This window comes from Pristiophorus japonicus, unplaced genomic scaffold, assembly GCF_044704955.1.
Source record: "Pristiophorus japonicus isolate sPriJap1 unplaced genomic scaffold, sPriJap1.hap1 HAP1_SCAFFOLD_30, whole genome shotgun sequence".
Classification (NCBI taxonomy): domain Eukaryota; kingdom Metazoa; phylum Chordata; class Chondrichthyes; family Pristiophoridae; genus Pristiophorus; species Pristiophorus japonicus.
This window is the reverse complement of record NW_027252779.1, coordinates 6,278,280-6,350,368: the sequence shown is the minus strand read 5'-3', so window position 1 is coordinate 6,350,368 and position 72,089 is coordinate 6,278,280.

Sequence of the window (72,089 nt, the reverse complement as noted above, 5' to 3'; positions counted from 1 at the left end):
ACTCTCCAGTTCAGTATTTATTGTATTGTCCTGGTCAGTATTTCTTGTCCTCTCCAGGTCAGTATTAATTGTACTCTCCAGGTCAATATTTATGTTACACTCCAGGTCGGTATTTATTGTACTCTCCAGGTCAATATGTATTGTACTCTCCAGGTCAGTATTTATTGTATTGTCCTGGTCAGTATTTCTTGTCCACTCCAGGTCAGTATGTATTGCCCTCTCCAGGTCAGTATTTATTGTACTCTCCAGGTCAGTATTTATTGTAACCTCCAGGTCAGTATTTAGTGTACATTCCAGGTCAGTATTTATAATACTCTCCAGGTCAGTATTTATTATATTCTCTAGGTCATTATTTATTGCACTCTCCAGGTCAGACATTATTGCACTCTCCAGAGCAGTATTTATTGTACTCACCAGGTCAGCATTTATTGCACTCTCCAGGTCAGTATTTATTGCCCTCTCCAGGTCAGTATTTATTGTACTCTCCAGGTTAGTATTTATTGTAAACTCCAGGTGAGTAGTTATTGTATTCTCCAGGTGGGTTTTTATGTAAGCTCCAGATCAGTATTTATTGTACTCTCCAGGTCAGTATTTATTTCCCTCTCCATGTCAGTATTTATTTCCCTCTCCAGGTCAGTATTTATTGTACTCTTCAAGAAAGTATTTAATGTACTCTCCACGTCAGTATTTATTGCCCTCTCCAGGTCAGTATTTATTGTACTCTCCAGGTCAGTATTTATTGTAAACTCCAGGTCAATAGTTATTGTATTCTCCAGGTCAGTTTTTATGTAATCTCCAGGTCACTATTTATTGTCCTCTCCTGGTCAGTATTTATTGTACTCTCCAGGTCAGTATATATTGTACACTCGAGGTCAGTAATTATTGTCCTCTCCTGATCCGTATTTATTGTACTCTCCATGTCAATATTTATTGTACTCTCCAGATCAGCATTTATTGTACTCTCAAGGTCACTATTTATTGTACTCTCCAGGTCATTGTTTATTGTAATCGCCAGGTCAGTCTTTATTATACTCTCCAGGTCAGTATTTATTCTACTCTCCAGGTCAGTCATTATTGTACTCTTCAGGGCAGTATTAATTGTACTCTGCAGGTCAGTATTTATTTTACACTCCAGGTCGGTATTTATTGTACTCAACAGGTCAATATTTATAGTACTCTCCAGGTCAGTGTTTATTGTATTGTCCAGGTCAGTATTTCTTGTCCTCTCCAGGTCAGTATGTATTGCCCTCTCCAGGTCAGTATTTATTGTACTCTCCCGGTCAGTATTTATTGTAACCTCCAGGTCAGTATTTATTGTACATTTTAGGTCAGTATTTATAGTACTCTCCAGGTCAGCTTTTATTATATTCTCCAGGTCATTATTTATCGCACTCTCCACGTCAGAAATTATTGCACTCTCCAGAGCAGTATTTATTGTACTCACCAGGTCAGCATTTATTGTACTCTCCAGGTCAGTATTTATTGCCCTCTCCAGGTCATTATTTATTGCCCTCTCCAGGTCAGTATTTAATGTAATCTCCAGGTCAGTAGTTATTGTATTCTCCAGGTCAGTTTTTATTGTAATCTCCAGGTCACTATTTATTGTCCTCTCCTGGTCAGTATTTATTGTACTCTCCAGGTCAGTATATATTGTACTCTGCAGGTCAGTATTTATTGTATTTTCCAGGTCAGTATTTATTGTACACTCGAGGTCAGTAATTGTTGTACTCTCCAGATCAGTATTTATTGTACTCTCCAGGTCACGGTTTATTGTACTCTCCAGGGCAGCATTTATTGTACTCTCCAGGTCACTATTAATTGTACTCTCCAGGTCAGTATTTATTGTAATCGCCAGGTCAGTCTTTATTATCCTCTCCAGGTCAGTATTTATTCTACTCTCCAGGTCAGTATTTATTGTACTCTCCAGGTCAGTATTTATTGTACTCGCCAGGTCAGTATTTATTGTACACTCGAGGTCAGTAATTATTGTACTCTCCAGGTCAGTATTTATTGTACTCTCCAAATCAGTATTTATTGTTCTCTCCAGGTTAGTATTTATTGTACTGTCCAGGTAAGTATTTATTGTACTTTCCAGGTCAGTATTTATAGTACTCTCCAGGTCAGTATTTATTATATTCTCCAGGTCACTATTTATTGTACTCTCCTGGTCAGTATTTATTGTACTCTCCAGGTCGGTATTTATTTTACTCTCCAGGTCAGTATTTATTACCCTCTCCAGGTCCGTGTTCATTCTCCTCACCAGGTCAGTAATTATTGTACTCTCCAGGTCAATATTTATTGTGCTCTCCAAATCAGTATTTATTGTTCTCTCCAGGTCGCTATTTATTGTACCCTCCAGGTCAGTATTTATTGTACTATCCAGGTCAGTATTTATAGTACTCTACAGGTCAGTATTTATTATATTCTCCAGGTCACTATTTATTGTACTCTCCTGGTCAGTATTTATTGTACTCTCCAGGTCAATATTTATTTTACTCTCCAGGTCAGTATTTATTACCCTCTCCTGGTCCGTATTCATTCTCCTCACCAGGTCCGTATTTATTGTACTCTCCAGGTCAGTATTTACTGTACTCTCCAGGTCAGTATTTATTGTACTGTCCAGGTCAGTATTTGTTGTCCTCTCCAGGTGAGTGTTTATTGTACTCTCCAGGTCAGTATTTATTGTACCCTCCAGGTCAGTATTTATTTTATTAACCAGGCCAGTATTTATTATACTAACCAGGTCAGTATTGTTTGTACTCTCCAGGTCAGTATATATTGTACTCTCCAGGTCACTATTTATTGTACTCTCCAGGTTATTACTTATTGCAAATCCAGGTCAGTATTTATTTTACACTCCAGGTCAGTATTTATCGTACTCTCCAGGTCAGTATTTATTGTACTCTCCAGGTCAGTATATATTGTACTCTCCAGATCAGTGTATATTGTCCTCTCCAGGTCAGTATTTATTGTACTCTCCTGGTTAGTATTAATTGTACTCACCAGGTCAGCATTTATTGTCCTCTCCAAGTCAGTATTTATTGTAATCTCCAGGTCACTATTTATTGTCCTCTCCTGGTCAGTATTTATTGTACTCTCCAGGTCAGCATTTACTGTACTCTCCAGGTCAGTATTTATTATCCTCTCCAGGTCCGTATTCATTTTGCTCTCCAGGTCAGTATTTATTTGACTCTCCAGGTCAGTGTATATTATCCTCTCCAGGTCAGTATTTATAGTACTCTCGAGATCAGTATTTATTATATTCTCCAGGTCACTATTTATTGTACTCTCCTGGTCAGTATTTATTGTACTCTCCAGGTCAGTATTTATTTTACTCTCCAGGTCAGTATTTATTGTACTTTCCAGTCAGTATTCATAGTACTCTACAGGTCAGTATTTATTATATTCTCCAGGTCACTATTTATTGTACTCTCCTGGTCAGTATTTATTGTACTCTCCAGGTCAGTATTTATGTTACTCTCCAGGTCAGTATTTATTACCCTCTCCAGGTCCGTATTCATTCTCCTCACCAGGTCCGTATTTATTGTACTCTCCAGGTCAGTATTTATTGTTCTCTCCAGGTCAGTATTTATTGCCCTCTCCAGGTCAGTATTTATTATACTCTCCAGGTCATTATTTATCGTACTCTCCAGGACAATATTTACTGTACTCTCCAGGTCAGTATTTATTGTACTTTCCAGTTCACATTTGTTGTCCTCTCCAGTTCAGTGTTTATTGTACTCTCCAGGTCAGTATTTATTGTACCCTCCAGGTCAGTATTTATTGTACTAACCAGGCCAGTATTTATTATACTAACCAGGTCAGTATTTCTTGTACTCTCCAAGTCAGTATATATTGTACTCTCCAGGTCGCTATTTATTGTACTCTCCAGGTTATTATTTATTGCAAATCCAGGTCAGTATTTATTTTACACTCCAGGTCAGTATTTATCGTACTCTCCAGGTCATTATTTATTGTACTCTCCAGGTCAGTATTTATTGTACTCTACAGATCAGTGTATATTGTCCTCTCCAGGTCAGTATTTATTGTACTCTCCTGGTTAGTATTTATTGTATTCTCCAGGTCAGAAATTATTGCACTCTCCAGATCAGTATTTATTGTACTCAGCAGGTCAGCATTTATTGTACTCTACAGGTCAGTATTTATTGCCCTCTCCAGGTCAGTATTTATTGTAATCTCCAGGTCACTATTTATTGTAATCGCCAGGTCAGTCTTTATTATCCTCTCCAGGTCAGTATTTATTCTACTCTCCAGGTCAGTCATTATTATACTCTCCAGGCCAGTATTAATTGTACTCTCCAGGTCAGTATTTATCTTACACTCCAGGTCGGTATTTATTGTACTCTCCAGGTCAATATTTATTGTACTCTCCAGGTCAGTGTTTACTGTATTGTCCTGGTCAGTATTTCTTGTCCTCTCCAGGTCAGTATGTATTGCCCTCTCCAGGTCAGTATTTATTGTACTCTCCAGGTCAGTATTTATTGTAACCTCCAGGTCAGTATTTATTGTACATTTTAGGTCAGTATTTATAGTACTCTCCACGTCAGTATTTATTATATTCTCCAGGTCATTATTTATTGCACTCTCCAGGTCAGAAATTATTGCACTCTCCAGAGCAGTATTTATTGTACTCACCAGGTCAGCATTTATTGTACTCTCCAGGTCAGTATTTATTGCCCTCTCCAGGTCAGTATTTATTGCCCTCTCCAGGTCAGTATTTAATGTAATCGCCATGTCAGTCTTTATTATCCTCTCCAGGTCAGTATTTATTCTAATCTCCAGGTCAATATTTATTGTACTCTCCAGGGCAGTATATATTGCACTCTCCAGGTCAGTATTTATTGAACACTCGAGGTCAGTAATTATTGTACTCTCCAGGTCAGTATTTATTGTACTCTGAAAATCAGTATTTATTGTTCTCTCCAGGTCAGTGTTTATTGTACTGTCCAGGTCAGTATTTATTGTACTTTCCAAGTCAGTATTTATAGTACTCTCCAGGTCAGTATTTATTATATTCTCCAGGTCACTATTTATTGTACTCTCCTGGTCAGTATTTATTATACTCTCCAGGTCAATATTTATTTTACTCTCCAGGTCAGTATTTATTACCCTCTCCAGGTCCGTATTCATTCTCCTCACCAGGTCAGTAATTATTGTACTCTCCAGGTCAGTATTTATTGTACTCTCCAAATCAGTATTTATTGTTCTCTCCAGGTCAGTATTTATTGTACCATCCAGGTCAGTATTTATTGTACTTTCCAGGTCAGTATTTATAGTACTCTCCAGGTCAGTATTTGTTATATTCTCCAGGTCACTATTTATTGTACTCTCCTGGTCAGTATTTATTGTACTCTCCATGTCAGTATTTATTACCCTCTCCAGTTCCGTATTCATTCTCCTCACCAGGTCCGTATTTATTGTACTCTCCAGGTCAGTATTTATTGTTCCCTCCAGGTCAGTATTTATTGCCCTCTCCAGGTCAGTATTTATTATACTCTCCAGGTCATTATTTATTGTACTCTCCAGGTCAGTATTTACTGTACTCTCCAGGTCAGTATTTATTGTACTGTCCAGGTCAGCATTTGTTGTCCTCTCCAGGTCAGTGTTTATTGTACTCTCCAGGTCAGTATTTATTGTACCCTCCAGGTCAGTATATATTGTACTAACCAGGCCAGTATTTATTATACTATCCAGGTCATTATGTCTTGTACTCTCCAGGTCAATATTTACTGTACTCTCCAGGTCAGTATTTATTGTACTGTCCAGTTCACATTTGTTGTCCTCTCCAGTTCAGTGTTTATTGTACTCCCCAGGTCAGTATTTATTGTACCCTCCAGGTAAGTATTTATTATACTAACCAGGCCAGTATTTATTATACTAACCAGGTCAGTATTTCTTGTACTCTCCAGGTCAATATTTACTGTACTCTCCAGGTTATTATTTATTGCAAATCCAGGTCAGTATTTATTTTACACTCCAGGTCAGTATTTATCGTACTCTCCAGGTCAGTATTTATTGTACTCTCCAGGTCAGTATTTATTGTAGTCTCCAGATCAGTGTATATTGTCCTCTCCAGGTCAGTATTTATTGTACTCTCCTGGTTAGTATTTATTGTATTCTCCAGGTCAGAAATTATTGCACTCTCCAGGGCAGTATTTATTGTACTCACCAGGTCAGCATTTATTGTACTCTCCAGGTCAGTATTTATTGCCCTCTCCAGGTCAGTATTTATTGTAATCTCCAGGTCACTATTTATTGTCCTCTCCTGGTCAGTATTTATTGTTTTCTCCAGGTCAGTATTTATTGTACTCTCCAGGTCAGTATATATTATCCTCTCCAGTTCCGTATTCATTTTGCTCTCCAGGTCAGTATTTATTGTAATCGCCAGGTCAGTCTTTATTATCCTCTCCAGGTCAGTATTTATTCTACTCTCCAGGTCAGTCATTATTATACTCTCCATGTCAGTATTAATTGTACTCTCCAGGTCAGAATTTATCTTACACTCCAGGTCGGTATTTATTGTACTCTCCAGGTCAATATTTATTGTACTCTCCAGGTCAGTGTTTATTGTATTGTCCTGGTCAGTATTTCTTGTCCTCTCCAGGTCAGTATGTATTGCCCTCTCCAGGTCAGTACTTATTGTACTCTCCAGGTCAGTATTTATTGTAACCTCCAGGTCAGTATTTAAGGTACATTTTAGGTCAGTATTTATAGTACTCTCCACGTCAGTATTTATTATATTCTACAGGTCATTATTTATTGCACTCTCCAGGTCAGAAATTATTGCACTCTCCAGAGCAGTATTTATTATACTCACCAGGTCAGCATTTATTGTACTCTCCAGGTCATTATTTATTGCCCTCTCCAGGTCAGTATTTATTGCCCTCTCCAGGTCAGTATTTATTGTAATCTCCAGGTCAGTAGTTCTTGTATTCTCCAGGTCAGTTTTTATTTTAATCTCCAGGTCACTATTTATTGTCCTCTCCTGGTCAGTATTTATTGTACTCTCCATGTCAGTATATATTGTACACTCGAGGTCAGTAATTATTGTACTCTCCACATCAGTATTTATTGTACTCTCTAGGTCACGATTTATTGTACTCTCCAGGTCAGCATTTATTGTACTCTCCAGGTCACTATTTATTGTACTCTCCAGGTCAGTATTTATTGTAATCGCCGGGTCAGTCTTTATTATCCTCTCCAGGTCAGTATTTATTCTAATCTCCAGGGCAGTATTTATTGTACTCTCCAGGTCAGTATATATTGTACTCTCCAGGTCAGTATTGATTGTACACTCGAGGTCAGTAATTATTGTACTCTCCAGGTCAGTATTTATTGTACCCTGCAATCAGTATTTATTGTTCTCTCCAGGTCAGTGTTTATTGTACTGTCCATGTCAGTATTTATTATACTCTCCAGGTCAATATTTATTGTACTCTCCAGGCCAGTATTTATTACCCTCTCCAGGTCCGTATTCATTCTCCTCACCAGGTCAGTAATTATTGTACTCTCCAGGTCAGTATTTATTGTACTCTCCAAATCAGTATTTATTGTTCTCTCCAGGTCAGTATTTATTGTACCATCCAGGTCAGTATTTATTGTACTTTCCAGGTCAGTATTTATAGTACTCTCCAGGTCAGTATTTGTTATATTCTCCAGGTCACTATTTATTGTACTCTCCTGGTCAGTATTTATTGTACTCTCCAGGTCAGTATTTATTTTACTCTCCAGGTCAGTATTTATTACCCTCTCCAGGTCCGTATTCATTCTCCTCACCAGTTCCGTATTTATTGTACTCTCCAGGTCAGCATTTATTGTTCCCTCCAGGTCAGTATTTATTGCCCTCTCCAGGTCAGTATTTATTGTACTCTCCAGGTCAGTATTTAATGTACTCTCCAGGTCAGTATTTATTGTACTCTCCAGGTCAGTGTGTATTGCCCTCTCCAGGTCAGTGTTTATTGTACTCTCCAGGTCAGTATTTATTGTACTCTCCAGGTCAGTATTTATTGTAATCTCCAGGTCAGTGTTTATTGTATTGTCCTGGTCAGTATTTCTTGTCCTCTCCAAGTCAGTATTAATTGTACTCTCCAGGTCAATATTTATGTTACACTCCAGGTCGGTATTTATTGTACTCTCCAGGTCAATATGTATTGTACTCTGCAGGTCAGTATTTATTGTATTGTCCTGGTCAGTATTTCTTGTCCACTCCAGTTCAGTATGTATTGCCCTCTCCAGGTCAGTATTTATTGTACTCTCCAGGTCAGTATTTATTGTAACCTCCAGGTCAGTATTTATTGTACATTCCAGGTCAGTATTTATAGTACTCTCCAGGTCAGTATTTATTATATTCTCCAGGTCATTATTTATTGCACTCTCCAGGTCAGAAATTATTGCACTCTCCAGAGCAGTATTTATTGTACTCACCAGGTCAGCATTTATTGCACTCTCCAGGTCAGTATTTATTGCCCTCTCCAGGTCAGTATTTATTGTACTCTCCAGGTCAGTATTTATTGTAAACTCCATTCAGTAGTTATTGTATTCTCCAGGTCAGTTTTTATGTAAGCTCCAGATCAGTATTTATTGTACTCTCCAGGTCAGTATTTATTGCCCTCTCCATGTCAGTATTTATTTCCCTCTCCAGGTAAGTATTTATTGTACTCTTCAAGAAAGTATGTAATGTACTCTCCAGGTCAGTATTTATTGCCCTCTCCAGGTCAGTTTTTATTGTACTCTCCAGGTCAGTATTTATTGTAAACTCCAGGTCAGTAGTTATTGTATTCTCCAAGTCAGTTTTTATGTAATCTCCAGGTCACTATTTATTGTCCTCTCCTGGTCAGTATTTATTGTACTCTCCAGGTCAGTATATATTGTACTCTCCAGGTCAGTATTTATTGTACTCTCCAGGTCAGTATTTATTGTACACTCGAGGTCAGTAATTATTGTCCTCTCCTGATCCGTATTTATTGTACTCTCCAGGTCAATATTTATTGTACTCTCCAGATCAGCATTTATTGTACTCTCAAGGTCACTATTTATTGTACTCTCCAGGTCATTGTTTATTGTAATCGCCAGGTCAATCTTTATTATACTCTCCAGGTCAGTATTTATTCTACTCTCCAGGTCAGTCATTATTGTACTCTTCAGGGCAGTATTAATTGTACTCTGCAGGTCAGTATTTATTTTACACTCCAGGTCGGTATTTATTGTACTCAACAGGTCAATATTTATAGTACTCTCCAGGTCAGTGTTTATTGTATTGTCCAGGTCAGTATTTCTTGTCCTCTCCAGGTCAGTATGTATTGCCCTCTCCAGGTCAGTATTTATTGTACTTTCCCGGTCAGTATTTATTGTAACCTCCAGGTCAGTATTTATTGTACATTTTAGGTCAGTATTTATCGTACTCTCCAGGTCAGTATTTATTATATTCTCCAGGACATTATTTATTGCACTCTCCACGTCAGAAATTATTGCACTCTCCAGAGCAGTATTTATTGTACTCACCAGGTCAGCATTTATTGTACTCTCCAGATCAGTATTTATTGCCCTCTCCAGGTCAGTATTTATTGCCCTCTCCAGGACAGTATTTATTGTAATCTCCAGGTCAGTAGTTATTGTATTCTCCAGGTCAGTTTTTATTGTAATCTCCAGGTCACTATTTATTGTCCTCTCCTGGTCAGTATTTATTGTACTCTCCAGGTCAGTATATATTGTACTCTCCAGGTCAGTATTTATTGTATTTTCCAGGTCAGTATTTATTGTACACTCGAGGTCAGTAATTGTTGTACTCTCCAGATCAGTATTTATTGTACTCTCCAGGTCACGGTTTATTGTACTCTCTAGGTCAGCATTTATTGTACTCTCCAGGTCACTATTAATTGTACTCTCCAGGTCAGTATTTATTGTAATCGCCAGGTAAGTCTTTATTATCCTCTCCAGTTCAGTATTTATTCTACTCTCCAGGTCAGTATTTATTGTACCCTGCAATCAGTATTTATTGTTCTCTCCAGGTCAGTGTTTATTGTACTGTCCATGTCAGTATTTATTATACTCTCCAGGTCAATATTTATTGTACTCTCCAGGCCAGTATTTATTACCCTCTCCAGGTCCGTATTCATTCTCCTCACCAGGTCAGTAATTATTGTACTCTCCAGGTCAGTATTTATTGTACTCTCCAAATCAGTATTTATTGTTCTCTCCAGGTCAGTATTTATTGTACCATCCAGGTCAGTATTTATTGTACTTTCCAGGTCAGTATTTATAGTACTCTCCAGGTCAGTATTTGTTATATTCTCCAGGTCACTATTTATTGTACTCTCCTGGTCAGTATTTATTGTACTCTCCAGGTCAGTATTTATTTTACTCTCCAGGTCAGTATTTATTACCCTCTCCAGGTCCGTATTCATTCTCCTCACCAGTTCCGTATTTATTGTACTCTCCAGGTCAGCATTTATTGTTCCCTCCAGGTCAGTATTTATTGCCCTCTCCAGGTCAGTATTTATTGTACTCTCCAGGTCAGTATTTAATGTACTCTCCAGGTCAGTATTTATTGTACTCTCCAGGTCAGTGTGTATTGCCCTCTCCAGGTCAGTGTTTATTGTACTCTCCAGGTCAGTATTTATTGTACTCTCCAGGTCAGTATTTATTGTAATCTCCAGGTCAGTGTTTATTGTATTGTCCTGGTCAGTATTTCTTGTCCTCTCCAAGTCAGTATTAATTGTACTCTCCAGGTCAATATTTATGTTACACTCCAGGTCGGTATTTATTGTACTCTCCAGGTCAATATGTATTGTACTCTGCAGGTCAGTATTTATTGTATTGTCCTGGTCAGTATTTCTTGTCCACTCCAGTTCAGTATGTATTGCCCTCTCCAGGTCAGTATTTATTGTACTCTCCAGGTCAGTATTTATTGTAACCTCCAGGTCAGTATTTATTGTACATTCCAGGTCAGTATTTATAGTACTCTCCAGGTCAGTATTTATTATATTCTCCAGGTCATTATTTATTGCACTCTCCTGGTCAGAAATTATTGCACTCTCCAGAGCAGTATTTATTGTACTCACCAGGTCAGCATTTATTGCACTCTCCAGGTCAGTATTTATTGCCCTCTCCAGGTCAGTATTTATTGTACTCTCCAGGTCAGTATTTATTGTAAACTCCATTCAGTAGTTATTGTATTCTCCAGGTCAGTTTTTATGTAAGCTCCAGATCAGTATTTATTGTACTCTCCAGGTCAGTATTTATTGCCCTCTCCATGTCAGTATTTATTTCCCTCTCCAGGTAAGTATTTATTGTACTCTTCAAGAAAGTATGTAATGTACTCTCCAGGTCAGTATTTATTGCCCTCTCCAGGTCAGTTTTTATTGTACTCTCCAGGTCAGTATTTATTGTAAACTCCAGGTCAGTAGTTATTGTATTCTCCAAGTCAGTTTTTATGTAATCTCCAGGTCACTATTTATTGTCCTCTCCTGGTCAGTATTTATTGTACTCTCCAGGTCAGTATATATTGTACTCTCCAGGTCAGTATTTATTGTACTCTCCAGGTCAGTATTTATTGTACACTCGAGGTCAGTAATTATTGTCCTCTCCTGATCCGTATTTATTGTACTCTCCAGGTCAATATTTATTGTACTCTCCAGATCAGCATTTATTGTACTCTCAAGGTCACTATTTATTGTACTCTCCAGGTCATTGTTTATTGTAATCGCCAGGTCAATCTTTATTATACTCTCCAGGTCAGTATTTATTCTACTCTCCAGGTCAGTCATTATTGTACTCTTCAGGGCAGTATTAATTGTACTCTGCAGGTCAGTATTTATTTTACACTCCAGGTCGGTATTTATTGTACTCAACAGGTCAATATTTATAGTACTCTCCAGGTCAGTGTTTATTGTATTGTCCAGGTCAGTATTTCTTGTCCTCTCCAGGTCAGTATGTATTGCCCTCTCCAGGTCAGTATTTATTGTACTTTCCCGGTCAGTATTTATTGTAACCTCCAGGTCAGTATTTATTGTACATTTTAGGTCAGTATTTATCGTACTCTCCAGGTCAGTATTTATTATATTCTCCAGGACATTATTTATTGCACTCTCCACGTCAGAAATTATTGCACTCTCCAGAGCAGTATTTGTTGTACTCACCAGGTCAGCATTTATTGTACTCTCCAGATCAGTATTTATTGCCCTCTCCAGGTCAGTATTTATTGCCCTCTCCAGGACAGTATTTATTGTAATCTCCAGGTCAGTAGTTATTGTATTCTCCAGGTCAGTTTTTATTGTAATCTCCAGGTCACTATTTATTGTCCTCTCCTGGTCAGTATTTATTGTACTCTCCAGGTCAGTATATATTGTACTCTCCAGGTCAGTATTTATTGTATTTTCCAGGTCAGTATTTATTGTACACTCGAGGTCAGTAATTGTTGTACTCTCCAGATCAGTATTTATTGTACTCTCCAGGTCACGGTTTATTGTACTCTCTAGGTCAGCATTTATTGTACTCTCCAGGTCACTATTAATTGTACTCTCCAGGTCAGTATTTATTGTAATCGCCAGGTAAGTCTTTATTATCCTCTCCAGTTCAGTATTTATTCTACTCTCCAGGTCAGTATTTATTGTACTCTCCAGGTCAGTATTTATTGTACTCTCCAGGTCAGTATTTATTGTACACTCGAGGTCAGTAATTATTGTACTCTCCAGGTCAGTATTTTTTGTACTCTCCATATCAGTATTTACTGTTCTCTCCAGGTTAGTGTTTATTGTACTGTCCAGGTAAGTATTTATTGTACTTTCCAGGTCAGTATTTATAGTACTCTCCAGGTCAGTATTTATTATATTCTCCAGGTCACTATTTATTGTACTCTCCTGGTCAGTATTTATTGTACTCTCCAGGTCAGTATTTATTTTACTCTCCAGGTCAGTATTTATTACCCTCTCCAGGTCCGTGTTCATTCTCCTCACCAGGTCAGTAATTATTGTACTCTCCAGGTCAATATTTATTGTGCTCTCCAAATCAGTATTTATTGTTCTCTCCAGGTCGCTATTTATTGTACCCTCCAGGTCAGTATTTATTGTACTTTCCAGGTCAGTATTTATAGTACTCTACAGGTCAGTATTTATTATATTCTCCAGGTCACTATTTATTGTACTCTCCTGGTCAGTATTTATTGTACTCTCCAGGTCAGTATTTATTGTCTTTATTGTACTCTTCAGGTCAGTATTTATTGTACTCTCCTGGTCAGTATTTATTGCCCTCTCCAGGTCAGTATTTATTTACTCCACAGGTCAGTATTTATTGTACACTCCAGGTCACTATTTATTGTACTCTCCAGGTCAGTATTTATTGTCCTCTCCAGGTCAACATTTATTGTACTCTCCAGGTCAGTGTTTAATGTACTGTCAAGTTCAGTATTTATTGTCCTCTCCAGGTCAGTATTTATTGTACTCACCAGGTCAGTATTTATAGTACTCTCCAGGTCAGTATTTATTGTCCTCTCCAGGTCAGTATTTATTACCCTATGCAGGTCAGTATTTATTGTACTCTCCTGATCAGTATTTATTGTACACTCCAGGTCAGTATTGATTGTACTCTCCAGGTCAGAATTTATTGTACTCTCCTGGTCAGTATTTATTGTCCTCACCAGGTCAACATTTATTGTACTCTGCAGGTCAGTGTTTAATGTACTGTCAAGTTCATTATTTATTGTCCTCTCCAGGTCAGTATTTATTGTACTCTCCAGGTCAGTATTTATAGTACTCTCCAGGTCAGTATTTATTGTACTCTCCAGGTCAGTATTTATTACCCTATGCAGGTCAGTATTTATTGCACTCTCCTGATCAGTATTTATTGTACACTCCAGGTCAATATTTATTGTACTCTCCAGGTCAGTATTTATTATCCTCTCCAGGTCAGTATTTATTGTACTCTCTAGGGCAGTATTTATAGTAATCTCCAGGTCAGTATTTATTGTACTCTCCAGGTCAGTATTTATTACCCTCTGCAGGTCAGTATTTATTGTACTCTCCTGATCAGTATTTATTGTACAGTCCAGGTCAGTATTTATTGTACTCCTCAGGTCAGTATTTATTGTCCCCTCCAGGTCAGTATTTATTGTACTCAACAGGTCAGTATTTATTGAACTCCCCAGGTCACTAATTATTGTACTCTCCAGGTCATTATTTATTGCACTCTCCAGGTCAGTATTTCATGCACTCTCCATGGCAGTCTTAATTGTAATCTGCAGTTCAGCATTTATTGTAGTCTCCAGGTCAGTATTTATTGCATTCTGCAGGTCACTATTTATTGTGCTTTCCAGGTCAGTATTTATTACCCTCTCCAGGTTATTTTTTATGGTACTCTCCAGGTCAGTATTTATTGTACTCTCCAGGTCAATATTTATTGTATTTATTGTGCTCTCCAGGTCAGTATTTATTGTACTCTCCAGGTCACTATTTAATGTACCCTCCAGGTCAGTATTTAGTGTACTCTCCAGGTCAGTATTTATGGCCGTCTCCAGGTCAGTATTCATTGTACTCTCCAGGTCAGTATTTATTGTAATCGCCAGGTCAGTCCTTATTATCCTCTCCAGGTCAATATTTATTGTACTCTCCAGGTCATTATTTATTGTACTCTCCAGGTCAGTATTTATTGTACACTCGACGTCAGTAATTATTGTACTCTCCAGGTCAGTATTTATTGTACTCTCCAAATCAGTATTTATTGTTCTCTCCAGGTCAGTATATATTGCAGTCTCCAGGTCAGTATTTATTGTACTCTCCAGGTCAGTTTTTATTGTCCTCTCCAAGTCACTATTTATTGTACTCTCCAGGTCACTATTTATTGTCCTGTCCAGGTCAATATTTATTGTCCTCTCCAGGTCAGTATTTATTGTACTTTCTAGGTTAGTATTTATTGTATTCTCCAGGTCAGTATTTATTGTACGCTCCATGTCAGTATTTATTGTACTATCCAGGTCAGTATTGACTGCACTCTCCAGGTCAGTACTTATTGTACTCTCCAGGTCACGATTTATTGTACCCTCGAGGTCATTATTTTTGCACTCTCCAGGTCAGTCCTTATTATCCTCTCCAGGTCAGTATTTATTGTACTCTCCAGGTCACTATATATTGTACTCTCCAGGTCAGTATTTATTGTAATCTCCAGGTCAGTATTTATTACCCTCTCCAGGTCAGTAATTATTGTACTCTCCAGGTCAGTATTTATTGTACTCTCAAGGTCAGTATTTATTGTACTCTCCAGATCAGTATTTATTGTACTCTCCAGGTCAGTATTTAATGTACTCTCCAGGTCAACATTTATTGCCCTCTCCAGGTGAGTATTTATTGTACTCTCCAAGTTAATATTTATTGTACTCTCCAGGTCAGTATTTATTGCCCTCACCAGGTCAGTGTTTATTGTACTCAACAGGTCAGTATTTGTTGTATTTTTTGGACTCTCCAGGTCAGTATTTATTGTACTATGCAGGTCAGTGTTTATTGTACTCTCCAGGTCAGTATTTATTGTATTTATTGTACTCTCGAGGTCAGTATTTATTGTACTCTCCAGGTCAGTATTTAATGTACTCTCCAGGTCAGTATTTATTGTACTCTCCAGGTCAGTATTTATTGCCCTCTCCAGGTCAGTATTTATTGTACTCTCCAGGTCAGTATTTATTGTACACTCCAGGTCAGTATTTATTGTACTGTCCAAATCAGTATTTATTGTCCTCTCCAGGTCAATATTTATTGTACGTTCCATGTCAGTATTTATTGTACTAACCAGGTCAGTATTTACTGGACTCTCCAGGTCAGTATTTATTGTACTCTCAAGGTCACGATTTATTGTACTCTCGAGGTCATTATTTATTGTACTCTCCAGGCCAGTATTTATTACCCTCTCCAGGTCAGTATTTATTGTACTCTCCAGGTCAGTATTTATTGTACAATCAAGTCAGTATTTATTGTACTCTGCAGATCAGTATTTATTGTACTCTCCAGGTCAGTATTTAATTTTCTCTCCAGGTCAGTATTTATTGCCCTCTCCAGGAAGAGTATTTATCGTACTCTCCAGGTTAATATTTATTGTACTCTCCAGGTCAGTATTTATTGCCCTCACCAGGTCAGTGTTTATTGTACTCAACAGGTCAGTACTTGTTGTATTTATTGGATTCTCCAGGTCAGTATTTATTGTAATCTCCAGGTCAGTGTTTGTTGTTCTCTCCAGGTCAGTATTTATTGTATTTATTGTACTTTCCAGGTCAGTATTTATTGTCCTCTCCAGGTCAGTATTTAATGTGCTCTCCAGGTCAGTATTTATTGTACTCTCCAGGTCAGTTTTTATTGCCCTCTCCAGGTCAGTATTTATTGTACTCTCCAGGTCAGTATTTATTGTACTATCCAGGTCAGTATTTATTACCCTATGCAGCTCAGTATTTATTGTACTCTCCTGGTCAGTATTTATTGTCCACTCCAGGTCAGTATTTATTGTACGCCTCAGGTCAGTATTTATTGTCCCCTCCAGTTCAGTATTTATTTTACGAACCAGGTCAGTATTTATTGTACTCTCCAGGTCAGTATTTATTGAACTCCCCAGGTCACTAATTATTGTACTCTCCAGGTCATTATTTATTGCACTCTCCAGGTCAGTATTTATTGCACTCTCCATGGAAGTATTTATTGCATTCTCCAGGTCACTATTTATTGTACTCTCCAGGTCATTATTTATTGCACTCTCCAGGTCAGTATTTCTTGCACTCTCCATGGCAGTCTTAATTGTACTCTGCAGTTCAGCATTTATTGTACTCTCCAGGTCAGTATTTATTGCATTTTGCAGGTCACTATTTATTGTACTCTCCAGGTCAGTATTTATTACCCTCTCCAGGTCATTTGTTATGGTACTCTCCAGGTCAGTATTTATTGTACTCTCCAGGTCAATATTTATTGTATTTATTGTGCTCTCCAGCTCAGTATTTATTGTACTCTCCAGGACAGTATTTAATGTACCCTCCAGGTCCTTATTTAGTGTACTCTCCAGGTCAGTATTTATGGCCGTCTCCAGGTCATTATTCATTGTACTCTCCAGGTCAGTATTTCTTGTAATCGCCAGGTCAGTCCTTATTATCCTCTCCAGGTCAATATTTATTATACTCTCCTGGTCAGTATTTATTGTAATCTCCAGGTCAGTATTTATTACCCTCTCCAGGTCAGTATTTATTATACTCTCCAGATCAGTTTTTATTGTACTCTCCAGGTCAGTATTTATTGCACTCTCCTGGTCAATATTTATTGCCCTCTCCATGTCAGTATTTATTGCCCTCTCCAGGTCAGTAGTTATTGTATTCTCCAGGTCACTTTTTATTGTAATCTCCAGATCACTATTTATTGTACTCTATGGTCAGTATTTATTGTACTCTCCAGGTCAGTATTTATTGCATTCTTCTCGTCAATATTTATTGCCCTCTCCAGGTGAGTATTTATTGCCCTCTCCAGGTGAGTATTTATTGTACTCTTATGGTCAATATTTATTGTACTCTCCAGGTCAGGATTTATTGTACTCTCCAGGTCAGTATTTATTGTACACTCCAGGTCAGTATTTATTGTACTCTCCAAGTCAGTATTTATTGTACTCTCCAAGTCAGTATTTATTGCACTCTCCAGGTCTTGTTTATTGTACTGTCCAGGTCAGTATTTATTGTCCTCTCCATGTCAGTATTAATTGTACTCTCCAGGTCAGTATTTATTTTACACTTCAGGTCAGTATTTATTGTACTCTCCAGATCAGTATTTATTGTACTCTCCAGGTCTGTATTTATTGTACTCTCCAGGTCAGTGTATATTGTCCTCTCCAGGTCAGTATTTATTGTATTTATTGTATTCTCCAGGTCAGTATTTATTGTACACTCCAGGTCAGTATTTATTGTACTCTCCTGGTCAGTATTTATTGCCCTCTCCAGGTCAGTATTTATTGTACTCTCCAGGTCAGTCTTTATTGTACTCCCCAGGACAGTATTTATTGTACAGTCCAGGTCAGTATTTATTGTACTCTCCAGATCAGTATTTATTGTCCTCTCGACGTCAGTATTAATTGTACTCTCCAGGTCAGTATTTATTTTACACTCCAGGTCAGTGTATATTGGACTAACCAGGTCAGTATTTATTGTACTCTCCAGGTCAGTATTTATTATACTCTCCAGGTCACTATTTATTGTACCCTGCAGGTCATTATTTATTGCACTCTCCAGGTCAGTATTTATTGTACTCTCCAGGTCAGTATTTATTGTACTCTCTAGGTCACTATTTATTGTACTCTCCATGTCAGTATTTGTTGTAATCTCCAGTTCAGTATTTATTACACTCTCCAGGTCAGTATTTATTTTACTCTCCAGATCAGTATTTATTGTACCTCCTAGTCAGTATTTAATGTACTCTCCAGGTCAGTATTTATTGCCCTCTCCAGGTCAGTGTTTATTGTACTCTCCAGGTCAGTATTTATGACCCTCCCCAGGTCATATTTTATGGTACTCTCTAGGTCAATATTTATTGTACTCTCCAGGTCAGTATTTATTGTATTTATTGTACTCTCCAGGTCAGAATTTATTGTACTCTCCAGATCAGTATTTAATGGTCTCTCCAGGTCAGTATTTATTGTACTCTCCAGGTCAGTATTTATTGCCCTGTCCAGGTCAGTATTTATTGTACTCGCCAGGTCAGTATTTATTGTACTCTACAGGTCACTATATATTACCCTCTCCAGGTCAGTATTTATTGTACTCTCCAGGTCAGTATTTATTGTACTCACCAGGTCAATATTAAATTGCACTATCCTGGTCAATATTAATTGCCCTCTCCAGGTCAATATTTATTGCCCTCTCCAGGTGAGTATTTATTGTACTCTCCTGGTCAATACTTATTGTGCTCTCCAGGTCAGTATTTATTGTACTCTCCAGGTCAGTATTTATTATACTCTCCAGGTCAGTATTTATTGCCCTGTCCAGGTCAGTATTTATTGTACTCTCCAGGTCAGTATTTACTGTACACTCCAGGTCAGTATTTATTGTACACTCCAGCTCAGTATTTATTGTATTCTCCAGGTCAGTATTTAATGTACTCTCCAGATCAGTATTTATTGTACTCTCCAGGTCAGTATTTATTGTACTCACCAGGTCAATATTTATTGCACTCTCCTGGTCAATATTTATTGCCCTCTCCAGGTCAATATTTATTGCCCTCTCCAGGTGAGTATTTATCGTACTCTCCTTGTCAATATTTATTGTACTCTCCAGGTCACTATTTATTGTACCCTCCAGGTCATTATTTATTGCACTCTCCAGGTCAGTATTTATTGCACTCTCCAGGGCAGTATTTATTGTACTCTCCAGTTCAGCATTTATTGTACTCTCCAGTTCAGTATTTATTTTACCTCCTGGTCTATATTTATTGTACTCTCCAGGTCAGTATTTATTGCCCTCACCAGGTCAGTGTTTATTGTACTCTCCAGGTCAGTATTTATTACCCTCTCCAGGTCATGTTTTATGGGACTCTCCAGGTCAGTATTATTTGTTCTCTCCAGGTCAGTATTTATTGTATTTATTGTACTCTCCAGGTCAGTATTTATTTTATTCTCCAGGTCAGTATTTATTGTACTCTCCAGGTCACTATTTATTGTACTCACCAGATCAGTATTTATTGGACAGTCGAGGTCAGTATTTATTGTACTCACCAGGTCAGTATTTGTTGCCCTCTCCAGGGCAGTATTTATTGCCCTCTCCAGGTCAGTATTTATTATAATCTCCAGGTCATTATTTATTATACTCTGCAGGTCAGTATTTATTGAACGCTCCAGGTCAGTATTTACTATACTCTCCAGGTCAGTATTCATTGTACTGTCCAGGTCAGTATTTATTGTCCTCTCCAGATCATTATTTATTGTGCCCTCTAGGTCAGTATTTATTGTACTAACCAGGTCATTATTTATTGTACACTCCAGGTCAGTATTTATTGTACTCTCCAGGTCACTATTTATTGTACTCTCCAGGTCAGTATTTATTGTACTCCCAAGGTCAGTATTGATTGTACTCTCCATATCAGTACTTATTGTACTCTCCAGGTCAGTATTTATTGCACGCCCCTGGTCAATATTTATTGCCCTCTCCAGGTGAGTATTTATTGCCCTCTCCAGGTGAGTATTTATTGTACTCTCCTGGTCAACATTTCTTGTGCTCTCCAGGTCAGTATTTATTGTACTCTCCAGGTCAGTATTTATTGTACTCTCCATGTCAGTATTTATTGCCCTCTCCAGGGCAGTGTTTATTGTACTATCCAGGTCAGTATGTATTGTATTTATTGTACTCTCCAGGTCAGAATTTATTGTACTCTCCAGGTCAGTATTTAAAGTACTCTCCTGTTCAGTCTTTATTGTACTGTCCAGGTCAGTATTGATTGCCTTCTCCAGGTCTTTATTTATTGTACTCTCCAGGTCAGTATTTATTGTACTCTCCAGGTCAGTATTTATTTTACACTCCAGGTCAGTATTTATTGTACTCTCCAGGTCAGTATTTATTGTACTCTCCAGGTTAGTATTTATTGCACTCTCCAGGTCAGTGTTTATTGTGCTGTCCAGGTCATTATTTATTGTCCTCTCCACGTCAGTATTAATTGTATTCTCTAGGTCAGTATATATTTTACACTCCAGGTCAGTATTAATTGTACTCTCCACGTCAGTATTTATTGTACTCTCCAGGTCAGTATTTATTGTACCCTCCAGGTCAGTATTTATTGTACTTTCCAGGTCAGTATTTATAGTACTCTCCAGGTAAGTATTTATTATATTCTCCAGCTCATTATCTATTTCACTCTCCTGGTCACAAATTATTGCAATCTCCAGGGCAGTATTTATTGTACTCATTTGGTCAGCATTTATTGTACTCTCCAGGTCAGTATTTATTGCCCTCTCCAGGTCAGTATTTATTGCCCTCTCCAGGTCAGTATTTATTGTACTCTCCAGGTCAGTAGTTATTGTATTCTCCAGGGCACTTTTTATTGTAATCTCCAGGTCACTATTTATTGTACTCTATGGTCAGTATTTATTGTACTCTCCAGGTCAGTATTTATTGCATTATTCTCGTCAATATTTATTGCCCTCTCCAGGTGAGTATTTATTGCCCTCTCCAGGTGAGTATTTATTGTACTCTCCTGGTCAATATTTATTGTGCTCTCCAGGTCAGTATTTTTTGTACTCTCCAGGTCAGTATTTATTGTACTCTCCAGGTCAGTATTCATTGCCCTCTCCAGGTCAGTGTTTATTGTACTCTCAAGGTCAGTATTGATTGTATTTATTGTACTCACCAGGTCAGTATTTATTGTACTCTCCAGGTCAGTATATAATGTACTATCCAGTTCAGTATTTATTGTACTCTCCAGGTCAGTATTCATTGCCCTCTCCAGGTCAGTGTTTATTGTACTGTCCAGGTCAGTATTTATTGTCCTCTCCACGTCAGTATTAATTGTACTCTCCAGGTCAGTTTTTATTTTACACTCCAGGTCAGTATATATTGTACTCTCCTGGTCAGTATTTATTGTAATCTCCAGGTCACTATTTATTGTACTCTATGGTCAGTATTTATTGTACTCTCCAGGTCAGTATTTATTGCATTATTCTCGTCAATATTTATTGCCCTCTCCAGGTGAGTATTTATTGCCCTCTCCAGGTGAGTATTTATTGTACTCTCCTGGTCAATATTTATTGTGCTCTCCAGGTCAGTATTTATTGTACTCTCCAGGTCAGTATTTATTGTACTCTCCAGGTCAGTATTCATTGCCCTCTCCAGGTCAGTGTTTATTGTACTCTCAAGGTCAGTATTGATTGTATTTATTGTACTCACCAGGTCAGTATTTATTGTACTCTCCAGGTCAGTATATAATGTACTCTCCAGTTCAGTATTTATTGTACTCTCCAGGTCAGTATTCATTGCCCTCTCCAGGTCAGTATTTATTGTACTCTCCAGGTCAGTATTTATTGCACTCTCCAGGTCAGTGTTTATTGTACTGTCCAGGTCAGTATTTATTGTCCTCTCCACGTCAGTATTAATTGTACTCTCCAGGTCAGTTTTTATTTTACACTCCAGGTCAGTATATATTGTACTCTCCTATTCAGTATTTATTGTGCTCTGCTGGTCAGTATTTATTGTACTCTCCAGGTCAGTGTATATTGTCCTCTCCAGTTCAGTGTTTATTGTATATATTGTACTCTCCAGGTCAGTATTTATTGTATTCTCCAGGTCAGTATTTAATGTACTCTCCAGTTCAGTATTTATTGTACTCTCCTGGTCAGTATTTATTGCACTCTCCAGGTCAGTGTATATTGTCCTCTCCAGTTCAGTGTTTATTGTATATATTGTACTCTCCAGGTCAGTATTTATTGTATTCTCCAGGTCAGTATTTAATGTACTCTCCAGTTCAGTATTTATTGTACTCTCCTGGTCAGTATTTATTGCACTCTCCAGGTCAGTGTGTATTGTCCTCTCCAGTTCAGTGTTTATTGTATATATTGTACTCTCCAGGTCAGTATTTATTGTATTCTCCAGGTCAGTATTTAATGTACTCTCCAGTTCAGTATTTATTGTACTCTTCTGGTCAGTATTTATTGCACTCTCCAGGTCAGTATTTATTGTACTCTCCAGGTCAGTCTTTATTGTACTCTCCAGGTCAGTATTTATTGCACTCTCCAGGTCAGTGTTTTTTGTACTGTCCAGGTCAGTATTTATTGTCCTCTCCACGTCAGTATTAATTGTACTCTCCAGGTCAGTATTTATTTTACACTCCAGGTCTGTATTTATTGTACTCTCCAGGTCAGTATTTATTGTACTCTCCAGGTCAGTATTTATTGCACTCTCCAGGTCAGTGTTTTTTGTACTGTCCAGGTCAGTATTTATTGTCCTCTCCACGTCAGTATTAATTGTACTCTCCAGGTCAGTATTTATTTTACACTCCAGGTCAGTATTTATTGTACCCTCCAGGTCAGTATTTATTGTGCTCTCCATGTCAGTATATATTGTACTCTCCAGGTCAGTCATATTGCACTCTCCAGGTCAGTATTTATTGTACTCTCCAGGTTAGTATTTATTGTATTCTCCAGGTCAGTATTTATTGTACCCTCGAGGTCAGTATTTATTGGACTAACCAGGTCAGTATCTATTGTACTCTCCAGGTCAATATTTATTATACTCTCCAGGTCACTATTTATTGTACCCTGCAGGACATTATTTATTGCACTCTCCAGGTCAGTTTTTATTGCACTCTCCAGGGCAGTATTTATTGTACTCTCCAGTTCAGCATTTATTGCCTTCTCCAGGTCAATATTTATTGTACTCTCCAGGTCACTATTTATTGTACTCTCCAGGTCAGTATTTATTGTAATCTCCAGTTCAGTATTTATTACCCTCTCCAGGTCAGTATTTATTGTACTCTCCAGGTCAGTATTTATTGTACTCTCCACATCAGTATTTATTTACCTCCAGGTCAGTATTTATTGTACTCTCCAGGTCAGTATTTATTGCCCTCTCCAGGTCAGTATTTATTGTACTCAACATGTCAGCATTTATTGTACTCTCCAGGTCAGTATTTATTGCCCTCTCCAGATTAGTATTTATTGTATTCTCCAGGTCAGTATGTATTGTACCTCCAGGTCACTATTTATTGTACTTTGCAGGTCAGTATTTTTAGTACTCTCCAGGTAAGTATTTATTTTATTCTCCAGCTCATTATTTATTGCACTCTCCAGATCACAAATTATTGCACTCTCCAGGGCAGTATTTATTGTACTCAACAGGTCAGCATTTATTGTACTCTCCAGGTCAGTATTTATTGCCCTCTCCAGGTCAGTATTTATTGCCCTCTCCAGGTCATTATTTATTGTACTCTCCAGGTCAGTAGTTATTGTATTCTCCAGGTCACTTTTTATTGTAATCTCCAGGTCACTATTTATTGTACTCTATGGTCAGTATTTATTGTACTCTCCAGGTCAGTATTTATTGCATTCTTCTCGTCAATATTTATTGCCCTCTCCAGGTGAGTATTTATTGCCCTCTCCAGGTGAGTATTTATTGTACTCTCCTGGTCAATATTTATTGTGCTCTCCAGGTCAGTATTTATTGTACTCTCCAGGTCAGTATTTATTGTACTCTCCAGGTCAGTATTCATTGCCCTCTCCAGGTCAGTGTTTATTGTACTCTCAAGGTCAGTATTGATTGTATTTATTGTACTCACCAGGTCAGTATTTATTGTACTCTCCAGGTCAGTATATAATGTACTCTCCAGTTCAGTATTTATTGTACTCTCCTGCTCAGTATTTATTGCCCTCTCCAGGTCAGTATTTATTGTACTCTCCAGGTCAGTATTTATTGTACTCTCCAGGTCAGTATTTATTGTACTCTCCACGTCAGTATTTATTGCCCTCTCCAGGTCAGTATTTATTGCCCTCTCCAAGTCAGTATTTATTGTACTCTCCAGGTCAGTAGTTATTGTATTCTCCTGGTCACTTTTTATTGTAATCTCCAGGTCACTATTTATTGTACTCTATGGTCAGTATTTATTGTACTCTCCAGGTCAGTATTTATTGCATTCTCCTGGTCAATATTTATTGCCCTCTCCAGGTGAGTATTTATTGCCCTCTCCAGGTGATAATTTATTGTACTCTCCTGGTCAATATTTATTGTGCTCTCCAGGTCAATATTTATTGTACTCTCCAGGTCAGTATTTATTGTACTCTCCAGGTCAGTATTTATTGCATTATCCTGGTCAATATTTATTGCCCTCTCCAGGTCAGTGTTTATTGTACTGTCCAGGTCAGTATTTATTGCACTCTCCAGGTCAGTGTTTTTTGTACTGTCCAGGTCAGTATTTATTGTCCTCTCCACGTCAGTATTAATTGTACTCTCCAGGTCAGTATTTATTTTACACTCCAGGTCAGTATTTATTGTACCCTCCAGGTCAGTATTTATTGTGCTCTCCATGTCAGTATATATTGTACTCTCCAGGTCAGTCATATTGCACTCTCCAAGTCAGTATTTATTGTACTCTCCAGGTTAGTATTTATTGTATTCTCCAGGTCAGTATTTATTGTACCCTCGAGGTCAGTATTTATTGGACTAACCAGGTCAGTATTTATTGTACTCTCCAGGTCAGTATTTATTGTACCCTGCAGGACATTATTTATTGCACTCTCCAGGTCAGTTTTTATTGCACTCTCCAGGGCAGTATTTATTGTACTCTCCAGTTCAGCATTTATTGCCTTCTCCAGGTCAATATTTATTGTACTCTCCAGGTCACTATTTATTGTACTCTCCAGGTCAGTATTTATTGTAATCTCCAGTTCAGTATTTATTACCCTCTCCAGGTCAGTATTTATTGTACTCTCCAGGTCAGTATTTATTGTACTCTCCATATCAGTATTCATTTACCTCCAGGTCAGTATTTATTGTACTCTCCAGGTCAGTATTTATTGCCCTCTCCAGGTCAGTATTTATTGTACTCAACATGTCAGCATTTATTGTACTCTCCAGGTCAGTATTTATTGCCCTCTCCAGGTTAGTATTTATTGTATTCTCCAGGTCAGTATGTATTGTACCTCCAGGTCAGTATTTATTGTAATTTGCAGGTCAGTATTTTTAGTACTCTCCAGGTAAGTATTTATTATATTCTCCAGGTCAGTATTTATTGCATTATCCTGGTCAATATTTATTGCCCTCTCCAGGTGAGTATTTATTGTACTCTCCTGGTCAATATTTATTGTGCTCTCCAGCTCAATATTTATTGCCCTCTCCAGGTCAGTATTTATTGCCCTCTCCAAGTCAGTATGTATTGTACTCTCCAGGTCAGTAGTTATTGTATTCTCCTGGTCACTTTTTATTGTAATCTACAGGTCACTATTTATTGTACTCTATGGTCAGTATTTATTGTACTCTCCAGGTCAGTATTTATTGCATTCTCCTGGTCAATATTTATTGCCCTCTCCAGGTGAATATTTATTGCCCTCTCCAGGTGAGTATTTATTGTACTCTCCTGGTCAATATTTATTGTGCTCTCCAGGTCAATATTTATTGTACTCTCCAGGTCAGTATTTATTGTACTCTCCAGGTCAGTATTCATTGCCCTCTCCAGGTCAGTGTTTATTGTACTCTCAAGGTCAGTATTTATTGTACTCTCCAGGTCAGTATTTATTGCATTATCCTGGTCAATATTTATTGCCCTCTCCAGGTCAGTGTTTATTGTACTGTCCAGGTCAGTATTTATTGCACTCTCCAGGTCAGTGTTTTTTGTACTGTCCAGGTCAGTATTTATTGTCCTCTCCACGTCAGTATTAATTGTACTCTCCAGGTCAGTATTTATTTTACACTCCAGGTCAGTATTTATTGTACCCTCCAGGTCAGTATTTATTGTGCTCTCCATGTCAGTATATATTGTACTCTCCAGGTCAGTAATATTGCACTCTCCAAGTCAGTATTTATTGTACTCTCCAGGTTAGTATTTATTGTATTCTCCAGGTCAGTATTTATTGTACCCTCGAGGTCAGTATTTATTGGACTAACCAGGTCAGTATTTATTGTACTCTCCAGGTCAGTATTTATTGTACCCTGCAGGACATTATTTATTGCACTCTCCAGGTCAGTTTTTATTGCACTCTCCAGGGCAGTATTTATTGTACTCTCCAGTTCAGCATTTATTGCCTTCTCCAGGTCAATATTTATTGTACTCTCCAGGTCACTATTTATTGTACTCTCCAGGTCAGTATTTATTGTAATCTCCAGTTCAGTATTTATTACCCTCTCCAGGTCAGTATTTATTGTACTCTCCAGGTCAGTATTTATTGTACTCTCCATATCAGTATTCTTTTACCTCCAGGTCAGTATTTATTGTACTCTCCAGGTCAGTATTTATTGCCCTCTCCAGGTCAGTATTTATTGTACTCAACATGTCAGCATTTATTGTAATCTCCAGGTCAGTATTTATTGCCCTCTCCAGGTTAGTATTTATTGTATTCTCCAGGTCAGTATGTATTGTACCTCCAGGTCAGTATTTATTGTAATTTGCAGGTCAGTATTTTTAGTACTCTCCAGGTAAGTATTTATTATATTCTCCAGGTCAGTATTTATTGCATTATCCTGGTCAATATTTATTGCCCTCTCCAGGTGAGTATTTATTGCCCTCTCCAGGTGAGTATTTATTGTACTCTCCTGGTCAATATTTATTGTGCTCTCCAGCTCAGTATTTATTGTACTCTCCAGGTCAGTATTTATTGTACTCACCAGGTCAGTATTCATTGCCCTCTCCAGGTCAGTGTTTATTGTACTCTCCAGGTCAGTATTGATTGTATTTATTGGACTCTCCAGGTCAGTATTTATTGTACTCTCCGGGTTAGTATTTAATGTACTCTCCAGTTCAGTATTTATTGTAATCTCCAGGTCAGTATTTATTGTACTCTCCAGGTCAGTATTTATTGCACTCTCCAGGTCAGTGTTTATTGTACTGTCCAGGTCAGTATTTATTGTCCTCTCCACGTCAGTATTAATTGTACTCTCCAGGTCAGTATTTATTTTACACTCCAGGTCAGTATATATTGTACTCTCCAGGTCAGTATTTATTGTCCTCTCCACGTCAGTATTAATTGTACTCTCCAGGTCAGTATTTATTTTACACTCCAGGTCAGTATATATTGTACTCTCCAGGTCAGTATTTATTGTACTCTGCTGGTCAGTATTTATTGTACTCTCCAGGTCAGTGTATATTGTCCTCTCCAGTTCAGTGTTTATTGTATTTATTGTACTCTCCAGGTCAGTATTTATTGTATTCTCCAGGTCAGTATTTAATGTACTCTCCAGTTCAGTATTTATTGTACTCTCCTGGTCTGTATTTATTGCACTCTCCAGGTCAGTATTTATTGTACTCTCCAGGTCAGTCTTTATTGTACTCTCCAGATCAGAGTTTATTTTACACTCCAGGTCTGTATTTATTGTACTCTCCAGGTCAGTATTTATTGTGCTCTCCAGGTCAGTATTTATTGCACTCTCCAGGTCAGTGTTTTTTGTACTGTCCAGGTCAGTATTTATTGTCCTCTCCACGTCAGTATTAATTGTACTCTCCAGGTCAGTATTTATTTTACACTCCTGGTCAGTATTTATTGTACTCTACAGGTCAGTATTTATTGTGCTCTCCATGTCAGTATTTATTGTACTCTCCAGGTCAGTGTATATTGCCCTCTCCAGGTCAGTATTTATTGTACTCTCCAGGTTAGTATTTATTGTATTCTCCAGGTCAGTATTCATTATACCCTCGAGGTCAGTATTTATTGGACTAACCAGGTCAGTATTTATTGTACTCTCCAGGTCAGTATTTATTATACTCTCCAGGTCACTATTTATTGTACCCTGCAGGACATTATTTATTGCACTCTGCAGGTCAGTTTTTATTGCACTCTCCAGGTTAGTATTTATTGTACTCTCCAGTTCAGCATTTATTGTATTCTCCAGGTCAATATTTATTGTACTCTCCAGGTCACTATTTATTGTACTCTCCAGGTCAGTATTTATTGTAATCTCCAGTTCAGTATTTATTACCCTCTCCAGGTCAGTATTTATTGTACTCTCCAGGTCAGTATTTATTGTACTCTCCACATCAGTATTTATTTACCTCCAGGTCAGTATTTATTGTACTCTCCAGGTCAGTATTTATTGCCCTCTCCAGGTCAGTGTTTATTGTACTCTGCAGTTCAGCATTTATTATATTCTCCAGGTCATTATTTATTGCACTCTCCAGGTCAGAAATCATTGCACTCTCCAGGGCAATATTTATAGTACTCACCAGGTCAGCTTTTATTGTCCTCTCCAGATCAGTATTTAATGGACTCTCCAGGTCAGTATTTATTGTACTCTCCAGGCCAGTATTTATTGCCCTGTCCAGGTCAGTATTTATTGTACTCTCCAGGTTAGTATTTATTGTATTCTCCAGGTCAGTATTTATTGCACTCTCCAGGTCAGTACTTATTGTACTCTCAAGGTCAGTATTTATTGTACTCTCCAGGTCAGTATTTATTGCATTCTCCTGGTCAATATTTATTGCCCTCTCCAGGTGAGTATTTATTGCCCTCTCCAGGTGAGTACTTATTGTACTCCCCTGGTCAATATTTATTGTGCTCTCCAGGTCAGTATTTATTGTACTCTCCAGGTCAGTATTTATTGTACTCTCCAGGTCAGTATTCATTGCCCTCTCCAGGTCAGTGTTTATTGCCCTGTCCAGGTCAGTATTTATTTTACACTCCAGGTCAGTGTATATAGGAGTAACCAGGTCAGTATTTATTGTACTCTCCTGGTCAGTATTTATTATACTCTCCAGATCACTATTTCTTGTACCCTGCAGGTCATTATTTATTGCACTCTCCAGTTCAGTATTTATTGCACTCTCCAGGGCAGTATTGATTGTACTCTCCAGTTCAGCATTTATTGTACTCTCTAGGTCAGTATTTATTGTACTCTACAGTTCACTATTTATTGTACTCTCCATGTCAGTATTTATTGTAATCTCCAGTTCAGTATTTATTACTCTCTCCAGGTCAGTATTTATTGTACTCTCCAGATCAGTATTTATTGTACCTCCAAGTCAGTATTTATTGTACTCTCCAGGTCAGTATTTATTGCCCTCTCCAGGTCAGTATTTATTGTACTCTCCAGGTCAGAATTTATTGTACTCTCCAGATCAGTACTTAATGGACTCTCCAGGTCAGTATTTATTGTACTCTCCAGGTCAGTATTTATTGCCCTGTCCAGGTCAGTATTTATTGTACTCACCAGTTCATTATTTATTGCACTATCCTGGTCAATATTTATTGCCCTCTCCAGGTCAATATTTATTGCCCTCTCTAGGTGAGTATTTATTGTACTATCCTGGTCAATATTTATTGTGCTCTCCAGCTCAGTATTTATTGTACTCTCCAGGTCAGTATTTATTATACTCTCCAGGTCAGTATTTATTGCCCTGTCCAGGTCAGTATTTATTGTACTCTCCAGGTCAGTATTTACTGTACACTCCAGGTCATTATTTATTGTACTCTCCAGCTCAGTATTTATTGTATTCTCCAGGTCAGTATTTAATGTAGTCTCCAGGTCAGTATTTATTGTACTCTCCAGGTCAGTATTTATTGTACTCACCAGGTCAATATTTATTGCACTCTCCTGGTCAATATTTATTGCCCTCTCCAGGTCAATATTTATTGCCCTCTCCAGGTGAGTATTTATCGTACTCTCCTGGTCAATATTTATTGTACTCTCCTGGTCAGTATTTATTGTACACTCCAGGTCAGTATTTATTGTACTCTCCAGGTCAGTATTTATTGTACTCTCCAAGTCAGTATTTATTGCAGTCTTCAGGTCAGTGTTTATTGTACTGTCCAGCTCTGTATTTATTGTCCTCTCCATGTCAGTTTTAATTGTACTCTCCAGGTCAGTATTTATTTTACACTCCAGGTCAGTATTTATTGTACTCTCCAGGTCAGTATATATTGTACTCTCCAGGTCAGTATTTATTGTACTCTCAAGGTCAGTGTATATTGTCCTCTCCAGGTCAGTATTTATTGTATTTATTGTACTCTCCAGGTCAGTATTTATTGTACTCTCCAGGTCAGTATTTAATCTACTCTCCAGTTCAGTATTTGTTGTACTCTCCTGGTCAGTATTTATTGCCCTCTCCAGGTCAGTCTTTATTGTACTCCCCAGGTCAGTATTTATTGTACACTCCAGGTCAGTATTTATTGCACTCTCCAGGTCAGTTTTTATTGTACTGTCCAGGTCAGTATTTATTGTCCTCTCCACGTCAGTATTAATTGTACTCTCCAGGTCAGTATTTAATTTACACTCCAGGTCAGTATTTATTGTACTCTCCAGGTCAGTATTTATGTACTCTCCAGGTCAGTATTTATTGTACTCTCCAGGTCAGTGTTTATTGTCCTCTCCAGGTCAGTATTTATTGTACTCTCCAGTTTAGTATTTATTGTATTCTCCAGGTCAGTATTTATTGTACCCTCGAGGTCAGTATTTATTGGACTAACCACGTCAGTATATATTGAACTCTCCAGGTCAGTATTTATTATACTCTCCAGGTCACTATTTATTGTACCCTGCAGGTCATTATTTATTGCACTCTCCAGTTCAGTATTTATTGTACTCTCCAGGTCTGTATTTATTGTACTCTGCAGGTCACTATTTATTGTACTCTCCATGTCAGTATTTATTGTAATCTCCAGTTCAGTATTTATTACCCTCTCCAGGTCAGTATTTATTGTACTCTCAAGATCAGTATTTATTGTACCTCCTAGTCAGTATTTATTGTTCTCTCCAGGTCAGTATTTATTGCCCTCTCCAGGTCAGTGTTTATTGTACTCTCCAGGTCAGTATTTATGACTCTCCCCAGGTCATATTTTATGGTACTCTCCAGGTCAGTATTTATTGTACTCTCCAGGTCAGTATTTATTGTATTTATTGTATTCTCCAGGTCAGTATTTTTTGTACTCTCCAGATCAGTATTTAATGGACTCTCCAGGTCAGTATTTATTGTACTTTCCAGGTCAGTATTTATTGTACTCTACAGGTCAGTATATATTACCTTCTCCAGGTCATTATTTATTGTACTCTCCAGGTCAGTATTTATTGTACTCACCAGGTCAATATTTATTGCACTATCCTGGTCAATATTTATTGCCCTCTCCAGGTCAATATTTATTGCCCTCTCAAGGTGAGTATTTATTGTACTCTCCTGGTCAATATTTATTGTGCTCTCCAGGTCAGTATTTATTGTACTCTCCAGGTCAGTATTTATTATACTCTCCAGGTTAGTATTTATTGCCCTGTCCAGGTCAGTATTTATTGTACTCTCCAGTTCAGTATTTATTGTACACTCCAGGTCAGTATTTATTGTACTCTCCAGCTCAGTATTTATTGTACTCTTCAGGTCAGTATTTAATGTACTCTCCAGGTCAGTATTTATTGTACTCTCCAGGTCAGTATTTATTGTACTCACCAGGTCAATATTTATTGCACTCTCCTGGTCAATATTTATTGCCCTCTCCAGGTCAATATTTATTGCCCTCTCCAGGTGAGTATTTATTGTACGCTCCTGGTCAATATTTATTTTACTCTCCTGCTCAATATTTATTGTGCTCTCCAGGTCAGTATTTATTGACCTCTCCAGGTCAGTATTTATTGTACTCTCCAGGTCAGTCTTTATTGTACTCTCCAGGTCAGTATTTATTGTACACTCCAGGTCAGTATTTTTTGTACTCTCCAAGTGAGTATTTATTGTACTCTCCAGGTCAGTATTTAATGTACTGTCCAGGTCAGTATTTATTGTACTCAGCAGGTTAATATTTATTGCACACTCGAGGTCAGTATTTATTGTTCGCTCCAGGTCAGTATTTATTATACTCTCCAGGTCTTTATTTATTGTACTCTGCAGGTCAGTATTTATTGTACCCTCCAGGTCAGTATTATTTGCACCAACCAGGTCAGTATTTATTGTACTCTCCATGTCAGTATTTATTGTACTCTCCAGGTCACTATTCATTGTACTCTCCAGGTCATTATTTATTGCACTCTCCAAGTCAGTTTTTATTGCTCTCTCCAGGGCAGTATTTATTGTACTCTCCATTTTAGCATTTATTGTACTCTCCAGGTCAGTATTTATTGTACTCCCCAGATCACTAATTATTGTACTCTCCAGGTCACTATTTATTGTAATCTCCAGGTCAGTATTTATTACTCTCTCCAGGTCAGTATTTATTGTACTCTCCAGGTAAGTATTTATTGTACTCTCAAGGTCAGTATTTATTGTACTCTCCAGATCAGTGTTTATTGTACTATCCAGGTCTGTATTTATTGCACTCTCCTGGTCAATATTTGTTGCCCTCTCCAGGTCAATATTTATTGCCCTCTTCAGGTGAGTATTTATTGTACTCTCCAGGTCAGTATTTATTGTACTCTCCATGTCACTATTTATTGTACTCTCCAGGTCAGTATTTATTGCCCTCTCCAGGTCAGTATTTATTATCCACTCCAGGTCCGTATTCGTTGTACTCTCCAGGTCAGTATTTATTGTACTATCAAGGTCAGTATTTATTGTACTCTCCAGATCAGTATTTATTGTACTCTCCAGGTCCGTATTTATTGCACTCTCCTGGTCAATATTTATTGCAATCTCCAGGTCAGTATTTATTGCCCTCTCCAGTTGAGTATTTATTGTACTCTCCAGTCAATATTTATTGTGTTCGCCAGGTCAGTATTTATTGTACTCTCTTGGTCAGTATTTATTGTACTCTCCAGGTCAGTATTTATTGCCCTCTCCAGGTCAGTATTTATTGTACTCTCCAGGTCAGTATTTATTGTATTTATTGTACTCTCCAGGTCAGTATTTACTGTACTCTCCAGATCAGTATCTATTGTACTTTCCAGGTCAGTAGTTATTGTATTCTCCAGCTCAATGATTATTGTAATCTCCAGGTCACTATTTATTGTACTCTCCTGGTCATTATTTAATGTACTCTCCAGGTCAGTATTTATCGTACTCTCCAGGTCAGTATTTATTACCCTCTCCAGGTCGGTATTCATTGAACTCTCCAGGTCATTATTTAATGTACTCTGCAGATCAGTATTTATTGTACTCTCCAGGTCAGCATTCACTGTACTCTCCAGGTCTGAATTTATTGTAATCTCCAGGTCGGTATTTATTGCCTCACGAGGACAGTATTTATTATACTCTCCAGTCATCATTTATTGTACTCTGTATGTCAGTATTTATTGTACTCTTCAGGTCCCTATTTATTGTACACTACACGTCATTATTTATTGCACTCTCCAGGTCAGTATTTATTGCACTCTCCAGGGCAGTATTTATTGAACTCTCAAGTTCAGCATTTATTGTACTCTCCAGGTCAGTATTATTGTACTCTCCAAGTCTCTATTTATTGTACTCTCCAGGTTAGTATTTATTGTACTCTCAATGTCAGTATTTATTGTACTCTCCAGATCAGTATTTATTGTACTCTCCAGGTCAGTATTTATTGCACTATCCTGGTAATTATTTATTGACCTCTCCAGGTCAGTATTTATTGCCCTCTTCAGGTGAGTATTTATTGTACTCTCCAGTTAAATATTTATTGTGCTCTCCAGGTCAGTATCTATTGACCTCTCCAGGTCAGTGTTTATTGTACTCTCCAGGTCAGTATTTATTAACCTCTCCAGGTAATTTATTATGGTACTCTCCAGGACTGTATTTGTGGTACTCTCCAGGTCAATATTTATTGCCCTCTTCAGCTGAGTATTTATTGTACTCTCCAGGTCAGTATTTATTGTACTATCAAGTTCAGTATTTATTGTACTTTCCAGATCAGTATTTATTGTACTCTCCAGGTCCGTATTTATTGCACTCTCCAGGTCAATATTTATTGCCCTCTCCAGGTCAGTATTTATTGCCCTCTCCAGTTGAGTATTTATTGTACTCTCCAGGTCAATATTTATTGTGCTCGCCAGGTCAGAATTTATTGTACTCTCTCGGTCAGTATTTATTGTACTCTCCAGGTCAGTATTTATTGCCCTCTCCAGGTCAATATTTATTGTACTCTCCAGGTCAGTATTTATTGTATTTATTGTACTCTCCAGGTCAGTATTTACTGTACTCTCCAGATCAGTATTTAATGTACTCTCCAGGTCAGTATTTTTTGCCCTCTCCAGGTCAGTATCTATTGTACTTTCCAGGTCAGTAGTTATTGTATTCTCCAGCTCATTGATTATTGTAATCTCCAGGTCACTATTTATTGTACTCTCCTGGTCATTATTTAATGTACTCTCCAGGTCAGTATTTATCGTACTCTCCAGGTCAGTATTTATTACCCTCTCCAGGTCCGTATTCATTGAACTCTCCAGGTCAGTATTTATTGTACTCTCCAGGTCACTATTTATTGTACTTTCCAGGTCAGTATTTATTGCCCTCTCCAGGTCAGTATTTATTATACTCTCCAGGTCATTATTTATTGTACTCTGCAAATCAGTATTTATTGTACTCTCCAGGTCAGCATTCACTGTACTCTCCAGGTCTGAATTTATTGTACTCTCCAGGTCAGTATTTATTGCCCTCACCAGGACAGTATTTATTATACTCTCCAGGTCATCATTTATTGGACTCTGCAGGTCAGTATTTATTGTACTCTTCAGGTCAATATTTATTGTACACTACACGTCATTATTTATTGCACTCTCCAGGTCAGTATTTATTGCACTCTCCAGGGCAGTATTTATTGATCTCTCAAGTTCAGCATTTATTGTACTCTCCAGGTCAGTATTTATTGTACTCTCAATGTCAGTATTTATTGTACTCTCCAGATCAGTATTTATTGTACTCTCCAGGTCAGTATTTATTGCACTATCCTGGTAATTATTTATTGGCCTCTCCATGTCAGTATTTATTGCCCTCTTCAGGTGAGTATTTATTGTACTTCCAGGTCAATATTTATTGTGCTCTCCATATCAGTATCTATTGCCCTCTCCAGGTCATTGTTTATTGTACTCTCCTGGTCAGTATTTATTAACCTCTCCAGGTCATTTATTATGGTTCTATCCAGGACAGAATTTATTGTACTCTCCAGGTCAGTATTTATTGTATTTATTGTTCTCTCCAGGTCAGTATTTATTGTAATCTCCAGGTCAGTTTTTAATTTACTCTCCAGGTCAGTATTTATTGTACTCTCCAGGTCAGTATTTATTACCCTCTCCAGGTCAGTACATATTACCCTCTCCAGGTCAGTATTTATTGTACTCTCCAGGTCAGTATTTATTGTACTGTCCAGGTCAGTATTTATTAGCCTCTCCAGGTCTGTATTTATTGTACTACCCAGGTCAGTATTTATTGTACTCACCAGGTCAATATTTATTTTACTCTCCAGGTCTGTATTTACTGCACACTCCAGGTCAGTATTTATTTTACTCAGCAGGTTAATATTTATTGGACACTCGAGGTCAGTATTTATTGTACTCTCCAGGTCAGTATTTATTGCCCTCTCCAGGGCAGTATTCATTGTCCTCTCCAGATCAGTATTTATTATACTCTCCAGGTCTTTATTTATTGTACTCTGCAGGTCAGTATTTATTGTACCCTCCAGGTCAGTATTATTTGTACCAACCAGGTCAGTATTTTTTGTACTCTCCAGGTCTGTATTTATTGTACTCTCCAGGTCACTATTTATTGTACTCTCCAGGGCATTATTTATTGCACTCTCTAAGTCAGTATTTATTGCTCTCTCCAGGGCAGTATTTATTGTACTCTCCATTTTAGCATTTATTGTACTCTCAAGGTCAGTATTTATTGTACTCTCCAGATCAGTATTTATTGTACTCTCCAGGTCAGTATTTATTGCACTCTCCTGGTCAATATTTATTGCCCTCTCCAGGTCAGTATTTATTGCCCTCTCCAGTTGAGTATTTATTGTACTCTCCAGGTCAATATTTATTGTGCTCGTCAGGTCAGTATTTATTGTACTCTTTAGGTCAGTATTTATTGTACTCTCCAGGTCAGTGTTTATTGTACTGTCCAGGTCAGTATTTATTGTCCTTCCAGGTCAGTATTAATTGTACTCTCCAGGTCAATATTTATTGTAAACTCCAGGTGAGTATTTATTGTACTCTCCAGGTCAGTTTTTATTGTACTCTCCATATCAGTGTTTATTGTACTGTCCAGGTCAGTATTTTTTGTCCTCTCCAGGTCATTATTTATTGCACTCTCCATGTCAGAAATTATTGCACTCTTCATGGCAGTATTTAATGTACTCTCCAGGTCAGTATTTACTGTACTCTCCAGATTAGTATTTAATGTATTCTCCAGGTCAGTATTTATTGCCCTCTCCAGGTCAGTATTTATTGTACTTTCCAGGTCAGTAGTTATTGTATTCTCCAGCACAGTGATTATTGTAATCTCCAGGTCAGTATTTATTGTACTCTCCAGATCAGTATTCACTTTTCTCTCCAGGTCAGTATTTATTGTACTCTCCAGGTCAGTATTTATCGTACTCTCCAGGTCAGTATTTATTACCCTCTCCTGGTCCGTATTCATTGTACTCTCCAGGTCAGTATTTATTGTACTCTCCAGGTCAGTATTTATTGTACTCTCCAGGTCAGTATTCACTGTTCTCTCCAGGTCAGTATTTATTGTACTCTCCAGGTCAGTATTTATTGCCCTCTCCAGGTCAGTATTCCTTATGCTCTCCAGGTCATGATTTATTGTACTCTGCAGGTCAGTATTTATTGTACACTCCAGGTCAGTATTTATTGTACTCTCAAGGTCAGTATTTTTGGACTCTCCAGATCAGTATTTATTGTACTCTCCAGGTTAGTATTTATTGCACTACCCTGGTCCATATTTATTGACCTCTCCAAGTCAGTATGTATTGCCCTCTCCAGGTCAGTGTTTATTGCCCTCTCCAGGTCAGTATTTATTGTACTCTACAGGTCAGTATTTAATGTACTCTCCAGGTCAGTATTTATTGTACTCTCCAGGTCAATATTTATTGCCCTCTCCAGGTCAGTATTTATTTTACTCTCCAGGCCAGTATTTATTGTACTCTCCAGATCAGTACATATTACCCTCTCTAGGTCAGTATTTATTGTACTCTCCCGTTCAGCATTTATTGTACTCTCCAGTTCAGTATTTGTTTTACCTCCAGGTCTATATTTATTGCCCTCTCCATGGCAGTGTTTATTGTACTCTCCAGGTCAGTATTTATTACCCTCTCCAGGTCATGTTTTATGGGACTCTCCAGGTCAGTTTTATTTGTACTCTCCAGGTCAGTATTTATTGTATTTATTGTACTCTCCAGGTCAGTATTTATTTTACTCTCCAGGTCAGTATTTATTGTACTCTCCAGGTCACTATTTATTGTATTCACCAGGTCAGTATTTATTGGACAGTCGAGGTCAGTATTTATTGTACTCACCAGGTCAGTATTTGTTGCCCTCTCCAGGGCAGTATTTATTGCCCTCTCCAGGTCAGTATTTATTATAATCTCCAGGTCATTATTTATAGTACTCTGCAGGTCAGTATTTATTGAACTCTCCAGGTCAGTATTTACTATACTCTCCAGGTCCGTATTTATTGTGCTGTCCAGGTCAGTATTTATTGTCCTCTCCAGGTCAGTATTTATTGTACCCTCTAGATCAGTATTATTGTACTAACCAGGTCATTATTTATTGTACTCTCCAGGTCAGTTTTTATTGTACTCTCCAGGTCACTATTTATTGTACTCTCCATGTTATTATTTATTGCACTCTCCAGGTCAGTATTTATTGCACTCTCCAGGGCAGTATTTATTGTGCTCTCCAGGTCACTATTTATTGTACTCTCCAGGTCAGTATTTATTGTACTCTCAAGCTCAGTAATGATTGTACTCTCCAGATCAGTACTTATTGTATTCTCCAGATCAGTATTTATTGCACTCCCCTTGTCAATATTTATTGCCCACTCCAGGTGAGTATTTATTGCCCTCTCCAGGTGAGTATTTATTGTACTCTCCTGGTCAATATTTATTGTGCTCTCCAGGTCAGTATTTATTGTACTCTCCAGGTCAGTATTTATTGTACTCTCCAGGTCAGTATTTATTGCCCTCTCCAGGTCAGTGTTAATTGTACTCTCCAGGTCAGTATTTATTGTATTTAATGTACTCTCCAGTTCAGTCTTTATTGTACTCTCCAGGTCAGTATTTTTTGCCCTCTCCAGGTCTTTATTTATTGTACTCTCCAGGTCAGTATTTATTGTACTCTCCAGGTCAGTATTTATTGTACTCTCCAGGTCAGTATTTATTGCCCTCTCCAGGTCAGTATTTATTGCCCTCTCAAGGTCAGTATATATTGTTCTCTCCAGCTCAGTAGTTATTGTATTCTCCAGGTCCCTTTTTATTGTAATCTACAGGTCACTATTTATTGTACTCTATGGTCAGTATTTATTGTACTCTCCAGGTCAGTATTTATTGCATTCTCCTGGTCAATATTTATTGCCCTCTCCAGGTGAGTATTTATTGTACTCTCCTGGTCAATATTTATTGTGTTCTCCAGGTCAGTATTTATTGTACTCTCCAGGTCAGTATTTATTGTACTCTCCAGGTCAGTATTCATTGCCCTCTCCAGTTCAGTGTTTATTGTACTCTCAAGGTCAGTATTTATTGTACTCTCCAGGTCAGTATTTATTGCATTCTCCTGGTCAATATTTATTGCCCTCTCCAGGTGAGTATTTATTGCCCTCTCCAGGTGAGTATTTATTGTACTCTCCTGGTCAATATTTATTGTGCTGTCCAGGTCAGTATTTATTGTACTCTCCAGGTCAGTATTTATTGTACTCTCCAGGTCAGTATTCATTGCCCTCTAGAGGTCAGTGTTTATTGTACTCTCAAGGTCAGTGTTTATTGTACTCTCCAGGTCAGTATTGATTGTATTATCCTGGTCAATATTTATTGCCCTCTCCAGGTGAGTATTTATTGTAATCTCCAGTTCAGTATTCATTGCCCTCTCCAGGTCAGTGTTTATTGTACTCTCAAGGTCAGTGTTTATTGTACTCTCCAGGTCAGTATTGATTGTATTTATTGTACTCTCCAGGTCAGTATTTATTGTACTCTCCAGGTCAGTATTTATTGTACACTCCAGGTCAGTATTTATTGTACTCTCCAGGTCAGTATTTATTGTACTCTCCAGGTCACTATTTATTGCACTCTCCAGGTCAGTGTTTATTGTACTGTCCAGGTCAGTATTTATTGTCCTCTCCACGTCAGTATTAATTGTACTCTCCAGGTCAGTATTTATTTTACACTCCATGTCACTATTTATTGTACTCTCCAGGTCAGTATTTATTGTAATCTCCAGTTCAGTATTTATTACCCTCAACAGGTCAGTATTTATTGTACTCTCCAGGTCAGTATTTATTGTACTCTCCAGGTCAGTATTTATTGCACTCTCCAGGTCAGTGTTTATTGTACTGTCCAGGTCACTATTTATTGTCCTCTCCACGTCAGTATTAATTGTACTCTCCAGGTCAGCATTTATTGTACTCTCCAGGTCACTATTTATTGTACTCTCCAGGTCAGTATTTATTGTAATCTCCAGTTCAGTATTTATTACCCTCTCCAGGTCAGTATTTATTGTACTCTCCAGGTCAGTATTTATTGTACTCTCCAGATCAGTATTTATTGTACCTCCAGGTCAGTATTTATTTTACTCTCCAGTATGTATTTATTGCCCTCTCCAAGTCCGTGTTTATTGTACTCTCCAGGTCAGTATTTATTACCATCTCAAGTTCATTTTATTTGGTACTCTCCAGGTCAGTATTTATTGTACTCTCCAGGTGAGTATTTATTGTATTTATTGTACTCTCCAGGTCAGTATTTATTGTACTCTCCATATCAGTATTTAATGGACTCTCCAGGTCAGTATTTAATGTACTCTCCAGGTCAGTATTTATTGCCCTATCCAGGTCAGTATTTATTGTACTCTCCAGGTCAGTATTTATTGTACTCTCCAGGTCAGTATATATTATCCTCTCCAGGTCAGTATTTATTGTACTCTCCAGGTCAGTATTTATTGTACTCACCAGGTCACTATTTAACGTACTCTCCAGGTCAGTATTTATTGTACTCTCCAGATCAGTATTTATTGTGCTCTCCAGGTCAGTATTTATTGCAATCTCCTGGTCAATATTTATTGCCCTCTCCAGGTCAATATTTATTGCCCTCTCCAGGTGAGTATTTATTGTACTCTCCGGGTCAATATTTATTGTGCTCTCCAGGTCAGTATTTATTGTGCTCTCAAGGTCAGTATTTATTGTACTCTCCAGATCAGTATTTATTGTACTCTCCAGGTCAGTATTTATTGCACTCTCCTGGTCAATATTTATTGCCCTCTCCAGGTCAGTATTTGTTGCCCTCTCCAGTTTAGTATTTATTGTACTCTCCAGGTCAGTATTTATTGTACTCTTTAGGTCAGTATTTATTGTACTCTCCAGGTCAGTGATTATTGTACTGTCCAGGTCAGTATTTATTGTACTCTCCAGGTCAGTATTTATTGTACTCTCCAGGTCAGTATTCATTGCCCTCTCCAGTTCAGTGTTTATTGTACTCTCAAGGTCAGTATTTATTGTACTCTCCAGGTCAGTATTTATTGCATTCTCCTGGTCAATATTTATTGCCCTCTCCAGGTGAGTATTTATTGCCCTCTCCAGGTGAGTATTTATTGTACTCTCCTGGTCAATATTTATTGTGCTCTCCAGGTCAGTATTTATTGTACTCTCCAGGTCAGTATTTATTGTACTCTCCAGGTCAGTATTCATTGCCCTCTCCAGGTCAGTGTTTATTGTACTCTCAAGGTCAGTGTTTATTGTACTCTCCAGGTCAGTATTGATTGTATTATCCTGGTCAATATTTATTGCCCTCTCCAGGTGAGTATTTATTGTAATCTCCAGTTCAGTATTCATTGCCCTCAACAGGTCAGTGTTTATTGTACTCTCAAGGTCAGTGTTTATTGTACTCTCCAGGTCAGTATTGATTGTATTTATTGTACTCTCCAGGTCAGTATTTATTGTACTCTCCAGGTCAGTATTTATTGTACACTCCAGGTCAGTATTTATTGTACTCTCCAGGTCAGTATTTATTGTACTCTCCAGGTCACTATTTATTGCACTCTCCAGGTCAGTGTTTATTGTACTGTCCAGGTCAGTATTTATTGTCCTCTCCACGTCAGTATTAATTGTACTCTCCAGGTCAGTATTTATTTTACACTCCATGTCACTATTTATTGTACATCTCCAGGTCAGTATTTATTGTAATCTCCAGTTCAGTATTTATTACCCTCAACAGGTCAGTATTTATTGTACTCTCCAGGTCAGTATTTATTGTACTCTCCAGGTCAGTATTTATTGCACTCTCCAGGTCAGTGTTTATTGTACTGTCCAGGTCACTATTTATTGTCCTCTCCACGTCAGTATTAATTGTACTCTCCAGGTCAGCATTTATTGTACTCTCCAGGTCACTATTTATTGTACTCTCCAGGTCAGTATTTATTGTAATCTCCAGTTCAGTATTTATTACCCTCTCCAGGTCAGTATTTATTGTACTCTCCAGGTCAGTATTTATTGTACTCTCCAGATCAGTATTTATTGTACCTCCAGGTCAGTATTTATTGTACTCTCCAGTATGTATTTATTGCCCTCTGCAAGTCCGTGTTTATTTTACTCTCCAGGTCAGTATTTATTACCATCTCAAGTTCATTTTATTTGGTACTCTCCAGGTCAGTATTTATTGTACTCTCCAGGTCAGTATTTATTGTATTTATTGTACTCTCCAGGTCAGTATTTATTGTACTCTCCATATCAGTATTTAATGGACTCTCCAGGTCAGTATTTAATGTACTCTCCAGGTCAGTATTTATTGCCCTATCCAGGTCAGTATTTATTGTACTCTCCAGGTCAGTATTTATTGTACTCTCCAGGTCAGTATATATTACCCTCTCCAGGTCAGTATTTATTGTACTCTCCAGGTCAGTATTTATTGTACTCACCAGGTCACTATTTAACGTACTCTCCAGGTCAGTATTTATTGTACTCTCCAGATCAGTATTTATTGTGCTCTCCAGGTCAGTATTTATTGTGCTCTCAAGGTCAGTATTTATTGTACTCTCCAGATCAGTATTTATTGTACTCTCCAGGTCAGTATTTATTGCACTCTCCTGGTCAATATTTATTGCCCTCTCCAGGTCAGTATTTGTTGCCCTCTCCAGTTGAGTATTTATTGTACTCTCCAGGTCAGTATTTATTGTACTCTTTACGTCAGTATTTATTGTACTCTCCAGGTCAGTGATTATTGTACTGTCCAGGTCAGTATTTATTGTCCTCTCCAGGTCAGTATTAATTGTACTCTCCAGGTCAGTATTTATTGTAAATTCCAGGTGAGTATTTATTGTACTCTCCAGGTCAATATTTATTGCCCTCTCCAGGTCAGTATTTGTTGCCCTCTCCAGGTCAGTTTTTATTGTACTCTCCATGTCAGTGTTTATTGTACTGTCCAGGTCAGCATTTATTGTCCTCTCCAGGTCATTATTTATTGCACTCTCCATGTCAGAAATTATTGCACTCTTCATGGCAGTATTTAATGTACTCTCCAGGTCAGTATTTACTTTACTCTCCAGATCAGTATTTAATGTACTCTCCAGGTCAGTATTTATTGCCCTCTCCAGGTCAGTATTTATTGTACTTTCCAGGTCAGTAGTTATTGTATTCTCCAGCACAGTGATTATTGTAATCTCCAGGTCAGTATTTATTGTACTCTCCAGGTCAGTATTCACTGTTCTCTCCAGGTCAGTATTTATTGTAGTCTCCAGTCAGTATTTATCGTACTCTTCAGGTCAGTATTTATTACCCTCTCCAGGTCCGTATTCACTTGTACTCTCCATGTCAGTATTTATTGTACTCTCCAGGTCAGTATTTATTGTACTCTCCAGGTCAGTATTCACTGTTCTCTCCAGGTCAGTATTTATTGTACTCTCCAGGTCAGTATTTAATTTACTCTCCAGTTCCGTATTTATTGTACTCTCCAGGTCAGTATTTATTGCCCTCTCCAGGTCAGTATTTATTGTACTCTCCAGGTCAGTATTTATTGTACTCTCCAGGTCAGTATTTATTGTACACTCCAGGTCAGTATTTATTGTACTCTCCAGGTCAGTATTTATTGTACTCTCCAGGTCAGTGTTTATTGTACTGTCCAGGTCAGTATTTATTGTCCTCTCCACGTCAGTATTAATTGTACTCTCCAGGTCAGTATTTATTTTACACTCCAGGTCACTATTTATTGTACTCTCCAGGTCAGTATTTATTGTAATCACCAGTTCAGTATTTATTGCCCTCAACAGGTCAGTATTTATTGTACTCTCCAGGTCAGTATTTATTGTACTCTCCAGGTCAGTATTTATTGCACTCTCCAGGTCAGTGTTTATTGTACTGTCCAGGTCACTATTTATTGTCCTCTCCACGTCAGTATTAATTGTACTCTCCAGGTCAGCATTTATTGTACTCTCCAGGTCACTATTTATTGTACTCTCCAGGTCAGTATTTATTGTAATCTCCAGTTCAGTATTTATTACCCTCTCCAGGTCAGTATTTATTGTACTCTCCAGGTCAGTATTTATTGTACTCTCCAGATCAGTATTTATTGTACCTCCAGGACAGTATTTATTGTACTCTCCAGTATGTATTTATTGCCCTCTCCAGGTCCGTGTTTATTGTACTCTCCAGGTCAGTATTTATTACCCTCTCAAGTTCATTTTATTTGGTACTCTCCAGGTCAGTATTTATTGTACTCTCCAGGTCAGTATTTATTGTATTTATTGTACTCTCCAGGTCAGTATTTATTGTACTCTCCATATCAGTATTTAATGGACACTCCAGGTCAGTATTTAATGTACTCTCCAGGTCAGTATTTATTGTACCTCCAGGTCAGTATTTATTGTACTCTCCAGTATGTATTTATTGCCCTCTGCAAGTCCGTGTTTATTTTACTCTCCAGGTCAGTATTTATTACCATCTCAAGTTCATTTTATTTGGTACTCTCCAGGTCAGTATTTATTGTACTCTCCAGGTCAGTATTTATTGTATTTATTGTACTCTCCAGGTCAGTATTTATTGTACTCTCCATATCAGTATTTAATGGACTCTCCAGGTCAGTATTTAATGTACTCTCCAGGTCAGTATTTATTGCCCTATCCAGGTCAGTATTTATTGTACTCTCCAGGTCAGTATTTATTGTACTCTCCAGGTCAGTATATATTACCCTCTCCAGGTCAGTATTTATTGTACTCTCCAGGTCAGTATTTATTGTACTCACCAGGTCACTATTTAACGTACTCTCCAGGTCAGTATTTATTGTACTCTCCAGATCAGTATTTATTGTGCTCTCCAGGTCAGTATTTATTGTGCTCTCAAGGTCAGTATTTATTGTACTCTCCAGATCAGTATTTATTGTACTCTCCAGGTCAGTATTTATTGCACTCTCCTGGTCAATATTTATTGCCCTCTCCAGGTCAGTATTTGTTGCCCTCTCCAGTTGAGTATTTATTGTACTCTCCAGGTCAGTATTTATTGTACTCTTTAGGTCAGTATTTATTGTACTCTCCAGGTCAGTGATTATTGTACTGTCCAGGTCAGTATTTATTGTCCTCTCCAGGTCAGTATTAATTGTACTCTCCAGGTCAGTATTTATTGTAAATTCCAGGTGAGTATTTATTGTACTCTCCAGGTCAATATTTATTGCCCTCTCCAGGTCAGTATTTGTTGCCCTCTCCAGGTCAGTTTTTATTGTACTCTCCATGTCAGTGTTTATTGTACTGTCCAGGTCAGCATTTATTGTCCTCTCCAGGTCATTATTTATTGCACTCTCCATGTCAGAAATTATTGCACTCTTCATGGCAGTATTTAATGTACTCTCCAGGTCAGTATTTACTTTACTCTCCAGATCAGTATTTAATGTACTCTCCAGGTCAGTATTTATTGCCCTCTCCAGGTCAGTATTTATTGTACTTTCCAGGTCAGTAGTTATTGTATTCTCCAGCACAGTGATTATTGTAATCTCCAGGTCAGTATTTATTGTACTCTCCAGGTCAGTATTCACTGTTCTCTCCAGGTCAGTATTTATTGTAGTCTCCAGTCAGTATTTATCGTACTCTTCAGGTCAGTATTTATTACCCTCTCCAGGTCCGTATTCACTTGTACTCTCCATGTCAGTATTTATTGTACTCTCCAGGTCAGTATTTATTGTACTCTCCAGGTCAGTATTCACTGTTCTCTCCAGGTCAGTATTTATTGTACTCTCCAGGTCAGTATTTAATTTACTCTCCAGTTCCGTATTTATTGTACTCTCCAGGTCAGTATTTATTGCCCTCTCCAGGTCAGTATTTATTGTACTCTCCAGGTCAGTATTTATTGTACTCTCCAGGTCAGTATTTATTGTACACTCCAGGTCAGTATTTATTGTACTCTCCAGGTCAGTATTTATTGTACTCTCCAGGTCAGTGTTTATTGTACTGTCCAGGTCAGTATTTATTGTCCTCTCCACGTCAGTATTAATTGTACTCTCCAGGTCAGTATTTATTTTACACTCCAGGTCACTATTTATTGTACTCTCCAGGTCAGTATTTATTGTAATCACCAGTTCAGTATTTATTGCCCTCAACAGGTCAGTATTTATTGTACTCTCCAGGTCAGTATTTATTGTACTCTCCAGGTCAGTATTTATTGCACTCTCCAGGTCAGTGTTTATTGTACTGTCCAGGTCACTATTTATTGTCCTCTCCACGTCAGTATTAATTGTACTCTCCAGGTCAGCATTTATTGTACTCTCCAGGTCACTATTTATTGTACTCTCCAGGTCAGTATTTATTGTAATCTCCAGTTCAGTATTTATTACCCTCTCCAGGTCAGTATTTATTGTACTCTCCAGGTCAGTATTTATTGTACTCTCCAGATCAGTATTTATTGTACCTCCAGGACAGTATTTATTGTACTCTCCAGTATGTATTTATTGCCCTCTCCAGGTCCGTGTTTATTGTACTCTCCAGGTCAGTATTTATTACCCTCTCAAGTTCATTTTATTTGGTACTCTCCAGGTCAGTATTTATTGTACTCTCCAGGTCAGTATTTATTGTATTTATTGTACTCTCCAGGTCAGTATTTATTGTACTCTCCATATCAGTATTTAATGGACACTCCAGGTCAGTATTTAATGTACTCTCCAGGTCAGTATTTATTGCCCTGTCCAGGTCAGTATTTATTGTACTCTCCAGGTCAGTATTTATTGTACTCTCCAGGTCAGTATATATTACCCTCTCCAGGTCAGTATTTATTGTACTCTCCAGGTCAGTATTTATTGTACTCACCAGGTCACTATTTAATGTACTCTCCAGGTCAGTATTTATTGTACTCTCCAGATCAGTATTTATTGTGCTCTCCAGGTCAGTATTTATTGCACTCTCCTGGTCAATATTTATTGCCCTCTCCAGGTCAATATTTATTGCCCTCTCCAGGTGAGTATTTATTGAACTCTCCGGGTCAATATTTATTGTGCTCTCCAGGTCAGTATTTATTGTGCTCTCAAGGTCAGTATTTATTGTACTCTCCAGATCAGTATTTATTGTACTCTCCAGGTCAGTATTTATTGCACTCTCCTGGTCAATATTTATTGCCCTCTCCAGGTCAGTATTTGTTGCCCTCTCCAGTTGAGTATTTATTGTACTCTCCAGGTCAGTATTTATTGTACACTTTAGGTCAGTATTTATTGTACTCTCCAGGTCAGTGATTATTGTACTGTCCAAGTCAGTATTTATTGTCCTCTCCAGGTCAGTATTAATTGTACTCTCCAGGTCAGTATTTATTGTAAATTCCAGGTGAGTATTTATTGTACTCTCCAGGTCAATATTTATTGCCCTCTCCAGGTCAGTATTTGTTGCCCTCTCCAGGTCAGTTTTTATTGTACTCTCCATGTCAGTGTTTATTGTACTGTCCAGGTCAGCATTTATTGTCCTCTCCAGGTCATTATATATTGCACTCTCCATGTCAGAAATTATTGCACTCTTCATGGCAGTATTTAATGTACTCTCCAGGTCAGTATTTAATGTACTCTCCAGGTCAGTATTTATTGCCCTCTCCAGGTCAGTATTTATTGTACTTTCCAGGTCAGTAGTTATTGTATTCTCCAGCACAGTGATTATTGTAATCTCCATGTCAGTATTTATTGTACTCTCCAGGTCAGTATTCACTGTTCTCTCCAGGTCAGTATTTATTGTACTCTCCAGTCAGTATTTATCGTACTCTTCAGGTCAGTATTTATTACCCTCTCCAGGTCCGTATTCATTGTACTCTCCAGGTCAGTTTTTATTGTACTCTCCAGGTCAGTATTTATTGTACTCTCCAGGTCAGTATTCACTGTTCTCTCCAGGTCAGTATTTATTGTACTGTCCAGGTCAGTATTTATTGTCCTCTCCACGTCAGTATTAATTGTTCTCTCCAGGTCAGTATTTATTTTACACTCCAGGTCACTATTTATTGTACTCTCCAGGTCAGTATTTATTGTAATCTCCAGTTCAGTATTTATTACCCTCAATAGGTCAGTATTTATTGTACTCTCCAGGTCAGTATTTATTGTACTCTCCAGGTCAGTATTTATTGCACTCTCCAGGACAGTGTTTATTGTACTGTCCAGGTCACTATTTATTGTCCTCTCCACGTCAGTATTAATTGTACTCTCCAGGTCAGCATTTATTGTACTCTCCAGGTCACTATTTATTGTACTCTCCAGGTCAGTATTTATTGTAATCTCCAGTTCAGTATTTATTACACTCTCAAGGTCAGTATTTATTGTACTCTCCAGGTCAGTATTTATTGTACTCTCCAGATCAGTATTTATTGTACCTCCAGGTCAGTATTTATTGTACTCTCCAGTATGTATTTATTTCCCTCTCCAGGTCCGTGTTTATTGTACTCTCCAGGTCAGTATTTATTACCATCTCAAGTTCATTTTATTTGGTACTCTCCAGGTCAGTATCTATTGTACTCTCCAGGTCAGTATTTATGTATTTATTGTACTCTCCAGGTCAGTATTTATTGTACTCTCCATATCAGTATTTAATGGACTCTCCAGGTCAGTATTTAATGTACTCTCCAGGTCAGTATTTATTGCCCTGTCCAGGTCAGTATTTATTGTACTCTCCAGGTCAGTATTTATTGTACTCTCCAGGTCAGTATATATTACCCTCTCCAGGTCAGTATTTATTGTACTCTCCAGGTCAGTATTTATTGTACTCACCAGGTCACTATTTAACGTACTCTCCAGGTCAGTATTTATTGTACTCTCCAGATCAGTATTTATTGTGCTCTCCAGGTCAGTATTTATTGCACTCTCCTGGTCAATATTTATTGCCCTCTCCAGGTCAATATTTATTGCCCTCTCCAGGTGAGTATTTATTGTACTCTCCGGGTCAATATTTATTGTGCTCTCCAGGTCAGTATTTATTGTGCTCTCAAGGTCAGTATTTATTGTACTCTCCAGATCAGTATTTATTGTACTCTCCAGGTCAGTATTTATTGCACTCTCCTGGTCAATATTTATTGCCCTCTCCAGGTCAGTATTTGTTGCCTTCTCCAGTTGAGTATTTATTGTACTCTCCAGGTCAGTATTTATTGTACTCTTTAGGTCAGTATTTATTGTACTCTCCAGGTCAATGATTATTGTACTGTCCAGGTCAGTATTTATTGTCCTCTCCAGGTCAGTATTAATTGTACTCTCCAGGTCAGTATTTATTGTAAATTCCAGGTGAGTATTTATTGTACTCTCCAGGTCAATATTTATTGCGCTCTCCAGGTCAGTATTTGTTGCCCTCTCCAGGTCAGTTTTTATTGTACTCTCCATGTCAGTGTTTATTGTACTGTCCAGGTCAGCATTTATTGTCCTCTCTAGGTCATTATTTATTGCACTCTCCAAGTCAGAAATTATTGCACTCTTCATGGCAGTATTTAATGTACTCTCCAGGTCAGTATTTACTTTACTCTCCAGATCAGTATTTAATGTACTCTCCAGGTCAGTATATATTGCCCTCTCCAGGTCAGTATTTATTGTACTTTCCAGGTCAGTATTTATTGTATTCTCCAGCACAGTGATTATTGTAATCTCCAGGTCAGTATTTATTGTACTCTCCAGGTCAGTATTCACTGTTCTCTCCACGTCAGTATTTATTGTACTCTCCAGTCAGTATTTATCGTACTCTTCAGGTCAGTATTTATTACCCTCTCCAGGTCCGTATTCACTTGTACTCTCCAGGTCAGTATTTATTGTACTCTCCAGGTCAGTATTTATTGTACTCTCCAGGTCAGTATTCACTGTTCTCTCCAGGTCAGTATTTATTGTACTCTCCAGGTCAGTATTTAATTTACTCTCCAGTTCCGTATTTATTGTACTCTCCAGGTCAGTATTTATTGCCCTCTCCAGGTCAGTATTTATTGTACTCTGCAGGTCAGTATTTATTGTACTCTCCAGGTCAGTATTTATTGTAAACTCCAGGTCAGTATTTATTGTACTCTCCAGGTCAGTATTTATTGTACTCTCCAGGTCACTATTTATTGCACTCTCCAGGTCAGTGTTTATTGTACTGTCCAGGTCAGTATTTATTGTCCTCTCCACGTCAGTATTAATTGTACTCTCCAGGTCAGTATTTATTTTACACTCCAGGTCACTATTTATTGTACTCTCCAGGTCAGTATTTATTGTAATCTCCAGTTCAGTATTTATTACCCTCAACAGGTCAGTATTTATTGTACTCTCCAGGTCAGTATTTATTGTACTCTCCAGGTCAGTATTTATTGCACTCTCCAGGTCAGTGTTTATTGTACTGTCCAGGTCACTATTTATTGTCCTCTCCACGTCAGTATTAATTGTACTCTCCAGGTCAGCATTTATTGTACTCTCCAGGTCACTATTTATTGTACTCTCCAGGTCAGTATTTATTGTAATCTCCAGTTCAGTATTTATTATCCTCTCCAGGTCAGTATTTATTGTACTCTCCAGGTCAGTATTTATTGTACTCTCCAGATCAGTATTTATTGTACCTCCAGGTCAGTATTTATTGTACTCTCCTGTATGTATTTATTGCCCTCTCCAGGTCCGTGTTTATTGTACTCTCCAGGTCAGGATTTATTACCCTCTCAAGTTCATTTTATTTGGTACTCTCCAGGTCAGTATTTATTGTACTCTCCAGGTCAGTATTTATTGTATTTATTGTACTCTCCAGGTCAGTATTTATTGTACTCTCCATATCAGTATTTAATGGACTCTCCAGGTCAGTATTTTATGTACTCTCCAGGTCAGTATTTATTGCCCTGTCCAGGTCAGTATTTATTGTACTCTCCAGGTCAGTATTTATTGTACTCTCCAGGTCAGTATATATTACCCTCTCCAGGTCAGTATTTATTGTACTCTCCAGGTCAGTATTTATTGTACTCACCAGGTCACTATTTAACGTACTCTCCAGGTCAGTATTTATTGTACTCTCCAGATCAGTATTTATTGTGCTCTCCAGGTCAGTATTTATTGCACTCTCATGGTCAATATTTATTGCCCTCTCCAGGTCAATATTTATTGCCCTCTCCAGGTGAGTATTTATTGTACTCTCCGGGTCAATATTTATTGTGCTCTCCAGGTCAGTATTTATTGTGCTCTCAAGGTCAGTATTTATTGTACTCTCCAGATCAGTATTTATTGTACTCTCCAGGTCAGTATTTATTGCACTCTCCTGGTCAATATTTATTGCCCTCTCCAGGTCAGTATTTGTTGCCCTCTCCAGTTGAGTATTTATTGTACTCTCCAGGTCAGTATTTATTGTACTCTTTAGGTCAGTATTTATTGTAAATTCCAGGTGAGTATTTATTGTACTCTCCAGGTCAATATTTATTGCCCTCTCCAGGTCAGTATTTGTTGCCCTCTCCAGGTCAGTTTTTATTGTACTCTCCATGTCAGTGTTTATTATACTGTCCAGGTCAGCATTTATTGTCCTCTCCAGGTCATTATTTATTGCACTCTCCATGTCAGAAATTATTGCACTCTTCATGGCAGTATTTAATGTACTCTCCAGGTCAGTATTTACTTTACTCTCCAGATCAGTATTTAATGTATTCTCCAGGTCAGTATTTATTGCCCTCTCCAGGTCAATATTTATTGTACTTTCCAGGTCAGTAGTTATTGTATTCTCCAGCACAGTGATTATTGTAATCTCCAGGTCAGTATTCACTGTTCTCTCCAGGTCAGTATTTATTGTACTCTCCAGTCAGTATTTATCGTACTCTTCAGGTCAGTATTTATTACCCTCTCCAGGTCCGTATTCATTGTACTCTCCAGGTCAGTATTTATGTACTCTCCAGGTCAGTATTTATTGTACTCTCCAGGTCAGTTTTCACTGTTCTCTCCAGGTCAGTATTTATTGTACTCTCCAGGTCAGTATTTATTGCCCTCTCCAGGTCAGTATTTCTTATGCTCTCCAGGTCATGATTTATTGTACTCTGCAGGTCAGTATTTATTGTACACTCCAGGTCAGTATTTATTGTACTCTCAAGGTCAGTATTTTTGGACTCTCCAGATCAGTATTTATTGTACTCTCCAGGTTAGTATGTATTGCACTACCCTGGTCCATATTTATTGACCTCTCCAAGTCAGTATGTATTGCCCTCTCCAGGTCAGTGTTTATTGCCCTCTCCAGGTCAGTATTTATTGTACTCTACAGGTCAGTATTTAATGTACTCTCCAGGTCAGTATTTATTGTACTCTCCAGGTCAATATTTATTGCCCTCTCCAGGTCAGTATTTATTTTACTCTCCAGGCCAGTATTTATTGTACTCTCCAGATCAGTACATATTACCCTCTCTAGGTCAGTATTTATTGTACTCTCCCGTTCAGCATTTATTGTACTCTCCAGTTCAGTATTTGTTTTACCTCCAGGTCTATATTTATTGCCCTCTCCATGGCAGTGTTTATTGTACTCTCCAGGTCAGTATTTATTTTACTCTCCAGGTCAGTATTTATTGTACTCTCCAGGTCACTATTTATTGTACTCACCAGGTCAGTATTTATTGGACAGTCGAGGTCAGTATTTATTGTACTCACCAGGTCAGTATTTGTTGCCCTCTCCAGGGCAGTATTTATTGCCCTCTCCAGGTCAGTATTCATTATAATCTCCAGGTCATTATTTATAGTACTCTGCAGGTCAGTATTTATTGAACTCTCCAGGTCAGTATTTACTATACTCTCCAGGTCCGTATTTATTGTGCTGTTCAGGTCAGTATTTATTGTCCTCTCCAGGTCAGTATTTATTGTACCCTCTAGGTCAGTATTATTGTACTAACCAGGTCATTATTTATTGTACTCTCCAGGTCAGTATTTATTGTACTCTCCAGGTCACTATTTATTGTACTCTCCATGTTATTATTTATTGCACTCTCCAGGTCAGTATTTATTGCACTCTCCAGGGCAGTATTTATTGTGCTCTCCAGGTCACTATTTATTGTACTCTCCAGGTCAGTATTTATTGTACTCTCAAGCTCAGTAATGATTGTACTCTCCAGATCAGTACTTATTGTATTCTCCAGGTCAGTATTTATTGCACTCCCCTTGTCAATATTTATTGCCCACTCCAGGTGAGTATTTATTGCCCTCTCCAGGTGAGTATTTATTGTACTCTCCTGGTCAATATTTATTGTGCTCTCCAGGTCAGTATTTATTGTACTCTCCAGGTCAGTATTTATTGTACTCTCCAGGTCAGTATTTATTGCCCTCTCCAGGTCAGTGTTAATTGTACTCTCCAGGTCAGTATTTATTGTATTTAATGTACTCTCCAGTTCAGTCTTTATTGTACTCTCCAGGTCAGTATTTTTTGCCCTCTCCAGGTCTTTATTTATTGTACTCTCCAGGTCAGTATTTATTGTACTCTCCAGGTCAGTATTTATTGTACTCTCCAGGTCAGTATTTAGTGTACTCTCCAGGTCAGTATTTATTGCACTCTCCAGGTCAGTGTTTATTGTGCTGTCCAGGTCATTATTTATTGTCCTCTCCACGTCAGTTTTAATTGTATTCTCTAGGTCAGTATTTATTTTACACTCCAGGCCAGTATTTATTGTACTCTCCACGTCAGTATTTATTGTACTCTCCAGGTCAGTATTTATTGTACTCTCCAGGTCTGTGTATATTGTCCTCTCCACGTCAGTATTTATTGTACTCTCCATGTCAGTATTTATTGTACCCTCCATGTCAGTATTTATTGTACTTTCCAGGTCAGTATTTATAGTACTCTCCAGGTAAGTATTTATTATATTCTCCAGCTCATTATTTATTTCACTCTCCAGGTCACAAATTATTGCACTCTCCAGGGCAGTATTTATTGTACTCACCAGGTCAGTATTTATTGTACTCTCCAGGTCAGTATTTATTGCCCTCTCCAGGTCAGTATTTATTGCCCTCTCAAGGTCTGTATTTATTGTTCTCTCCAGCTCAGTAGTTATTGTATTCTCCAGGTCCCTTTTTATTGTAATCTCCAGGTCACAATTTATTGTACTCTATGGTCAGTATTTATTGTACTCTCCAGGTCAGTATTTATTGCATTCTCCTGGTCAATATTTATTGCCCTCTCCAGGTGAGTATTTGTTGCCCTCTCCAGGTGAGTATTTATTGTACTCTCCTGGTCAATATTTATTGTGTTCTCCAGGTCAGTATTTATTGTACTCTCCAGGTCAGTATTTATTGTACTCTCCAGGTCAGTATTCATTGCCCTCTCCAGGTCAGTGTTTATTGTACTCTCAAGGTCAGTATTTATTGTACTCTCCAGGTCAGTATTTATTGCCCTCTCCAGGTCAATATTTATTATGCTTTCCAGGTCATGATTTATTGTACTCTCCAGGTCAGTATTTATTGTACTCTCCAGGTCAGTTTTTATTGTACTCTCCATGTCAGTGTTTATTGTACAATCCAGGTCAGTATTTATTGTACTCTGCAGGTCACTATTTGTTGTACTCTACAGGTCATTATTTATTGCACTCTGCATGTCAGTATTTATTGCACTCTCAAGGGCAGTATTTCTTGTTCTCTCCAGTTCAGCATTTATTGTATTCTCCTGGTCAGTATTTATTTTACTCTCCAGGCCAGTGTTTATTGCCCTCGCCAGGTCAGTATTCACTGTTCTCTCCAGGTCAGTATTTATTGTACTCTCCAGGTCAGTATTTATTGCCCTCTCCAGGTCAGTATTTATTATGCTCTCCAGGTCAGTATTTATCGTACTCTCCAGGTCAGTATTTATTGTGTCACCAGGTCAGTATTTATTGTACTCTCCAGGTCAGTATTGATTGTACTCTCCAGGTCAGCACATTTTCCCCTCTTCAGGTCAGTATTTATTATACTCTCCAGGCCAGTATTTATTGTACTCTCCAGGTCAGCACATTTTCCCCTCTTCAGGTCAGTATTTATTGTACTCTCCAGGTCAGTATTTATTGGAATGTCCAGGTCAGTATTTATTACCCTCTCCAGGTCAGTATTTATTGGACACTCCAGGTCAGTATTTATTGTACTTTCCAGGTCAGTACTTATTGCCCTCCCCAGGGCACTATTTATTGTCCTATCCAGGTCAGTATTTATTATACTCTCCAGGTCTTTATTTATTGTACTCTGCAGGTCAGTATTTATTGTACCATCCTGGTCAGTATTATTTGTACCTACCAGGTCAGTATTTATTGCACTCTCCAGGACAGTATTTATTGTACTCTCCAGCTCACTATTTATGGTACTCTACAGGTCACTATTTATTGTAATCTCCAGGTCAGTATTTATTACGCTCTCCAGGTCAGTATTTATTGTACTTTCCAGGTCAGTATTTATTGTACTCTCAAGGTCAGTCTTTATTGTGCTCTCCAGATCAGTATTTATTGTACTCTCCAGGTCAGTATTTATTGCAATCTCCTGGTCAATATTTATTGCACTCTCCAGGTCAGTATTTATTGTACTCTCCAGGTCAATATTTATTGTGCTCTCCAGGTCAGTATATATTGTACTCTCCAGGTCAGTATGTATTGCCCTCTCCAGGTCATTGTTTATTGTAGTCTCCAGGTCAGTATGTATTACCATCTCCTGGTCATTTTTCATGGTCCTCTCCAGGTCAGAATTTATTATATTTATTGTACACTCCAGGTCAGTATTTATTGTACTCTCCAGGTCAGTATTTATTGCCCTCTCCAGGTCAGTATTTATTGTACTCTCCAGGTCACTATGTATTGTACTCTCCATGTCAGTGTTTATTGTACAATCCAGGTCAGTATTTATTGTCCTCTCCAGGTCATTATTTATTGCACTCTCCATGTCAGACATTATTGCACTCTTCAGGGCAGTATTTATTGTACTCTCCAGGTCAGCATTTATTGCCCTCTCCAGGTCAGTATTTATTGCCCTCTCCAGACCAGTATCTATTGTACTTTGCAGGTCAGTAGTTATTGTATTCTCCAGCTCAGTGATTATTGTAATCTCCCGGTCACTATTTATTGTACTCTCCTTGTCATTATTTATTGTACTCTCCAGGTCAGTATTTATCGTACTCTCCAGGTCAGTATTTATTTCCCTCTCCAGGTCATTGTTTATTGTACTCTCCAGGTCAGTATTTAGTGTACTCTCCAGGTCAGTATTTAATGTACTCACCAGGTCAGTATTTATTGGACACTCGAGGTCACTATTTATTGTATCTCCCGGTCAGTATTTATTGCCCTCTCCAGGGCAGTATTTATTGCCCGATCCAGGTCAGTATTTATTATATTCTCCAGGTCTTTATTTATTGTAATCTGCAGGTCAATATTCATTGTACCCTCCTGGTCAGTATTATTTGTACTCTCCAGGTCAGTATTTATTGTAAACTCCAGGTCAGTATTTAATGTACTCTCCAGTTCAGTATTTATTGTACTCTCCAAGTCACTATTTATTGTACTCTCCAGGTCAGTATTTATTGCCCTCTCCAGGTCAGTATTTATTACCCTCTCCAGGTCCGTATTCGTTGTACTCTCCAGTTAAGTATTTATTGTACTCTCCAGGTCAGTATTTATTGTACTCTCCAGGTCAGTATTTATTGCCCTCTCCAGGTCAGTATTTATTATACTCTCCAGGTCATTATTTATTGTACTTTGCAGATCAGTATTTATTGTACTCTCCATGTCAGTATTCACTGTACTCTCCAGGTCTGTATTTATTGTACTCTCTAGCTCAGAATGTATTGTATTTATTGTACTCTCCTGGTCAGTATTTATTGTACTCTCCAGGTCAGTATTTATTGTACACTCCAGGTCAGTATTTATTTTACTCTCCAGGTCAGTATCTATTGTACACTCCAGGTCACTATTTATTGTACTGTCCAAGTCAATGTTTATTGTACTGTCCAGGTCAGTATTTATTGTCCTCTCCAGGTCAGTATTAATTGTACTCTCCAGTTCAGTATTTATTGTAAACTCCAGGTCAGTATTTAATGTACTCTCCAGGTCAGTATTTATTATACTTTCCAGGTCAATATTTATTGTACTCTCCAGGTCAGTATTTATTGTACTCTCCAGGTCAATATTTATTGTACTCTCCAGGTCATTATTTATTGCACTCTCCAGGTCAGTATTTATTGTACTCTCCAGGTCACTATTTATGGTACACTACAGGTCACTATTTATTGTAATCTCCAGGTCAGTATTTATTACCCTCTCCAGGTCAGCATTTAATGTACTTTCCAGGTCAGTATTTATTGTACTCTCAAGGTCAGTATTTATTGTACTCTCCAGATCATTATTTATTGTACTCTCCAGGTCAGTATTTATTGCACTCTCCTGGTCAATATTTATTGCCCTCTCCAGGTCAGTATATATTGCCCTCGCCAGGTGAGTATTTATTGTACTCTCCAGGTCAATATTTATTGTGCTCTACAGGTCAGTATTTATTGTACTCTCCAGGTCAGTATTTATTGCCCTCTCCAGGTCAGTGTTTATTGTACTCTCCAGGTCAGTATGTATTACCCTCTCCTGTCATTTTTCATGGTCCTCTCCAGGTCAGAATTTATTGTATTTATTGTACTCTCCAGGTCAGTATTTATTGTACACTCCAGGTCAGTGTTTATTGTACTCTCCAGGTCAGTATCTATTGTACTGTCCAGGTCAGTATTTATTGTACTCACCAGGTCAGTGTTTATTGTACTGTCCAGGTCAATATTTATTGTCCTCTACAGGTCAGTATTAATTGTACTGTCCAGGTCAGTTTTTATTGTACACTCCATGTCAGTGTTTATTGTACTGTCCAGGTCAGTATTTATTGTCCTCTCCAGGTCATTATTTATTGCACTCTCCATGTCAGAAATTATTGCACTCTTCAGGGCAGTATTTATTGTAATCTTCAGGTCAGCATTTATTGTACTTCCCAGTCAGCATTTCTTGCACTCTCCTGGTCAATATTTATTGCCCTCTCCAGGTCAGTATTTATTGTACACTCCAGGTCAGTGTTTATTGTACTCTCCAGGTCAGTATCTATTGTACTGTCCAGGTCAGTATTTATTGTACTCACCAGGTCAGTGTTTATTGTACTGTCCAGGTCAATATTTATTGTCCTCTCCAGGTCAGTATTAATTGTACTCTCAAGTTCAGTATTTATTGTAAACTCCAGGTCAGTATTTAATGTACTCTCCAGGTCAGTATTTATTATACTCTCCAGGTCAATATTTATTGTACTTTCCAGGTCAGTAGTTATTGCATTCTCCAGCTCAGTGACTATTGTAATCTCCAGGTCACTATTTATTGTACTCTCCAGGTCTGTATTTATTGCACTCTCCAGGTCAATATTTATTGTACTCTCCAGGTCAGCATTTATTGTACTCTCCAGCTCAGTATTCATTGTACTCTCCAGGTCACTATTTATTGTACACTCCAGGTCAGTATTTATTGTACTCTCAAAGTGAGTATTTATTGTACTCTCCAGATCAGTATTTATTGTACTCTCCAGGTCAGTATTTATTGCACTACCCTGGTCAATATTTATTGACCTCTCCAGGCCAGTATTTATTGCGCTCTCCAGATCAGTATTTATTGCCCTCTCCAGGTCAGTATTTATTGTATTCTTCAGGTCAGAATTTAATATACTCTCCAGGTCAGTATTTATTGTACTCTCCAGGTCAGTATTTATTGTATTCTCCAGGCCAGTATTTATTGTAATCTCCAGGTCAGTATTTATTGTACTCTCCATGTCACTATCTATTGTACTCTCCAGGTCAGTATTTATTGTACTCAGCAGCTCAGTATTTATTGTAAACACCAGGTCAGTATTTATTGTACTCTCCAGGTCAGTATTTATTGTACTCTCCAGGTCAGTATTTATTGTATTCTCCATGTCAGTGTTTATTGTAATCTCCAGGTCAGTATTTATTGTACTCTCCAGGTCACTATCTATTGTACTCTCCAGGTCAGTATTTATTGTACTCAGCAGCTCAGTATTTATTGTAAACACCAGGTCAGTATTTATTGTACTCTCCAGGTCAGTATTTATTGTACTCTCCAGGTCAGTTTTTATTGTATTCTCCATGTCAGTGTTTATTGTACTGTCCAGGTCAGTATTTATTGTCCTCTCCAGGTCATTATTTGTTGCACTCTCCATGTCAGACATTATTGCAGTCTTCAGGGCAGTATTTATTGTACTCTCCAGGTCAGCATTTATTGTACTCTCCAGGTCAGCATTTATTGCACTCTCCTGGTCAATATTTATTGCCCTCTCCAGGTCAGTATTTATTGCCCTCTCCAGGTCAGTATCTATTGTACTTTGCAGGTCAGTAGTTATTGTATTCTCCAGCTCAGTGATTATTGTAATCTCCCGGTCACTATTTATTGTACTCTCCTGGTCATTATTTATTGTACTCTCCAGGTCAGTATTTATCGTACTCTCCAGGTCAGTATTTATTATGTCACCAGGTCAATATTTATTGTACTCTCCAGGTCAGTATTTACTGTACACTCCAGGTCAGTACTTATTGCTCTCTCCAGGGCAGTATTTATTGCCCTCTCCAGGTGAGTATTTATTGTATTCTCCAATTCAGTATTTAGTGTACTCTCCAGGTCAGTATTTAATGTACTCACCAGGTCAGTATTTATTGGACACTCGAGGTCAGTATTTATTGTACTCTCCCGGTCAGTATTTATTGCCCTCTCCAGGGCCGTATTTATTGCCCTATCCAGGTCAGTATTTATTATAGTCTCCAGGTCTTTATTTATTGTACTCTGCAGGTCAATATTCATTGAACCCTCCTGGTCAGTATTAATTGTACTCTCCAGGTCAGTATTTATTGTAAACTCCAGGTCAGTATTTATTGCACTCTCCAGGTCCGTATTTATTACCCTCTCCAGGTCCGTATTTGTTGTACTCTCCAGTTAAGTATTTATTGTACTCTCCAGGTCAGTATTTATTGTACTCTCCAGGTCAGTATTTATTGCCCTCTCCAGGTCAGTATTTATTATACTCTCCAGGTCATTATTTATTGTACTTTGCAGATCAGTATTTATTGTACTCTCCATGTCAGTATTCACTGTACTCTCCAGGTCTGTATTTATTGTACTCTCGAGCTTAGTATGTATTGTATTTATTGTACTCTCCAGGTCAGTATTTACTGTAACCTCCAGGTCAGTATTTAATGTACTCTCCAGGTCAGTATTTATTGTACTCTCCAGGTCTGTATTTATTGTACACTCCAGGTCAGTATTTTATTTTACTCTCCAGGTCAGTATCTATTGTACACTCCAGGTCATTATTTATTGTACTGTCCAGGTCAATGTTTATTGTACTGTCCAGGTCAGTATTTATTGTCCTCTCCAGGTCAGTATTTATTGTACTCTCCAGGTCAGTATTTATTGTACTCTCCAGGTCACTATTTATTGTTCTCTCCAGGTCAGTATTTATTGTACTCTCCATGTCAGTATTCACTGTACTCTCCAGGTCAGTATCTACTGTACTCTCCAGGTCAGTATTTAATGTAATCTCCAGGTCAGTATTTATTGTACTCTCCAGGTCAGTATTTATTGTACTCTCCAGGTCAGTATTTATTGTACACTCCAGGTCAGTATTTATTTTACTCTCCAGGTCAGTATCTGTTGTACTCTCCAGGTCAGTATTTATTGTACTCTCCAGGTCAGTGTTTATTGTACTGTCCAGATCAGTATTTATTGTCTTCTCCAGGTCAGTATTAATTGTACTCTCCAGGTCAGTATTTATTGTAAACTCCAGGTCAGTATTTATTGTACTCTCCAGGTCAGTATTTATTATACTCTCCAGGTCACTATTTATTGTACTCTCCAGGTCAGTATTTATTGCCCTCTCCAGGTCAGTATTTATTATACTCTCCAGGTCATTATTTATTGTACTCTGCAGATCAGTATTTATTGTACACTCCAGGTCAGTATTCACTGTACTCTCCAATTCAGTATTTATTGTACTCTCCAGCTCAGCATGTATTGCCCTCTTCAGGTCAGTATTTATTATGCTCTCCAGGTCATCATTTATTGTACTCTGCAGGTCAGTATTTATTGTACTCTCCAGGTCACTATTTATTGTACTCTACAGTCATTATTTATTGCACTCTCCAGGTCAGTATTTATTGCAATCTCCAGGGCAGTATTTACTGTACTCTCCAGTTCAGCATTTATTGTACTCTCGAGGTCAGTATTTATTTTACTCTCCAGGTCACTATTTATTGTACACTCCAGGTCAGTTTTATTGTACTCTCAAGGTGAGTATTTATTGTACTCTCCAGATCAGTATTTATTGTACTCTCCAGGTCAGTATTTATTGCACTATACTGGTCAATATTTATTGACCTCTCCAGGTCAGTATTTATTGCCCTCACCAGGTCAGTATTTATTGCCCTCTCCAGGTCAGTATTTATTGTATTCTGCAGGTCAGTATGTATTGTAATCTCCAGGTCAGTATTTATTGTACTCTCCAGGCCAGTATGTATTGTAATCTCCAGGTCAGTACATATTACCCTCTCCAGGTCAGTATTTATTGTACACTCCAGGTCAGTATTTATTGTCCTCTCCAGAACAGTATTTATTGTACTCTCCAGGTCAGTTTTTATTGTACACTCCATGTCAGTGTTTATTGTACTGTCCAGGTCAGTATTTATTGTCCTCTCCAGGTCATTATTTATTGCACTCTCCATGTCAGAAATTATTGCACTCTTCAGGGCAGTATTTATTGTAATCGTCAGGTCAGCATTTATTGTACTTCCCAGTCAGCATTTCTTGCACTCTCCTGGTCAATATGTATTGCCCTCTCCAGGTAAGTATTTATTGCCCTCTCCAGGTCAGTATCTATTGTACTTTCCAGGTCAGTAGTTATTGCAATCTCCAGCTCAGTGATTATTGTAATCTCCAGGTCACTATTTATTGTACTCTCCAGGTCAGTATTTATTGCACTCTCCAGGTCAGTATTTATTGTACTCTCCAGGTCAGCATTTATTGTACTCTCCAGCTCAGTATTCATTGTACTCTCCAGGTCACTATTTATTGTACACTCCAGGTCAGTATTTATTGTACTCTCAAGGTGAGTATTTATTGTACTCTCCAGATCAGTATTTATTGTACTCTCCAGGTCAGTATTTATTGCACTACCCTGGTCAATATTTATTGACCTCTCCAGGCCAGTATTTATTGCGCTCTCCAGATCAGTATTTATTGCCCTCTCCAGGTCAGTATTTATTGTACTCTTCAGGTCAGAATTTAATATACTCTCCAGGTCAGTATTTATTGTACTCTCCAGGTCAGTATTTATTGCCCTCTCCAGGTCAGTATTTATTGTATTCTCCAGGCCAGTATTTATTGTAATCTCCAGGTCAGTATTTATTGTACTCTCCAGGTCACTATCTATTGTACTCTCCAGGTCAGTATTTATTGTACTCAGCAGGTCAGTATTTATTGTAAACACCAGGTCAGTATTTATTGTACTCTCCAGGTCAGTATTTATTGTACTCTCCAGGTCAGTTTTTATTGTACTGTCCAGGTCAGTATTTATTGTCCTCTCCAGGTCATTATTTGTTGCACTCTCCATGTCAGACATTATTGCAGTCTTCAGGGCAGTATTTATTGTACTCTCCAGGTCAGCATTTATTGTACTCTCCAGGTCAGCATTTATTGCACTCTCCTGGTCAATATTTATTGCCCTCTCCAGGTCAGTATTTATTGCCCTCTCCAGGTCAGTATCTATTGTACTTTGCAGGTCAGTAGTTATTGTATTCTCCAGCTCAGTGATTATTGTAATCTCCCTGTCACTATTTATTGTACTCTCCTGGTCATTATTTATTCTACTCTCCAGGTCAGTATTTATCGTACTCTCCAGGTCAGTATTTATTATGTCACCAGGTCAATATTTATTGTACTTTCCAGGTCAGTATTTACTGTACACTCCAGGTCAGTACTTATTGCTCTCTCCAGGGCAGTATTTATTGCCCTCTCCAGGTGAGTATTTATTGTATTCTCCAATTCAGTATTTAGTGTACTCTCCAGGTCAGTATTTAATGTACTCACCAGGTCAGTATTTATTGGACACTCGAGGTCAGTATTTATTGTACTCTCCCGGTCAGTATTTATTGCCCTCTCCAAGGCCGTATTTATTGCCCTATCCAGGTCAGTATTTATTATATTCTCCAGGTCTTTATTTATTGTACTCTGCAGGTCAATATTCATTGAACCCTCCTGGTCAGTATTAATTGTACTCTCCAGGTCAGTATTTATTGTAAACTCCAGGTCAGTATTTATTGCACTCTCCAGGTCCGTATTTATTACCCTCTCCAGGTCCGTATTTGTTGTACTCTCCAGTTAAGTATTTATTGTACTCTCCAGGTCAGTATTTATTGTACTCTCCAGGTCAGTATTTATTGCCCTCTCCAGGTCAGTATTTATTGTACTCTCCAGGTCAGTATTTATTGCCCTCTCCAGGTCAGTATTTATTGTACTCTCCAGGTCAGTATTTAATGTACTCACCAGGTCAGTATTTATTGGACACTCGAGGTCAGTATTTATTGTACTCTCCCGGTCAGTATTTATTGCCCTCTCCAGGGCCGTATTTATTGCCCTATCCAGGTCAGTATTTATTATAGTCTCCAGGTCTTTATTTATTGTACTCTGCAGGTCAATATTCATTGAACCCTCCTGGTCAGTATTAATTGTACTCTCCAGGTCAGTATTTATTGTAAACTCCAGGTCAGTATTTATTGCACTCTCCAGGTCCGTATTTATTACCCTCTCCAGGTCCGTATTTGTTGTACTCTCCAGTTAAGTATTTATTGTACTCTCCAGGTCAGTATTTATTGTACTCTCCAGGTCAGTATTTATTGCCCTCTCCAGGTCAGTATTTATTATACTCTCCAGGTCATTATTTATTGTACTTTGCAGATCAGTATTTATTGTACTCTCCATGTCAGTATTCACTGTACTCTCCAGGTCTGTATTTATTGTACTCTCGAGCTTAGTATGTATTGTATTTATTGTACTCTCCAGGTCAGTATTTACTGTAACCTCCAGGTCAGTATTTAATGTACTCTCCAGGTCAGTATTTATTGTACTCTCCAGGTCTGTATTTATTGTACACTCCAGGTCAGTATTTTATTTTACTCTCCAGGTCAGTATCTATTGTACACTCCAGGTCATTATTTATTGTACTGTCCAGGTCAATGTTTATTGTACTGTCCAGGTCAGTATTTATTGTCCTCTCCAGGTCAGTATTTATTGTACTCTCCAGGTCAGTATTTATTGTACTCTCCAGGTCACTATTTATTGTTCTCTCCAGGTCAGTATTTATTGTACTCTCCATGTCAGTATTCACTGTACTCTCCAGGTCAGTATCTACTGTACTCTCCAGGTCAGTATTTAATGTAATCTCCAGGTCAGTATTTATTGTACTCTCCAGGTCAGTATTTATTGTACTCTCCAGGTCAGTATTTATTGTACACTCCAGGTCAGTATTTATTTTACTCTCCAGGTCAGTATCTGTTGTACTCTCCAGGTCAGTATTTATTGTACTCTCCAGGTCAGTGTTTATTGTACTGTCCAGATCAGTATTTATTGTCTTCTCCAGGTCAGTATTAATTGTACTCTCCAGGTCAGTATTTATTGTAAACTCCAGGTCAGTATTTATTGTACTCTCCAGGTCAGTATTTATTATACTCTCCAGGTCACTATTTATTGTACTCTCCAGGTCAGTATTTATTGCCCTCTCCAGGTCAGTATTTATTATACTCTCCAGGTCATTATTTATTGTACTCTGCAGATCAGTATTTATTGTACACTCCAGGTCAGTATTCACTGTACTCTCCAATTCAGTATTTATTGTACTCTCCAGCTCAGTATTTATTGCCCTCTTCAGGTCAGTATTTATTATGCTCTCCAGGTCATCATTTATTGTACTCTGCAGGTCAGTATTTATTGTACTCTCCAGGTCACTATTTATTGTACTCTACAGTCATTATTTATTGCACTCTCCAGGTCAGTATTTATTGCAATCTCCAGGGCAGTATTTACTGTACTCTCCAGTTCAGCATTTATTGTACTCTCGAGGTCAGTATTTATTTTACTCTCCAGGTCACTATTTATTGTACACTCCAGGTCAGTTTTATTGTACTCTCAAGGTGAGTATTTATTGTACTCTCCAGATCAGTATTTATTGTACTCTCCAGGTCAGTATTTATTGCACTATACTGGTCAATATTTATTGACCTCTCCAGGTCAGTATTTATTGCCCTCACCAGGTCAGTATTTATTGCCCTCTCCAGGTCAGTATTTATTGTATTCTGCAGGTCAGTATGTATTGTAATCTCCAGGTCAGTATTTATTGTACTCTCCAGGCCAGTATGTATTGTAATCTCCAGGTCAGTACATATTACCCTCTCCAGGTCAGTATTTATTGTACACTCCAGGTCAGTATTTATTGTCCTCTCCAGAACAGTATTTATTGTACTCTCCAGGTCAGTTTTTATTGTACACTCCATGTCAGTGTTTATTGTACTGTCCAGGTCAGTATTTATTGTCCTCTCCAGGTCATTATTTATTGCACTCTCCATGTCAGAAATTATTGCACTCTTCAGGGCAGTATTTATTGCAATCGTCAGGTCAGCATTTATTGTACTTCCCAGTCAGCATTTCTTGCACTCTCCTGGTCAATATGTATTGCCCTCTCCAGGTAAGTATTTATTGCCCTCTCCAGGTCAGTATCTATTGTACTTTCCAGGTCAGTAGTTATTGCAATCTCCAGCTCAGTGATTATTGTAATCTCCAGGTCACTATTTATTGTACTCTCCAGGTCAGTATTTATTGCACTCTCCAGGTCAGTATTTATTGTACTCTCCAGGTCAGCATTTATTGTACTCTCCAGCTCAGTATTCATTGTACTCTCCAGGTCACTATTTATTGTACACTCCAGGTCAGTATTTATTGTACTCTCAAGGTGAGTATTTATTGTACTCTCCAGATCAGTATTTATTGTACTCTCCAGGTCAGTATTTATTGCACTACCCTGGTCAATATTTATTGACCTCTCCAGGCCAGTATTTATTGCGCTCTCCAGATCAGTATTTATTGCCCTCTCCAGGTCAGTATTTATTGTACTCTTCAGGTCAGAATTTAATATACTCTCCAGGTCAGTATTTATTGTACTCTCCAGGTCAGTATTTATTGCCCTCTCCAGGTCAGTATTTATTGTATTCTCCAGGCCAGTATTTATTGTAATCTCCAGGTCAGTATTTATTGTACTCTCCAGGTCACTATCTATTGTACTCTCCAGGTCAGTATTTATTGTACTCAGCAGGTCAGTATTTATTGTAAACACCAGGTCAGTATTTATTGTACTCTCCAGGTCAGTATTTATTGTACTCTCCAGGTCAGTTTTTATTGTACTGTCCAGGTCAGTATTTATTGTCCTCTCCAGGTCATTATTTGTTGCACTCTCCATGTCAGACATTATTGCAGTCTTCAGGGCAGTATTTATTGTACTCTCCAGGTCAGCATTTATTGTACTCTCCAGGTCAGCATTTATTGCACTCTCCTGGTCAATATTTATTGCCCTCTCCAGGTCAGTATTTATTGCCCTCTCCAGGTCAGTATCTATTGTACTTTGCAGGTCAGTAGTTATTGTATTCTCCAGCTCAGTGATTATTGTAATCTCCCTGTCACTATTTATTGTACTCTCCTGGTCATTATTTATTCTACTCTCCAGGTCAGTATTTATCGTACTCTCCAGGTCAGTATTTATTATGTCACCAGGTCAATATTTATTGTACTTTCCAGGTCAGTAATTACTGTACACTCCAGGTCAGTACTTATTGCTCTCTCCAGGGCAGTATTTATTGCCCTCTCCAGGTGAGTATTTATTGTATTCTCCAATTCAGTATTTAGTGTACTCTCCAGGTCAGTATTTAATGTACTCACCAGGTCAGTATTTATTGGACACTCGAGGTCAGTATTTATTGTACTCTCCCGGTCAGTATTTATTGCCCTCTCCAAGGCCGTATTTATTGCCCTATCCAGGTCAGTATTTATTATATTCTCCAGGTCTTTATTTATTGTACTCTGCAGGTCAATATTCATTGAACCCTCCTGGTCAGTATTAATTGTACTCTCCAGGTCAGTATTTATTGTAAACTCCAGGTCAGTATTTATTGCACTCTCCAGGTCCGTATTTATTACCCTCTCCAGGTCCGTATTTGTTGTACTCTCCAGTTAAGTATTTATTGTACTCTCCAGGTCAGTATTTATTGTACTCTCCAGGTCAGTATTTATTGCCCTCTCCAGGTCAGTATTTATTGTACTCTCCAGGTCAGTATTTATTGTACTCTCCAGGTCACTATTTATTGTTCTCTCCAGGTCAGTATTTATTGTACTCTCCAGGTCCCTATTTATTGTACTCTCCAGGTCATTATTTATCGCACTCTCCAGGTCAGTATTTATTGTACTCTCCAGGTCGCTATTTATGGTACTCTACAGGTCACTATTTATTGTAATCTCCAGATCAGTATTTATTGCCCTCTCCAGGTCAGTGTTTATTGTACTCTCCAGGTCAGTATGTATTACCCTCTCCTGGTCATTTTTCATGGTCCTCTCCCGGTCAGAATTTATTGTATTTATTGTACACTCCAGGTCAGTATTTACTGTACTCTCCAGGTCAGTATTTCATGTACTCTCCTCGTCAGTATTTATTGTACTCTCCAGGTCAGTATGTTTTGTACAATCCAGGTCAGTGTTTATTGTACTCTCCAGGTCAGTATCTATTGTACTCTCCAGGTCAGTATTTATTGTACTCACCAGGTCAGTGTTTATTGTACAGTCCAGGTCAATATTTATTGTCCTCTCCAGGTCAGTATTAATTGTACTCTCCAGGTCAGTTTTTATTGTACTCTCCATGTCAGTGTTTATTGTACTGTCCAGGTCAGTATAAATTGTCCTCTCCAGGTCATTATTTATTGCACTCTCCATGTCAGACATTATTGCACTCTTCAGGGCAGTATTTATTGTACTCTGCAAGTCTGCATTTATTGTACTCACCAGGTCAGCATTTATTGCACTCTCCTGGTCAATATTTATTGCCCTCACCAGGTCAGTATTTATTGCCCTCTCCAGGTCAGTATCTATTGTACTTTCCAGGTCAGTAGTTATTGTATTCTCCAGCTCAGTGAGAATTGTAATCTCCCGGTCACTATTTATTGTACTCTCCTGGTCATTATTTATTGTACTCTCCAGGTCAGTATTTATCGTACTCTCCAGGTCAGAATTTATTGTGTCACCAGGTCAATATTTATTGCACTCTCCACGTGAGTATTTATTGTACTCTCCAGGTCAGTATTTAGTGTACTCTCCAGGTCAGTATTTATTGTACTCACCAGGTCAGTATTTATTGGACACTCGAGGTCAGTATTTATTGTACTCTGCAGGTCAGTATTTATTGCCCTCTCCAGGGCAGTATTTATTGCCCTATCCAGGTCAGTATTTATTATACTCTCCAGGTCTTTATTTATTGTACTCTGCAGGTCAATATTCATTGGAGCCTCCTGGTCAGTATTATTTGTACTCTCCAGGTCAGTATTTAGTGTAAACTCCCGGTCAGTATTTATTGTACACTCCAGGTCAGTATTTTATTTTACTCTCCAGGTCAGTATCTATTGTACACTCCAGGTCACTATTTATTGTACTGTCCAGGTCAATGTTTATTGTACTGTCCAGGTCAGTATTTATTGTCCTCTCCAGGTCAGTATTAATTGTACTCTCCAGTTTAGTATATATTGTAAACTCCAGGTCAGTATTTATTGTACTCTCCAGGTCAGTATTTATTGTACTCTCCAGGTCAGTATTCACTGTACTCTCCAGGTCTGTATTTATTGTACACTCTAGGTCAGTATGTATTGTATTTATTGTACTCTCTAGGTCAGTATTTACTGTACTCTCCAGGTCAGTATTTAATGTAATCTCCAGGTCAGTATTTATTGTACTCTCCAGGTCAGTATTTATTGTACTCTCCAGGTCAGTATTTATTGTACACTCCAGGTCAGTATTTATTTTACTCTCCAGGTCAGTATCTGTTGTACTCTCCAGGTCAGTATTTATTGTACTCTCCAGGTCAGTGTTTATTGTACTGTCCAGATCAGTATTTATTGTCCTCTCCAGGTCAGTATTAAGTGTACTCTCCAGGTCAGTATTTATTGTAACTCCAGGTCAGTATTTATTGTACTCTCTTGGTCAGTATTTATTGCACTCTCCATGTCAGACATTATTGCACTCTTCAGGGCAGTATTTATTGTACTCTCCAAGTCAGCATTTATTGTACTCTCCAGGTCAGCATTTATTGCACTCTCCTGGTCAATATTTATTGCCCTCTCCAGGTCAGTATTCATTGCACTCTCCAGGTCAGTATCTATTGTACTTTCCAGGTCAGTAGTTATTGTATTCTCCAGCTCAGTGATTATTGTAATCTCCCGGTCACTATTTATTGTACTCTCCTGGTCATTATTTATTGTGTCACCAGTTCAATATTTATTGTACTCTCCAGGTCAGTATTTACTGTACACTCCAGATCAGTACTTATTGCTCTCTCCAGGGCAGTATTTATTGCACTCTCCAGGTGAGTATTTATTGGACACTCGAGGTCAGTATTTATTGTACACTCCAGGTCAGTATTTATTGCCCTCTCCAGGGCAGTATTTATTGCCCTATACAGGTCAGTATTTATTATACTCTCCAGGTCTTTATTTATTGTACTCTGCAGGTCAATATTCATTGTAACCTCCTGGTCAGTATTATTTGTACTCTCCAAGTCAGTATTTAGTGTAAACTCCCGGTCAGTATTTGTTGTACTCTCCAGGTCAGTATTTATTGTACTCTCCAGGTCAGTATTTATTGTGCTCTCCAGGTCAGTATTTATTGCCCTCTCCAGGTCAGTATTTATTACCCACTCCAGGTCCGTATTCGTTGTACTCTCCAGGTAAGTATTTGTTGTACTCTCCAGGTCAGTATTTATTGTACTCTCCAGGTCAGTATTTATTGCCCTCTCCAGGTCAGTATTTATTATACTCTCCAGGTCATTATTTATTGTACTCTGCAGATCAGTATTTATTGTACTCTCCATGTCAGTATTCACTGTACTCTCCAGGTCTGTATTTATTGTACTCTCTAGGTCAGTATGTATTGTATTTATTGTACTCTCCAGGTCAGTATTTACTGTACTCTCCAGGTCAGTATTTAATATAATCTCCAGGTCAGTATTTTTTGTACTCTCCAGGTCAATATTTATTGCACACTCCAGGTCAGTATTTATTTTACTCTCCAGGTCAGTATCTATTGTACTCTCCAGGTCAGTATTTATTGTACTCTCCAGGTCAGTGTTTATTGTACTGTCCAGATCAGTATTTATTGTCCTCTCCAAGTCAGTATTAATTGTACTCTCCAGGTCAGTATTTATTGGAAACTCCAGGTCAGTATTTATTGTACTCTCCAGGTCAGTATTTATTGTACTCTCCAGGTCAGTATTTAATGTACTCTCCAGGTCAGTATTTATTGCCCTCTCCAGGTCAGTATTTATTATGCTCTCCAGGTCATCCTTTATTGTACTCTGCAGGTCTGTATTTATTGTACTCTCCAGGTCACTATTTATTGTACTCTACAGGGCAGTATTTATTGCCCTATCCAGGTCAGTATTTATTGTACTCTCCAGGTCATTATTTATTGTACTCTGCAGATCAGTATTTATTGTACTCTCCATGTCAGTATTCACTGTACTCTCCAGGTCTGTATTTATTGTACTCTCTAGGTCAGTATGTATTGTATTTATTGTACTCTCCAGGTCAGTATTTACTGTACTCTCCAGGTCAGTATTTAATATAATCTCCAGGTCAGTATTTATTGTACTCTCCAGGTCAGTATTTATTGCACTCTCCAGGTCAGTATTTATTGCAATCTCCAGGGCATGATTTATTGTACTCTCCAGTTCAGCATTTATTGTACTCTCCAGGTCAGTATTTATTGTACTCTCCAGGTCACTATTTATTGTACACTCCAGGTCAGTATTTATTGTACTCTCAAGGTGAGTATTTATTGTACTCTCCAGATCAGTATTTATTGTACTCTCCAGGTCAGTATTTATTGCACTATACTGGTCAATATTTATTGATCTCTCCAGGTCAGTATTTATTGCCCTCTCCAGGTCAGTATTTATTGCCCTCTCCAGTTCAGTATTTATTGTACTCTTCAGGTCAGTATTTAATGTACTCTCCAGGTCAGTATTTATTGTATTCTGCAGGTCAGTATTTATTGCCCTCTCCATGTCAGTATTTATTGTACTCTCCAGGCCAGTATGTATTGTAATCTCCAGGTCAGTCCATATTACCCTCTCCAGGTCAGTATTTATTGTACTGTCCAGGTCAGTATTTATTACCCTCTCCAGGTCAGTATTTATTGTACTCTCCAGGCCACTATTTATTGTACACTCCATGTCAGTATTTATTGTCCTCTCCAGAACAGTATTTATTGTACTCTCCAGGTCAGTTTTTATTGTACTCTCCATGTCAGTGTTTATTGTACTGTCCAGGTCAGTATTTATTGTCCTCTTCAGGTCATTATTAATTGCACTCTCCATGTCAGAAATTATTGCACTCTTCAGGGCAGTATTTATTGTAATCTTCAGGTCAGCATTTATTGTACTTCCCAGGTCAGCATTTATTGCACTCTCCTGGTCAATATTTATTGCCCTCTCCAAGTCAGTATTTATTGCCCTCTCCAGGTCAGTATCTATTGTACTTTCCAGGTCAGTAGTTATTGCATTCTCCAGCTCAGTGATTATTGTAATCTCCAGGTCACTATTTATTGTACTCTCCAGGTCAGTATTTATTGCACTCTCCAGGTCAGTATTTATTGTACTCTCCAGGT